The 72,089-nt window shown below is 38.3% G+C and overlaps 3 protein-coding genes across 3 annotated transcripts in view; 2 read left to right on the top strand and 1 right to left on the bottom strand.

The window, feature by feature from the left end:
• fkbp5 (FKBP prolyl isomerase 5) overlaps positions 1 to 6,305 on the top strand; it is a 14,846-nt gene extending 8,541 nt beyond the window's left edge. The window contains exons 6-11 of the mRNA XM_079241924.1: positions 1 to 68; positions 1,393 to 1,483; positions 1,689 to 1,772; positions 1,863 to 2,048; positions 2,170 to 2,409; positions 3,031 to 6,305. The exon at positions 1 to 68 is cut by the window's left edge and continues 89 nt beyond it. Coding sequence (XP_079098050.1) covers positions 1 to 68; positions 1,393 to 1,483; positions 1,689 to 1,772; positions 1,863 to 2,048; positions 2,170 to 2,409; positions 3,031 to 3,132 — 771 coding nt within the window. The 3' untranslated portion in view covers positions 3,133 to 6,305. The remainder of the gene's footprint in view (positions 69 to 1,392; positions 1,484 to 1,688; positions 1,773 to 1,862; positions 2,049 to 2,169; positions 2,410 to 3,030) is intronic.
• A 1,140-nt stretch (positions 6,306 to 7,445) lies between these two features.
• Positions 7,446 to 29,136, bottom strand: LOC306756963 (sodium- and chloride-dependent GABA transporter 2-like). The gene is made up of 15 exons (XM_079241921.1): positions 28,983 to 29,136; positions 20,113 to 20,294; positions 19,388 to 19,522; positions 16,708 to 16,848; positions 15,952 to 16,039; positions 15,733 to 15,865; positions 14,064 to 14,198; positions 13,040 to 13,143; positions 12,811 to 12,935; positions 12,256 to 12,368; positions 11,821 to 11,958; positions 11,638 to 11,740; positions 11,457 to 11,557; positions 10,556 to 10,726; positions 7,446 to 10,471 (listed from the first exon to the last, which is right to left on the bottom strand). Exons 2-15 carry the CDS (start codon positions 20,288 to 20,290, stop codon positions 10,367 to 10,369), a joined length of 1,770 nt encoding a protein of 589 aa, XP_079098047.1. The 5' UTR covers positions 20,291 to 20,294; positions 28,983 to 29,136; the 3' UTR covers positions 7,446 to 10,366.
• Positions 29,137 to 45,170: 16,034 nt separating this feature from the next.
• Positions 45,171 to 54,319, top strand: LOC306757116 (sodium- and chloride-dependent GABA transporter 2-like; the record flags this gene model as incomplete). The annotated part of the gene is made up of 14 exons (XM_079242081.1): positions 45,171 to 45,360; positions 45,602 to 45,736; positions 49,330 to 49,470; positions 49,554 to 49,638; positions 49,719 to 49,851; positions 49,936 to 50,070; positions 50,471 to 50,574; positions 50,665 to 50,789; positions 50,897 to 51,009; positions 51,091 to 51,228; positions 52,678 to 52,780; positions 52,926 to 53,026; positions 53,342 to 53,512; positions 54,194 to 54,319. 14 exons carry the CDS (start codon positions 45,171 to 45,173, stop codon positions 54,317 to 54,319), a joined length of 1,800 nt encoding a protein of 599 aa, XP_079098207.1.
• Positions 54,320 to 72,089: the final 17,770 nt, after the last annotated feature.

Here is a 72,089-nt window from a genome sequence, read left to right as displayed (position 1 = left end):
CTGGGAGTGGACCGAGCCATGGACAAAATGCAAAGAGGAGAGTGCTGTTTACTTTACTTAAAACCAAAGTAAGTTACTTATAAATATTGAAATGTGTGCACTGTGTTTACTCTCTGTGTCCTTACAGTGAATCATTCTGTGTGGGAGTAATGGATTAGTCAATGTGGGATTCCTGAGAGATGATTATGATTTAGATTTTGTTATTTTAATCTGATATTTACCAAGTTCTGGCATTTTAGTAGTGCTTTTACTGCTATAATTAATCATATGTGGAGCATTGCTCATCTTGCAACAATACAATGTGCTGCTGGGAAAATATGCATCCTGGTTAGAGACTGGCCACAAACCTAAACATTTTGCAGACCAGCTAACACCTGCATCCTCACCACCCCCACTCACATGGATACACAACATTCCTCTATGAGCTTAAAATGAACCACTCTTATAAAACATAACAATGGCAGAATGCAGGCTTTTTGCCATTTGCACCTTAATGTCCAATGCCACCGTAAATAATACTTTCCATTAATTTACTTTCTGAAAAAATAAACAGAAATTCAGACAAATTATAGAGACAGAAGGCACACAATGTACTTTCTCCAACCACATAATATCATTCCCTCAGCCCTGCCCACACCAGCCCTCCCCTTCAATCACTTCAGGCAAAAGCATTAGAAAGTAGGCTACTGATGATAAGTACCAGGAATTCACTGCACACTAACAGTCGAGAACCTTGAGAAAATGCCAGCAAATAGTCAAATAACCCTGGAACAAATCTTAAAGAAGAAAACAAAGAACAAATGGAGCAAGGGCTTTTCTGACTGACATAACAAAAATCCACATTCATCTCAAGAGTTGAACTATTTCTTTCTTCTATCATTCCTCTTTCTCACTCATACATCTTTAAGACTCACTAAAATATACTTTTTCATGTTTCTACGTAAGGATAATAGTTATTTCTCCATGTCAACACACAGTTACATCTGTAATGCACATTCAATTAAGTTACATTAGGTTTTCTAATTAACAGCAACCCTCCTCTTCCTCCTCCTCCTCCTCCTTGCTTTCAGAATACACAGACTGAAGTGCACATGCAAAATATTTTCTGATTAAAATCTTTGTATGCATAATAAAAGTAACCTTTTGCAAACCAATTGCGCAATTATATCATGGAATAATTTCCACAGATTAAACCACAAAGTGCCACAAAAAGTGGAAGCAGAATCCCTTTCACAAGTACATCATGCAAGAAATTTTCACCACTGGCTTTAGATTTGGATTAGATTACAAACAGATTCAATTTCAAATCTGGGCTTGGTATGATTGCTTGAAATTCTTTGGTCTTTCTACCGTTTTGTTAGTTTCATGGACAGTTTTTTTTTACATTTACAGGTATGGTTTTGGAAGCGAAGGTAAACCAGAGTTTAAGATTGGCCCTGACAAAGAAGTTGTATATGAAGTCACCCTGAAAGACTTTCAAAGGGTGAGTGTCAGTTTTGTACTTTCCATAGTGAATGACTGAATGTATTAGATTACATAATAACAAGTTAATATGCATTTTTGGCTTGTTTACCCATTTCAAATAAATTAAATGTACTTTGGGTTTTAATTTTTGGTTGACTACAAAAAATAAAACAAAACAAATGAAAGCTATATTTACTCATTGATGTTACCTGTGTTCACACAAGGCTAAAGAATCTTGGGAGATGGATTTGAGTGAAAAGCTGGATTTTGCTGGTGCCGTGAAAAGTAAAGGGAATCACTATTTTAAGGTAATCTTATTTTAGGGTTTTCATGCTGATCATTTGTCTCAAATATCTTTATTTATATCTTCACAATTTCTTATCACATTGCATTATTAGACAGGACGATACCATCAGGCAACCATCCAGTACCAGCGCATCATTTCCTGGTTGGAGATGGAGTGTGGTAACGGGATTGAGCAGCAGAAGAAGATAAATGAATATGTTTTGACAGCCCACCTCAATTTGGCGTTGTGTTTCCTGCGACTAGAAGAGTTCTCACAAGTTATAGAAAACTGCAACAAGGTGAGCTGCGTGACCACGATGGCAGTCAACATCACTTCTGTTGACTGTTAAGTTTATGAAGAATGTTGAACTGCCACTGTACTATACTGTTTCCTTTTGCATATGTGTGTCTTTGTATCAGGTTATTGAGCTGGATGACAGCAATGAGAAGGCTCTGTATCGCCGTGGAGAAGCACGGTTCCTCCGCAACGAGTTCACCCTGTCCATGGCAGACTTTCAGAAAGTGCTGCAAATCAACCCCTCGAATCGAGCAGCTCGTGCTCAGATTTCCATCTGCCAGAGTAGGATTAAGGAACATCATGAACAGGACAAAAAGACCTACGCCAACATGTTCCAGAAATTTGCAGAGCAGGACACCAAGGTCTTACTTATTTTCTTCTTTTCTGGCACTTTTTAACTTTATCCCTTTCATTAGACATTACACAAATTTATTATTAATATTTATGAATTTGTATAATCACACAAAACTAATAGGGTTTGTGTCAAGACTTGGTTCTCAATATACACATAGCAACCGACTGATTATTTATTGAAGGATTCAGTTAGTTTCTGATTTTGACCGGTGCTACAAAATTGTACATGTACTTGTTTAGTGTTATACTGACCTCTAGTGGTCAGACTAATATTTAATGTTGAATGTACTACAATGGGTGTGTATTAGTTGTAACTTTGGAGTATATTTTCTGTTATTGTTTTTTGGATTTGCCAATATATTATGAAAAAGAAAAGAGAATAAAAAATGTTAAAATTGAAATTGAATATATCAAAATATGAGAGTGCAAAAAGAGAAACAAAACACAAAGCAATAGAATAGATGTTAAATAGGAAACAAAGTGATTTATTTTCAATCAATTTGTAGTTGACCACTTTCAGATACCATATAAGCAGAAAACCTCATTGATCAGTTTTACCCTCAGAATCAGTGGTTCTGTTTAGATACCTGTACTTTTGCTTAATCTGAAACGGTGTTTCTTTTGAACAGACTGGGAAGATGAAGAGGAAGCGGGATGAGAGCGTGAGGACCAGCATGAATGGCGAAATGGGCACTAAACGGCGACGGAGGAGTCAGGACTATCCATCCTAACAGTTGTATTTGAAAGGGAGAAGAGAAAGCCTCCCTTCCAGGGAGAAGGAGGCAGGAATGAAGTTGAAAAAAACCCTCCAATCCAAACCTCTTTATCCCCAAATCCAGCGTGACCATTCCTGCATATAAAGCAGAGTGTGAGCAGGGATGTTTGCAAGTAAAACTTCATCTTCCCTGTCACGTGGACTGTTGAACTGCCAGGACGTTTCTCCTTGTGGGGATAGTACTACAATATCACTGAGTGAAGATCAGTAAACACTTTAGGCCCAAACTTTTATTTGGAAAAAAAATTGTTTCTTCTAAAACACTGAGGAATCCCATTTTCCTTGTCAACAGGCTACTATGTAGAGTTGACATGTGCCTCCATGGTGTGTTTCTGATTCCAAGACCACACCTGCTGGGTTTCCGACCTCTGACTTGTATTTGGTATTTGGCCTTTTCAATGAGGCTACATGCATAGTTCATGAGGTGTGGGATTCAGACTTGAAATTTTGCTAAGTTTTACATGTGCAATATGTACTAAGGATAAAAAGCGTAACAAATCCTAGTAGCTCAAAACACAAAAAAGACACATATTTCAGTTTTTTACCCAGATCTTAACCTTAGTTCCCAATAAGAATCAGTGTGCAGGGAGTTACATAAACCTGCTTTCATTTTTGTTTGGGGAATAAGGATATTCTACAAATCAGAAATTCCCACAAGTCTCACGACAAAGATGTTTAGTATTATTATAAATCCTTGACGCATGCCAAACAATAGAAGCAGTCTGAAAAAAAAGCACAAACTATAGGTACCAAAACTGTACAAAAAATGAATCAAATTCATAGTGTAGCTCGAAAAAGTTAATTTTGTCTTCTTTATTTAAATATATTGCTGTTTCTCCTTCCAGACAATGTTTTTTTTTGTTGTAGATGTTCGCTTTTACCTTTGACTGGCGTCTACAGTCTTCCTCAGAAGCATCATCTGATTGCCGTAACGGGTCGTTCAGTTATTACTAGATGTGGCAAACCTGATGGACCGAACAGACTCACCCTGCCGTCTGATGGCAAAGAATAACAGCTCACAGATGACACATCACAGTGGTCAGATAACGCTTATGATGAAGTCTGCAGATTCATCTACTGCCTAAAACTCTGTCTGAAAGAAGAAACAGTGATATAAATTTAGTTTGCTATAATTAGTGACATTTGGCTGTAGATCTTTTTTTTTTTTTTTACATCTACATTTGAACCTAAACTGTGGCGTGGAGTAGTTACTTCCAGAAATAAATGCAAAATGAGCCCTTTATTTTCCTAAGACATATTTTATGTAGATGTGTTTGACAATGGTTGTGCACTAAAATAATGTTTAACTTAAACATTCATGCTGAAATTTTCTATTTTGTATATTAAACACATTGGGCAGTGTGTGCAGTTTGTTCGATGAAAAGCAGTCTGGTACTGGAGATGATCAAACAAAGACGGCATGTGGGAGGAATAACAGATTACCTATGTAGAATAATTACATTTCAGGCTATTCACAGCTGCAAAAACTTTCATACAATGACAAATACAAAAAAGATAAAACATATTCAATTTAATGTTTGTAAAACACATCATAGTGATGCCTCAGGCTCACAATAAGAAGGTTCGAGGGTTGACCTGCAGGTCACCCTGCATGTTCTTTCCTCCCACTGTCCAAAGACGTGCACGTTGGGTCAACTGGTGATTATAATTTTGCTGTAAAAGTGAGCATGAATGTTTTTATGTACCCCACCTGTATCTATGTGCCCCTCCACCCTCCCATGATCCTCTACGTAAAGTAGAGTTTAAGGGATAAAGCGATTACAGCTGATTAATGGATTAATGTTTACGGAGCTTTAATGGAATTTTGAGATTAATTACTTAGACTTTATACTTCTATTCACAAATTGGTTTGCAAAAGAAAAAAAAAAAAGAAAAACAGCACAGTCTTCAGTTCATGTGAAATTATTGTTGAGCAGGTAAACTCATCCACCATTTTCTCTTCTGCCCAAGAATCCTTGTAATGATAATAGAAGACAACCTGAAATGACTTCAACCCTACTCCCATCTTTAGGTTTGACAGGGCAAGTTCTTTGCTTTCATGTGGCAGAGGGATATAAAAACCACATATATGCTTTAAATTCGTCACAGATTTCATGTTATTTTAAAACTCTGGTATTGTGATCAACTACATGACTTTGCTCCTGTGCAGGGATTTTTTTTTTTTTTTTGCCTCAGTCAGAAAACAGGTGTTGCTTTACGTCACACTCAACCCATTTCCCCCCCCTTGTGTGTGTATGTTAGTTTTGTGGACAATATTGCACTTTGGTAACTGTCAAACCAACACTGTCACCTTTTCATGAAATGTCCAGATGAAATCTGGACAATAATATTGAGATGTTTTATAAACATTGGTTTGTTCAGAATGAAAACCTTAGCTGTCTTAAATATTTTGTGTAAAAAAATAAACGAAAAAAAAAATCAAGTGACAATTTTGTGTGGGTGTGCGCGCGCGTGTCAGTATATATTGTATGTTTTCAAGTTTTTTAAACAGCTTGTTGCTAAATGTTTTCAAGTGCTGCTGCCTCTAAACATTCAAATATTTTGTACATTGGGACTGAGCATGAAGTACTTTTTCTAGCCATTATAAAGTATAGTAAATGATTTACAGACTGTTTTACCTGCCTGTCAGTTGCAACTAAAAGTAAAATATTTCCAAGCTTCTTAGTGCTGCATTCATCTCTTTTGATAACTTGACTATAGAGATTCCAGATGTAATTTTAACCCTAAGTAAGACAGAATGCAGCTAATGCAGCGTGTCACATGTTCATTTGTTTTTATCATCAATTGAAGTTTTCTGTCATGAAAGGTTGAAACGTGTTTACATGTATTTTGAAGATCATTGTCCTGTAAAGAAATGATCAATGTTCTCAAACTGGCATTTATGAAAAAAAAGAAAAAAGTTCATAATGTTTTTTGTTATCTTTCTTCATGTTGTTCTTTACACCTGCAAACATGAACACACATGCTTACACGTATAGTTGTGTGCCCAATAAAAAAAAAAACAGACATAATCTGCAAGCTCATGATATTATAGTTAAAGATGAATAACTGATTTTGTACTGACAAGAGATGTGAATACTGGTTTAACTTAATACCGATACAGTCACAAATTTGTTGAAAATAAAGTAATTGCCTATTTTGTCCACGTGGGGGCAGCAGAAACGAGTTGTGAGAACAAAACATTCAGATAAAGAAACTGGTCACCGCTACTGTGCATTTCGATTTGATTAATTTTTACACACACACACTCACGTTGGATAAATATTTCACAAACAATTGTGATGGAAGGTCAACAAAAACCCTCAAGGGGCTTAACAAAGGGCAAGTTTCTTTTCTTCACAAATATATAAACATCAAAGAAAGAACAACACATACAGCCATGCAGTGTTAAAACACAGATTTTATTGGTTTAGTCAGAAAAGTCCATATGGAAAGTTTTCTTGACTCTAAAGCACTTTTGTGAAAGCTCTTTTAAACTGGATTTGTGTAAGGTCCGTAAGATAGCTTGGTAACGTAGAATACACTGAACTGAGACAGAGTGGTCCAGGCAAAAGGGATTCTGATGATTGCTATGCCGTGCTGTATATTTATGAAGATCGTGATTAAAAACAAACATATATTCATCTATTTTCCAAACCGCTTAGTCCGAGTACGGGACAAGGGAAAACTGGAACCTATCCCAGCAGTCTGTGGACGAGAGGCAGGGTATACCCCGGACAAGTCGCCAGTAAATAACAACCATTCACACACACACACACACACACTCCTAGGGACAATTTCAGAACAACCAATTAACCTAACACGCATATCAGTTTGGACGGTGGGAGGAAGCCGGAGTACCAGGAGAGAATCCACCGTAAGTGACTGTTTTTTCTTCTACTTTTAAACTTACTGTCATTTAACGTTATTTTATTACCAATAGCAATACGTTGGTTAGCCGATGGGCTACAGACCAGGCAGGGGTTTCTTTCTTAAACCAATTTATAATCTTAAAGATTGTGTCCTGCCTGGTCAAAAGACCAACTAGGTTAACTGATCTCTTTAAAACCTGGCTTGCCAGGAATGAAGGAAACTCTTCGCCTTTTGTAAAATGCACTAAATAAATCAATAACATTATTTTCTACCCTTTATTACTATTAACAAAAGCAAAACATTTTTCTACGGATTGGCAGCAAGCGGATGATAGTTAGCAATAAAATTAATCACTTTAAAATTCATTCATATTTATTTAGTTTTATTCATGGATGCTCATGTTTAAAGACAGGAACAATTTAATGAGATTTAAACTAAACAACATGAACAGAAATGTAACAATTCAATCAATTACACAAGTGGTTCTCAAACTTTTTGAGCCACAACCTTCAAAATAAACATATGTCAGAATTCATGACCCCCATCCTCACAGTGGTTAACTTTTGTGACAAGGCAGCTGCGTGCCAAAAATCTGTTTGTTTCTTGGAGATAATGCCAAGCTTAGATTTTTGATATGGCATGTGTACTTATTTAGTTATTTATGTGTTAAAAAATGAAGATGGTAATTCCACAAGTTTATCTTTGTATTATTTTTTTTTCAATTTTGGCAACACTGGTAAGAATTTTTTTTTTGGCGATGATTTGGTGACCCCCAGATATTTTTCTCACAACCCCCATGCGTGTCCCGACCACCCATTTGAGAACCACTGAACACAACTAACACATACATTCAATAAAGAAAGAAACAGAATGATTTTACTGCTGGCTCATAATGTCATTACCTATTACAATGGATAACAGAAAACAGAAGTTTCAGTTTAAACATGCACTCTCAAAATCTTTCACAAATATGCTTTGAAAGCAGAAATTGAGTCCACAAGTTTATAAAGATTTCATTGTGCATCATTTGCTTATCAAACATAACATTTAACTAAACACCCAATGAGCTCTGCCATGAAATTTAAATGAAATGGTAAAAAACATGATTTTGATAAATGTAACTTGTGTACATATAAAAATTATAACTTTTAATTAAAATCACTAGTCAAAATTGTAAGCAGTGGAAGGTTTCCTGTCTATTGAGTGTCCCACATGCAGGTAAAATATGAACAGTATAACGACTCGGGGTCAAAAACATTCTTGTGCTTGAACGACAAAGTGGCTCAGGGGTTAAAGAGTGTGCAGTGGTTACGATCCGAATTACAAAAATATTGCCACATAAATGGCCTTCTCAAGTTGAGTTCATTTAATTCACTGTAAGCCAAAGGAGACCAGATCGATCAATTTCAAAAGCTTAATTGGCAAATGATTGTCAATGCTCCTTTACAAAAAGATACTTCTGCAACCAAAAGTTTGTACCTTAAGTGAGATTTTCACTCTGATTACCAAACTACCAACCTGACCACTGATCAATCATTTAAACCAGTCTTCAAGAGACAAAAAGTGCAGAGTTTACAACATGGCGGCAATTTGGTTAATTTGAAATCTTGTTTTTAAGTACCATATGTTAAAATAAAAAAATAAATACATAAAAAAACAAAAAACACAGGGCACTTTAGTATGCTAAATGCACAAAGAATGGTTTTGTTTGTGTTTTAATGGCACAATTTTGCTTTCAGTTATTAATGCCTTTATATCTTATCATTTTTATGTCACCTCACAACAACATGAAGCAAAGTTATGAGGTCAATGTTGGAAAAAATATACTTTCAATTCATAAAAACTGTAATAAACAAAATATTAGTTATCACCGTCAGTTTCAGAATAGTAACACCAGATAAACTCTTATCAGTAAGTATAAATTTTCTTTTCTTCTCCTATTTTGGCAGCAGCAGAAACTGATACCATTAATTAAACAATTAATGTCATATTCACACTCTGTTTACCAGTGGAAAAAACAAACAAAAAACCCAAAACAAAACAGAATATACTCTACAGAAGGGAAAAATAATAAAGTTATTAACTTGGTACAAAAAGATCCAATCAATTAATTTATGAAGTAACATATAAAATGTACCCATACAAACCCATTTGTCAGAAGTCAGGCCTCCTGGATGTGTCATGTGTGCAACTGCATCTACAAACCCTCAATCCTCCAAACAATTACAAAAGCTACAAATAATTTAAAAAACAATTTTTTTCTACATCTTTAAACTGGTGAAGCAAGAACATTTGATTCATTGTCAGTTCTAATGACCATCTTTTAAAGGTGTAGTTTTCACTTTATGATGTGTTATACATAGATCATGGTATCATTAACTTGGAAAGAAGGAATGAAAAAATAAAATATTTGAAAAAATGAGATGTTCCTTAAATATTTCCATTTTTATCAATATGTAAAGATGAACAAATATGATTTTCAATTCATATGAAAGAAGTCATGATATCACTGTGTGATATAATGGATCTGGATTTAATGAAACATTTATTTTAAACAGCTAGTGACCATATTCTGTTTTAAAAAGCAGGTTAACAAAGGTTTCTCTGCTGATCCTACAAAGAATCAAAACAAGGTTTCCTTGTTTTCACAGTAAAAAGTAAGAGGTGATCTGGACCTTTACTACTCTGACTTGAGTATGGTCTGCATCCTCTTTTACAAAGCCTGTAAGCTAACCCACCTGCCAGCTGGCCCACTCAGAACGGTGAGAGCAGCAGAAACACCTGCAGTCCACCTTCATTGTGGGGTTCAAAACAAATGCAATACCTCAAAACCACCACTGATAGTTTTCCAGAAACAGAGGAATACTTGCATAGTGAAAGGTCCTGCTGTATCCATGGATGCTACAGCTGGTAAAGATTCTGATGTGGAAGACTTTTTTTCCCCCGTGAATAACCAACAAAATAAAAAAATAATTACAGTATTTATTTCCCAATGTATTGTTTAAGATCTATCATCTTGTAGTGTGGTTTAGGATAATGATTGTAGACATTTTCCTGACTTCTGACAACTGTGGAAACAGACACTGACGAAGCCTCTCAATGAATATCTATATCTGAATGCAGCTAGCCAGTGCATATTTATAGAAATGACTTGTTTTCATGATGAATGCCAAATTAATGCCAACATTTAACAAATATTATGAACTGTACCGGATTGCTTCAAATCTTTACTTTGAAAAACACGTGTTTCCCCCCAGGTTATATCATCTCCCATATATCTAAATATACATGATATCATCTCATGGCCATCCACTTTGTCACAAAATGTTCTTACAAGTTGAGGACGTTAGCAGTTCAAGAGTTTTCTCTTCTGATTTCGTCAGAGGAAGGTCTTCAGCTGGTGTGCACAAAACAGAGAACCTCTAAGACAGAAAAATATTTGTGTCAATAAAGAATCAAAGACTGCAAAAGTTTTTTGTTAAACTTGGTGGTATGACATGGTTTACCTCATGTACTGATCCAGGAGTAGTGAACAGATTATACAGCATCCGGAAAGGAACAAAGAGCGTTGAGGAGAGTGTGAAAAACCAGCCAAGAGCATAACCCCACCATGGATACTCTAAAATGTTGTTAAACTTCAGAGGAGTGTACTTGACCAAAGAGAAAACAAATGTTCCCTGGAAATATTAAAAGGACAACAACAAATACAACAAACCTATTAGTAAGACTTAAAATTGCAATAACAGTTTTGCTTGAACAGCTCTATTAAATTTTCTGCTTGTAAGAGGTACAAAAATTTATAACATTTTGATTTAATCATTTTTTTCCCTAATATTTAAAAAAAAAAAAATTATGTCATTTAAAAAAAAATCTAAATTTCATATATTGTGTCAAAATTGCTGTGGGTTGTGACTAATAATATATACGTTTTAACAACATATAGACCATACTAATAAAAGAAATGTCAGAGTTGATAACAAAAATGTAGAAATCTGGGTATGTATTACATTTTTAAAATCTTTCAAACTGTGCTGAAATTGAAATTTGAACTTAAAAATAAAATATTGCAAGTAATTCTCTGAAGGAAATCAAAGCAAAGCTTTTGTAAAACTGGAAACCAAATATTATTAAGACGTTTGTTCATCGTACAAAAGCTGAGATTGAATTTGAAGAAAAGTCACCTGCAGCAGATAAATCTGGGGCCAATAAGGATTAAATTGAGGCTATATGGATACTGAGTGGGCTTGAATTGGGCAAGTTTTGCAGGTGCCATGTGGGTACAGTTATAAGGGCCCCATATGTGAAGCCAATGTGGGCAGGCTATATGAGCCCCCATAAAGGATTTTAAGAATACACACCTATCAGTAACTGAGGGGGTAGCATTTAGTTTAATTTAGTTAAACTTACCAAGCAAATCACTGGAGTGACATATTTTAAACAGTATTTGATGAGCGATAAAGGCCTGTATCCGATCATATCCTCTATGTTGTCATAAAACCGATCAGCACCTGTAAATGGATAGAAACACAGATGTGAGAAAAACTAAGATTCACTATGAAAGCCCATTATTTATTGTTGAACAACTCACCATACACCCATCCAACACACACAGACTGCAGCGTGGCAAAGAGCAGCAACGTCATTCCACTGCAGGCATAGTAGTCAAAGATCTGAAATATGTACAGTCCACCCTGTGTGGAAGACAGAAGCTTCAGTATTTACTAATATATCATTATGAAATGCAAACAATGACAGTTTTACTTGATCTTACTTCTGTCACCATTACTAGACCAATGACGAAACTGAAGACACAGATGGCGAGCAGGAGAAATTTACGCCGATGTCCAATGTGAAAAAACGCAGGATTCAAGTCAGAAATTGCAGTGACAATAGCTTCCAGACCTACAAACTAAAAGGGGAGGACATATGGAAATATTAAATGGTCACAGCTTCACTTTCCACTCTAAGCAAATTGCAAGTCACACTATTGCAAAATTGCAAGTTAAACTTTCTGCAAAAACTTTCAATTCTGTCTGTAAGTAATGGTTACAAATCTAACACTTCGGATAAATGGAGATGGTTGAATGAAAGTAGAAAAATATGCAATTATTTAAACATACATTTAGTCTAAAATGTGGATTTATCCATTCATTATACATTGTCTGATTTATAGTATTACTGAAAAAAAACAAAAGAATAACCCTACTTCACTGTCCAGACCCAGCAGGATGATCATAATAAAAAAGAATATTGCCCAGATCTGAGGAAAAGGCATCATGGCAACTGCTCGAGGATAGGCAATGAAGGCCAAGCCGGGTCCTACACAGAAAATAGTAAGAAAATATTATTAACTTCTGTTTATTAACTCATTAGCTGCCAGGCATTGTTGTAGCAGAATCCTGTTTGTTTAGGAGCACTTCGGCTCATCTGTCGGCACTGTGGAATGTGAGGAGCAGATTTGGCCGAGTGTGTGCCTGAAAGTGTGCACTTGAAGCACATTAACAACATGCTGGATGTGCAGTTGGGGGGGGGGGGGGGGGGGGGGGGGGGGGGGGCATTTTGGAGGTGTTTTGATGTGCGCTTGGCCAAATCGGCTTTCCGTATACAGACACCGCATAAGCCGTCAAAAGCCATCTTTGGTAGCCTATGAGTTTATAAAAATTGGTATATTTTTTACTGAAGTATTTGTCTTTCTTACTGCCAGAAAACATGAACAGATTTATTCTCCTAATATTAATTGATTTGTATTTTGTAAACTTACCCGACTCAGCCACTTTTGATATGTCTGTGTTCTGCTCATAAGCCATGAATCCAAGAGCAGAAAAGATGGCAAAACCAGCAACAAAGCTAGTTCCACTATTTAAAAGGCACAAATACACACAATCCCTTCGGACAAACAAACAAAGAAAAAAAACAACAGCAATCAATTAACATTTTTTTTTTTTGTTGTTACTGTTTTTTTTTTTTATTATTATTTTACCCAACCCTACCTGTAGCAGTTATTGTTGTACTTATTATAGCTGCCCAGTGCAATAAGACACCCTACGCAAATGGCATAGGAATAGAATATTTGCGTCCCTGCATCCATCCACACCTGCTAGACAAAATAAAGCCTTTTTTTTTCCTACAATAAATTACACATAAAAAGAGATGTACTTTGTGTTGTAACTTGAGTAATAACAGTGCATCTGATAATGTTTTACACCGCTGTTAACCTGTGTGACTTCAAAAAAAGTACTAATCTGCAAATACACTGCTGACAGACTTGTGAAACATCTCGAATCCATTTATAAATCACCATTCTTCTGTCTACTGCTGATTTTAAGCCAAGATTTCCATTTAGATTTCTCCTTGTTTCATATTTAAACAATCTTCTGTTTCATTTTTATACAGCACTAACTGTAAGCTGCTGTATGTAAAGATCGTAATATTATGATACATGTAAATCCGCCTTTTAATGACAATTCCAGTCATTTGCATAGTGTTGCCAGTTATGTTGCTTCCAGTTTAGCTTAATACTGCTGAAGAAGCAGCTAAATGTTGATAAATAAATAGTGTGGCTCAGTCTCAGTCTGCTTGCTTTCAGCCATTTACATCTGTTTTCTCCCCTGCTTCTTCTATATTCACATATACTGTAATTTGATACTGTCAATTTCCAAAAAGTGAAAGTAATCTCAAAATAATCAAAGTAATCTTACTTTTCTTTCAGGATGACTAAAAAAAAAAAAAAAAAAGATATACAGACAACTATGATTTGTGGAAGCATCTATAAGCTTGGTTCCACAAGTCACCATGTTTATGTAGTTGATTTAAAAAAAGCCAATGATGAAAGTAGGGTTTGAAAAACAGCCAAATCTGGCTGCAAAAAGTTGTATCATATGCACCACTTTATGCAAATGCCTGTGTATTAACATCACATTTGTCTAAAAATTTGTAATAATGAAGCTATTTTGGAATTATACTTTGCTCAAGATTTAGTAGATCTGCAGAGTAGGTAGTGAAATCCGTTTGTACCTGGGGGTCACTGAGCCGAGATGGATCTGGGTAAAGGTAAAACTTGATTCCATTTAAGGCCCCGGGCAATGTGAGTCCACGAAAAAGCAACACAGCCAACATTAAATACGGAAATGTTGCAGTGAAGTAAACAACCTGTGGAAGAGACACAGAGAGGGTTGATTTGGGTTAAAAGGACCTTCAACTTTTTATTTGATCCTTTTCTTCTAAATTTCACCTGGAATATTGTGTCTTAAATATTATAGCACAACTTAAGTTCTCCTTACTACTTCAAAGCTCAAATGGTAGTAGCGTGAAAATAAATTAAAATCTACCTATAAATCCTGTGTGTAGTTGATTTAAAATGTATAAAGCTAAGTTCCTAAAAAGACTATGCAAAAATGGTGCGTTAACAAGATAATTACTAATTATCAGTAAAACCAAAGCACAATATCACAGTAAAATGGGTTATTGGATAATTTGAATAATGACCATCTTTGCTTTTTTCTTGATAATTTAGTAGCACTATCTTTCTGCAAAGCAGTCATCATTGGAAGCACGCCATATCATGTGGACAAATCAAAGCTGACTACATTAAAAACGATGCAACAAAGAGTTTAATTTAAGGAGGTTTAAATCAGGGAAACTTTAAATCAGGGAAAGAGACTCTGAAAGAGACTAGAATCTGTGTTCCAGTACCTTTGCCATTTTTTGCCATTTCCTTACAACAGAGCGCTTATTCATAGGAAATGGAATCGTGCACACCAAGAGAACATTGGTACACCATTATATGTTAACATAGCAAGTAGTTGTGTTCTTCCTTTATTAAGGTTTGAAATATTGCATGACCAACTTTAACAGAAAATCACAAATCAAGCTGAAGTTTCCAGGAAATATTAGTTTGCAGAGTATGGGGACCTTATCCCTATAATTTCATAAACAGCAACAGTTGAAGACCTTAGAAAGGGACACAATAGAGAGAAAGGCAAAAAAAAAAAAAATCTGTACTGCTCAAAACAATGTTCAAACGGGCTTTTGAAGTCTGCTGCATATAATTAATCTATTTTGCACGATCCCTGTGACTCTGCTTTAGGTGCAACCCTCAAGTTACTGCAGCAGTGAAAATGCTACACTATAGTCATGGGTGTGTATTGGCAAGAATCTGGCGATGCGATATGTGTCACAATACGGGGCAAAAATACAATGTATTGTCATATAGTGGGATACTATAAGCAAGACAATATATTGCAAATTTTCTTTTGCTGAGGATCTACATTTTACTGCAAAATAAATAAAAAAAACTGATCTTTGTGTACAAGATGACTAAATAAAAAAAAATCTGCCTCATCACTAAAGATTGGTTGTTTTGATAAAAATCGTCAGAATATTGTCCCACAAAGTATTGTGATATTTCAATATATCAATATTTTCTAACACCCCCCAGTCAGATTTGGTCACTTTTAAGGAAATCAAATTTTGAATTAACCATGAACTTTGTACAAACACGTGCTTTCAAAATGATTCACACTGCAGAAATAAGGCAGTGCTATCTTGCAATGTGATGGTACTGTAATATGTCAAAGTGCATGGGCGAATGTTATGTGCCAAAAGGCGAGTTTTCACCTTTCTGACTGAAAGCTACATAATAATTTGTGTACAACTTAAATAAAAGCAAAAACCCTCATCTTACCTTTCCTGTAGACTTCACTCCTCTCCACACACAGAAGTAACAGATGATCCAGGACAACAGAAGGCACAGAGCCAACTCCCATCTCACATTGCCTAACTCATGGATGCTCCCTGTGATATTCAGCACTCTTCTTCTGCAAATCAAAGTCACATCAGTCATGTCCGCAGCATCTCCATAAAAAGCATTTAAGTTTAGCTTTTATTGAAATTTTGTACTTACTCCCAAAACTCTCTCACTGGCGAGGTTGAATTTTCTGCTACAGTCACATTAAGATAACTGGATATTCGATCAAACTCCACACAGGTCTCTAAAAAAAACCAGACAATGTCTTGAGAAAGTGTGCCATAAAATTATACTGTACATGTAGCTAAATCCTGTAAAACCTTCACACTTTTGGTAATTGGCGGACATAGATTGTCTTGTAAAAATCCTTATCTGTTACTGCTCTTAAATATGGTTAACTTTAGGCCCTAATGTTTAATTAAGTGAGATATAAAAATACACCCCGCAAGAAGCAAGAAATGAGCTGCAACAAAATCTTTAGTTTCTGTTTACAGGATTTTGGGTATTTCAAATATATGGGGATGGACTTACTTTTGGAACCAACTCTGAGTAGAAATGTGTGAATTAGAGTATGTGGTACTATGTTCATTTTAAGTCCTGAGTGTTGTTATCTCCTACATATCTCATCTCATACAGGAGTATGTTCATTCATATCAAATAGCACTGGTTGGGTTACACTAAAACATGTACATTTTCTCCTCTTTCAGATAGACTTTAGGGATAATTCAATCCTAAAAATGGAAACTTAAAATACAACAAAATATTTAAATGATGTAACTCCAAAAGCCAATGATTAATATGATACACTAGAAAGCTATGACACCTAGTTTTTCAAATAAATAAGATGCCTGCAGCCGAGATTCATCATAATCGAAATATTTTCCTGTGTCAGAATTAAACAATGCATCCTACCTGTGTTCCAGCTGTTGTTGCAGCTTGCCCAGGGAAGTTCAGTGGCGAACGAGGAGAAGAGATACAGGAATGCCCAGGCCAATATGATAATGTAATAGATACTGGAATATAAAATAACCATTTGGCTGCCATAACCCATCCCTGAAGAAGAAGAAGAAGAAGATGAAGAAGAAGAAAAAAGTTTAACATACTGTAATGTTCAAGAGACATTTTCTCACAATGTAGTTCTTTTTGCAGCAACTCTTGTAAACTTTTACCTATTACAATGTTTTAGCTCATCTCTACTCTGAATGGTCACTGGCTGGTCAAAAATGGTCATGTGACATGAGACAAACTATCTACAGTGTAAGTAGGAAAATGTATTACTTACTGAGAAGGATCACACTAGAAACTAGAAAATGAGGACTTTTCCTACTCCTGCTATCATGCCCTGAGGACAGTGAAAATGTTGTGTGGTTTGAAATTAGCAACTCAACGATCTACAACCAGCCACCTTTCATTTGTAAATGCAGCCATTACCTGCCACATTAGTGTTTCCCAGATGCACTATGCGTCCAGTACCGATTGTCTGATATGGACATGCTCAGATCCAAAAGAGGAGTGTTCTTGAAAAGAGCCTGGAAGTCTCACGTGTCTACTGAGACACTGAGTTGGAACCAAAAGGAGCACATTTTTTACGTAGCCTTTCTTTGGCATTGCTAATGGTTCGGGTTTGAACATCTATCGCGTTATTGTACACGTAGCCTGCTTACATACGAGAGAAAATCACCTTTTGACTTTTGTGGGAACAGAAAAGCCTTTTAAAAACTAGTTTTAATCAACATCACATTGTGTGATTTATGCAAACAGCAGAAGCAAGTTGATGATTATTTTTCATAAAATAATGGCTAAACAGTCAGCTGGCGTCCCCTGTCCTACTTCCAGATAGTCCGCAGGATTGACTATATACAGTAAAGGGCACAGGCCCAACATAAAATGTGAAGGGATACCCACATGTAGCCTGATCATTGCAGCCTGCTCAAATGGCTGTGCATAACCTGGCGACGGAATCGCTCATCTCTCTGACATTACATTACAACATGCTATCTCCTTCATGTAAAGTGATTGCGTGACACTTATGAACATTTCAGCATTATCTATTCACAACGTTTTTAGTTTGGTTTCCTTTTTGTCTTTAGGACATGCATTTCGAACATGTCTTTATAATAAAAAAAATTCTCCATCATAATAAATTCAACTGTAGTGGAAAGTTTGTGAATGGTTCAGCACAAAAAAAAACAACAAACCAAAACAAAACACAAAAAGCATGCCATGTGACAAGTGTGAACCATGGGATGCTATGGATGCGAGTTTCATATGCTAGAAGAAATCACACCTGACAGTCATAATGCAAACAATTTCATATGCAGTGAATATCTACACCTCTTCTCTTTACAACAGCTGTAATGCTTCTGATGTTTTATGTAAAGCACTTTAAATTGTTTTGTACATTAAATGTGCTATACAAATACACTTGCCTTGCCTAAAGGCAAAGCAACATTAGTTCCCTTTTAGTTTTGCACGAGTAATGGCCTCATTTACAGAACAATAATGTCTGTTCACACCCGAGTCAGGATATTAGCTCTAAACTAATCCAGCCAAAACGGCTGAGCTGTGTGTTCAGTCAAACGTTAGTTTTTTCTGTTTTTGTTATGTATTGTAATTACAGCTTTTTTAATCTAATTTTTTCCCCCAAGCTAATTAAAGCTCACTACAATACTGCCTGACAAATCTGCAATATTTTGTCTTTGTGGTGTTCTTGTGACCTCTTCTTCTGTTGGTTTGTCAGACTAGATTTGACTAAAGCATGTTGCTGCCATCTGGCAGTTGGTGTTATCTCAGTTAGACTCCATCATCTTGCCACAGAGGCCTTTTCGCTCTTTTTTAAAAAAAAATCAGCTTATTTGTTAATCCGGTTCAAATAGTTCACCACTGTCTTCATTATAACCCAGCTATCCAGGTTCAGCAGGGTTTGCACATTAAAAGCTGTTGTCCTGGTCGCTCCCACCACTATAACTCTTAGGGCACATCCACATCAGCCGTTTTGATTGAAATCCTCGTCTATTTGCTCAGATAGTCCACTTTGTGGTGGAAATGTGAATGCTCCAAACGAATTTTGATATGGATTAAAGAAGCGGACTCTGTCCACCTACAAAAGTCTCGGTCGCACAGAAGGTGCGTTTCCATTGCACCTAGAATTGCGTAAAAACTCAACATCGTAATTAAAAAACGCAAATGGAAACACCTACATTTCGAAAAAAGGCACAAATATTCCAAGACATGACGTGGGGGGTCCTGACCAGTTCATTTCCAGTAAAGATAGCGTGGTGGGGAAGTTTTTTTTCTTCATGCGGGTCTTGTTCTCTGTTGCTAAATACCAGTGCAGCGCCACCTTTGGTGAGAATGGTATATATTATTCTAATGGTATGGCTTGTTTGACCAAAATGCAACATGAACACAAATCTCAGTCCGAATGGATAAACACCCTCCTTACAACTGAGCTGAGACCCGACTGAGTTTAGTGGACTACCCTGATGTAAATGCACCCTTATACTCTATAAGGATATGTTTAACTGTATATACACACATATATACAAACACGCACACACATATTTACATACAAGGAAACAGGCATGTTCACCTTCAAACAGGGGGCAAATTTTCCTCCAGCAGGTGATACTTCCCTGCTTGGTGTACTGGCCAAGAGACGTCTCCAGCAGAAACAAGGGGATGCCGCAGGAGAAGAGAAAGAGGATGTAGGGAATGAAGAACACTCCTGGAGAGAATGGGAAAAGAAAATGCCATCGAATAGCATGGGAGTTTGTCTTTTGGTGAAAGGCTTACTCTGGATTTAATCACTTCTTAAAGGGGTGCTATTGTGGTATTTGGAGTTTTCTGAGCTTTCTACAGTGTTACAGTGTTAAATCCTCATCAGACATGTGAACGGCACTGTTTTTTTTTATCACCTAAATGCATGTTTGAGTTTGAGTTCCAGCATACTCTCCGTTCGGTTTCCATGGCGACGAAAAACGCGTCGTTTTAGAGAGTTTTTTCTACTTGGAAATCCCGCCACCGCGCTACATTGGGAGCGCGGTGGCGGGAGGCGGGGCTTAATGCGGAAGAGTCTCAATCCACTCGTTTTGCCCACAGGCTGATCTGACAACCTACAGAGAGGGTCGGTCTGAAGTAAATAAAGCCATTTGTGACAATGACTCGATCATTCCCAGCCCTTCTGGTCTCAGAAATAAAAATAAATTAGCCTGAAATGCACTTTAATGTGCCTAATGTTTACCTAACACATATTTCTATACATGTATTTATATTCTGCATGAGAGAAAAGTTTGCATTGTGTATGCAGAAACTCACCTCCTCCATTTTTATAACAGAGGTAAGGAAACCGCCACACATTTCCAAGCCCTATGATCTGTCCTGCAACAGCTAACAGGAATTCAATTTTACTTGACCACTGTCCTCTCAGGGGTATCTGATGCACTGTGCCCATGTCCAATTGGATCTTGCCCTCATGACCATGGTCCTTATCCATCGTGCTGTGAGAAGAGGAAAAAGTTGTTTTAAGAAAAAAAAAAAAAATTCATAACACGGAAGATGACCTGGTCAGAAAAAAACTGCTGGAACATGTCGTTCTTTGGCATCTATGCATTGTTTTTCTATTAATCATAAACATGCCTAATTTAATTATTCAGGTTATTTGAGAAATTAACACAATCTGTTACTTATTTCGTGCATTATTAATAACAATAAACCATAAAACACCAAAACTGTGACCTAGAGCAAAAATAATGACATAATTTAATCACAGCACATTATTGTGCATCATTCCCACCATGCCAGCAGTCTTTCTGCATTAGGTTAACAGAGGGTGATTCTTTTCATCAATGTTGCTTTTGTGTGGCTGCTTTGGATTTTATGTGGGAGTGAAGCAAGTACACTGGAAAATGTGCGCACTACCACATTAGTGTTAAAAACCTGCAAATCCAGAGATGCCAAAAACTAAAGGGTTTTAATGATCACATAGTGAGCTGACTGAGAGGGACATGTCTGAGAAATGATCTAACCTTCCAGCTGTGTACATCAGAGTCAAGTTATAGTGTGTTGTTAATGTATTTGGCACATCTTAAGCAATAGGTACAAGATCTTTTTTATATGGTTCATACTTGTTTAGCATTTTATATCTTCATTTATTGTCTAGTAGGGATGAAAATTCCAAAGATCCCATTTTTTTTCCTGCTTTAGATGGTAGTAACAAGAATTCTGCCAACATCCAGATCAACTTTGATATCTTACAAAACCTGTTGGGGACTTCTCTGGTCATTTTTGGCCAAGAAACCTGATCATTTATTGTTGAATTATATGCACACATACTGAAAAGAAAAACCCCTCCTTGGTGGAGATAACAAGATATATGATCAGTAATAGAAATGGTTAGCTGAAATACATTTTGTACATCATATATGTGCAAGTAAAAACATATTTACCCAGCTTGACAGCATTACAAGTTAGTTTGAGGTACTATGAAACATGCATTGACTTAAATCCAGGGATCATACGGGAGACTGTTAAAGCAAAAAAATCCAAAGCTTAATATGAAGACCTGAGATTGTATAAATGAAAGTATGAACATTCACACATAGGACTGGGCAATATGACCAAAATCTCATATTACGATATCGCTCATTTTATATCCCCATAACAATATACACATCAATATACATTTTTTTGTGTGATTTTGTGTCCGTCATCAGTTATTTGTCAGATGTGCTTAGCAACGGCGGCAGTGATCTCCTTCCATCTGCAGGAACTATGGCCGTATTGTGTTTCACGGGTAAATGCCTGTTGCAACGTTTACGTCTGGAGTTTATTATGAGCGCTTTCACCACCATTTGACTCTGCTTTAGCGGCTTTTGCTCGTTGACTCTATTGTTTATTCTTTATCGTGATTCTTGCGCGGGTGATAAAATGAGTTCCCGGTAGTACAGTCTGTTGTCAGGATTGTGAGCTAGTCTGCTGTCAGTTCCATGTTGGATTTTTTTATATCCAAACCAGATCCATACGACAGAGATTTTTATGAACAAGCTCATCAGTTTTTGTTGGCTGATCATCTTTTAGTGAATTATCCTGCTCTGAAACGCGTCTGCTACTATTTTTCTCCCTGTTTGATTTTACATTGCAGCTTGCATGCTGTAAAGAGCATCTTGACGGAAAATACTGCAGTAAAACACCTTATCGTGGCATAAACGATAGAGCCTCATATAAAAAACGTCCAAATGAGATATATCGTCATGTCGCCGAGCCCTATTCACACACGTCTCATGCATGAGTAACAGGTACTCAAACCACAATTATCTGTCTTAACTTTTCAAATAAAAAGCCATAATTGCATCTTAGATTTCTGCATGTGGTTGAACCCAGTGAACACCGTTTTTTTTTTTAAAGTTAGTATTTGCTTTGATTGCAAATCATTGCAATACTGAGGCTTATAAAATGTGGACTTTCAAGTTTTTGTTTACATGAAGTTCTACAATAAGGGTGTTGTCTGCTCTGATCAGTCCTACAGATCATCGCAGCATGTCATTGTTGTATTGTCCATTTTGTTCCTATAAATTGTGCCGTTGTTGTCAACAGGCCACTGGACAACACAAGAAGAGCATGTTTACTTACAATGCGTCGTATTACCTCTGCCAAGGAGGTTATGTTTTTACCGGCATTTATCTGTTTGTTTGTGTTCAAGATAACTCAAAAAGTTATGGACAGATTTTCATAATATTTTTTTCAGGAGTTTTTGGAAATGTGAAAAGGAAGAACTGATTTAATTTTGGTGGTGATCCAGATTACTGTTTGGATCCAGGAATTTTTTAAAGAATTCTTGGCAGAGGTTTGCGCTCACTGAGTGCTTTTCTAGTTCCTTGAGAGGTGTTCAATAACAACAATCAAACAAGTGACACTAACCATAGACAACTTATTATCTTATGACTTCAGTCTTTTATCACAACTAATCTTGAATTGATCCTTGGATTTAAGAGGTCACAGTGGTTTTTGATCTTTCAGTACTAAAATCTAATCGGCTCAACCTTGAAATAATGTTTGTGAGACAGTGCATGAAATTCTCTCAAAATACCCAGATATGTTGTTGTCAAGAGAAAGGGACAGATGCATGAATGTCTGTAAAGAGGGTGAACTCAAATTAAATGTGGCTGCCTGGTACCAGTGCATAAATCCATCCATCCATCCATCCATCCATCCATCTTCTGCCGCTTATCCGGGGTCGGGTCGCGGGGGCAGCAGCCTAAGCAGGGAAGCCCAGACTTCCCTCTCCCCAGCCACATTTGCCAACTCTGCGGGGGGGATCCCGAGGCGTTCCCAGGCCAGCCGAGAGATGTAATCCCTCCAGCGTGTCCTGGGTCTTCCCCGGGGTCTCCTCCCCGAGGGACGTGCCTGGAACACCTCACCAGGGAGGTGTCCAGGAGGCATCCTGACCAGATGCCCGAGCCACCTCAACTGGTTCCTCTCGATGCGAAGGAGCAGCGGCTCTACTCTGAGCCCCTCCCGGATGACTGAGCTCCTCACCCTATCTCTAAGGGAGAGCCCGGCCACCCTGCGGAGGAAACTCATTTCAGCCGCCTGTATACGAGATCTCGTTCTTTCGGTCACGACCCACAGCTCATGACCATAGGTGAGGGTAGGAACATAGATCGACTGATAAATCGAGAGCTTCGCCTTCTGGCTCAGCTCCTTCTTCACCACGACAGACCGGCGCAGAGCCCGCATTACTGCAGACGCCGCACCGATCCGTCTGTCGATCTCACGCTCCATCCTTCCCTCACTCGTGAACAAGACCCCGAGATATTTAAACTCCTCCACTTGAGGCAGGACCTGACTCCCGACCCGGAGAGGGCAATCCACCCTATTCCGGCTGAGGACCATGGTCTCAGATTTTGAGGTGCTGATTCTCATCCCAGCCGCTTCACACTCGGCCGCGAATCGCTCAAGCGAGAGCTGGAGATCACGACCAGATGAAGCCAACAGGACCACGTCATCCGCAAAAAGCAGGGACCCAATCCTGAGGCCACCAAGTCGGATCCCCTCAACCCCTCGGCTGCGCCTAGAAATTCTGTCCATATAAGTTATGAACAGAATCGGTGATAAAGGGCAGCCTTGGCGGAGTCCAACCCCCACCGGAAACGAATCCGACTTACTACCGGCAATGCGGACCAAGCTCTGACACCTGTCGTACAGGGACCGGACAGCTCGTACAAGGGGGTCCGGTACCCCATACTCCCGGAGTACCCCCCACAGGAGCCCCCGGGGGACACGGTCGAATGCCTTCTCCAGGTCCACAAAGCACATGTAGACTGGTTGGGCAAACTCCCATGCCCCCCCCAGGACCCCAGAGAGGGTATAGAGCTGGTCCACTGTTCCGCGACCAGGACGAAAACCACACTGCTCCTCCTCAATCCGGGATTCGACTATCCGGCGGACCCTCCTCTCCAGGACCCCTGAATAGACCTTACCAGGGAGGCTGAGGAGTGTGATTCCCCTGTAATTGGAACACACCCTCCGGTCTCCCTTCTTAAAAAGGGGGACCACCACCCCAGTCTGCCAATCCAGCGGTACTGCCCCCGATGTCCACGCGATGCTGCAGAGGCGTGTCAGCCAGGACAGCCCCATAGCATCCAGAGCCTTAAGGAACTCCGGGCGGATCTCATCCACCCCCGGGGCCTTGCCGCCAAGGAGCTTTTGACCACCTCAGCGACTTCAGCCCCAGAGATAGGAGAGTCCACCCCTGAGTCCACCAGCTCTGCTCCCTCATGGGAAGACGTGTTGGTAGGATTGAGGAGGTCTTCGAAGTATTCCCTCCACCGACCCACAACGTCCCGAGTTGAGGTCAGCAGCACCCCATCTCCACTGTACACAGTATTGATGGAGCACTGCTCTCCCCCCTGAGCCGCCGGATGGTGGGCCAGAATCTCCTCGAAGCCGTCCGGAAGTCTTTCTCCATGGCCTCGCCGAACTCCTCCCATGCCCGAGTTTTTGCCTCGGCAACGGCCGAAGCCGCATGCCGCTTAGCCCGTCGGTACCCATCAGCTGCCTCCAGAGTCCCACAGGCCAAGAAGGCCCAATAGGACTCCTTCTTCAGCTTGACGGCATCCCTCACTGCTGGTGTCCACCAACGAGTCCTGGGATTACCGCCACGACAGGCACCAACGACCCTGCAGCCACAGCTCCGGCTGGCCGCCTCAGCAATAGAGGCACGGAACACAGCCCATTCGGACTCAATGTCCCCCGCCTCACCCGGGACATGTTCGAAGCTCTGCTGAAGGTGGGAGTTGAAGCTCGCTCTGACAGGGGACTCAGCCAGACGTTCCCAGCAGACCCTCACAACACGTTTGGGCCTGCCAGCTCTGACCGGCTTCCTCCCCCACCATCTGAGCCAACTCACCACCAGGTGGTGATCAGTTGACAGCTCCGCCCCCCTCTTCACCTGAGTGTCCAAGGCATGTGGCCGCAGGTCCGACGATACGACTACAAAGTCGATCATTGAACTGCGGCCCAGGGAATCCTGATGCCAGGTGTACATATGGACACTCTTATGCTGGAACATGGTGTTCGTTATAGACAATCCATGACGAGCACAGAAGTCCAATAACAAAACACCATTTGGGTTCAGAGGGGGGGGGACCATGCCTCCCAATCACTCCCCTCCAGGTCTCACTGTCATTGCCCACGTGAGCATTGAAGTCCCCCAGCAGAACAATGGAGTCCCCAGAAGGAGCACCCTCCAGCACTCCCTCCAAGGACCCCAGAAAGGGTGGGTACTCTGAACTGCTGTTCGGTGCATAAGCACAGACAACAGTCAGGACCCGTCCCCCCACCCGGAGGCGGAGGGAAACTACCCTTTCATCCACCGGGGTAAACCCCAATGTACAGGCACCAAGCTGGGGGCTGATGAGAATGCCCACACCTGCTTGGCGCCTCTCACCATGAGCAACTCCAGAGTGGAAGAAGGTCCAGCCCCTCCTGAGGGTACTGGTTCCAGAGCCCAAGCCATGCGTCGAGGTGAGTCCAACTATATCTAGTCGGAACCGCTCAACCTCGCGCACAAGCTCAGGCTCCTTCCCCACCAGAGAGGTGACGTTCCACGTCCCTAGAGCCAGCTTCTGCAGCCGGGGATCGGACCGCCAGGGTCCCCGCCCCTTGCTGCCGCCCAGCTCACATTGCACCCGACCCCTACGGCTCCTCCCGCAGATGGTGAGCCCACGGGAGGTGGGGCCCATGTAACCCTTTTGGGCTGAGCCCGACCGGGCCCCATGGGCGAAGGCCCGGCCACCAGACGCTCGCTCTCGTACCCCGCCTCCAGGCCTGGCTCCAGAGGGGGGTCCCGGTAACCCGCGTCCGGGCAAGGGAACATTCATGCCCAGGTTGGTCGTCATCATAGAGGTCTATGAGCCGTGCTTGGTCTGGTCCCTCCCCTAGACACCTGTTTGCCATGGGTGACCCTACCAGGGGCATAAAGCCCCCGACAACATAGCTGCTAGGATCTTCGGGACGCACAAACCCCTCCACCACGATAAGGTGACGGCTCAGGGAGAGGCCAGTGCATAAAATACAATTATAATAATAATAATTATTATTATTTTTATTATTATAAGAATATTAATAATAATAATAATGATGATAAAAACTGTTCAATTTTCTTCAGTTTTCTATTTGTGTCATATATTTTCATAATACTGCAAACAAAAGCCACAGTCTGGGTAAGAAACAATCGTGGCTGCAAGTGTAAAGTCTCCTATTTATATGTCTGACATTGAAACTGGGAAGACAGAAATAAATATGTAATTTGTTGGTCCATTTCAGCCTTTTTTTTTTTTTTTTTTTTTTTAAATACAAAAAAAAAAGATTCACATCCCACAGCTCAGACTGGAATTTTTTTGGGCAAATTTGTAGGGTTGTAAATAAAGTGATAAACATGGCAACAATTATTAACAAGTTTGACATCAGCGCAGAAAAACACGACAGCAGTTGTACTGTAGACGGTATGCAAGGTTCTGAAACTGAGCATGCCATATCTTGTATTTGAAACTCTACAACATTCTAATGGTGTGCTCAGACCAAACGTGTTTTGAGCATCAAGAGCGGAAGGTTTCCATGTAAAGTCTATGTGGAGGTGCAGCAAGGGGCCGTCGAGCTTTCTCACATTGCGTTTTGGGCGTCGGAGTTGCGTGCGGAACGTGCGTCAAAAGCCAGAGATGGGCAAAGCTGAACGGCTCTCTGCTAAGTGCAGCTGTTGTTGCATTAACAGTGACTTCCACTGCCCTACGACGACGTTCTCTAGCTTTATTTATTAAATAAAACCATGCCGTCGCTCTACTGAATCCGCCATCATTCAAACTGAACGGAAGAAAAGCTCCGCCTTTCCTCCTCTCTTTTCCGCCGCGTTTGCCGCTCGCTCCAGACAAGCGGCAAACGCAGCAGGAGCGTTGGGAGCGTTTTGGGAATCGGACACAAAAGTGGCAGTTTAGTGACCAGCGTCGAGCGTTCAGCGTTTTCGATGCTCAAAGCGCGTTCGGTCTAAACACAACCTTATTGCCTCAAACAGACTTGCATCTGCTCAAATGAGCCCTTGAACAGCCATTAGCAATATTCTCAAAATAAAGCATGTAAACGTGGGCACTACTAAAAATACCTCAAAAGCCAACAATTACTGTCACTTAATTAAATGTAAGATTATTTTTTGTGCCTATGTGAACAGTCCAATTTGTTTAACTTAAACCTGACACCTTCCCCAGCAACCAATTAATCTGCTCATTCTACAATCTTCCTGAAAGATTTTATTCATATATTTAAATTGTGATGTATTTCTTGCCTTTCATTTTTTGTGTGTGTAGCTTTGATTTGAAATTTATGAAGTTGATAAATGAAAACAAAGTTATTATTATTATTATTATTATTTTAACAAGTTTTGTTAAAGAATTGTTGGGTAAGATTTGATTTATCATTCATTCCATTTCCAAAAAAAAAAAAAAAAATCTCAAAATAAGGTTGACACAAGTTTCAAGTTCCTGGTTTCTATTTATGATTATTCAGAATTCCCGAGTTACAAGTTCCTGTTTCAGTGATGCCACAAAACAGATAGTGTGGACAATCACGTGTTTGTTTAATTTAAAAATGCCTGAATAAACAATCTCTTGGAAGAAAAGATGTAAATTCCTCTGAAATATTTTCGCTCAGAGACAAAAGATTTCTATTAGAGGGGATCAGGTAGAGCAAATATGGTGATGCAGGAATATTCTTACAGATGGAAAGGTTGTGAGAAGTAGGCTGTGAAATTTCTCTCCTCAATCCTGGCATTTGATTTGTTTGTCAGTGTTTTATCACTAGAATTTTTTTCTAATAACTTAACGGGAAGGTTGCAGAATGACAAAGTTGTGCAATAGTTATTAGTTCCTACGACAAAGTCCTTTTCCCCAGAATCACAACACAAGTCCATGCTCATTCCCACTCTGTTGGAGACTAGTTAAACATGAATGAACAAAGTTGGTGTACAGGTTGTCAAATTCCTTTTACTAAGATGACACTGATTTAATCTTTAGTCTTCACAAATCAGACTTTTAGAAATGTAGTGTGGGTAAATATTTTCTAATCCCAGCCCATGAGGAAACAAAGGCTCACTAGGTTTTTTTTTGTAGTATGATTATGGAAAGCCTCTGACAATGTGTGTAATTACATACAGTAATACTCAACTAAGGTTATCGCATTGCAGATTATATTCAACACATATCTGCTTTTATGATTCAAGATACTGGAAATATGCAAAGTGAAGAAAAACCCTTTGAAATTCAAGACGTGTATAAATACACGACGAAAACTTTCTTCAAATAACATTTGTCACAGTGAGATAACTTTAACTAACTAAGAAATTGTAAATATATTTGCAGAGGAATGCAGTAGTTTATAGTGTTTGTTTTTAGCAGACATGACCACAGGGAGTAGGTGTTGCTCTAAACAAGGGCAATAGTTGCCTTCTCTGCTAAGAAGCCTGTAACCTTTGGCCTACATAATACAGCAACAGGCGCTACGCCGAGGAGAAGCTTTTAACTGCACGGAGAGCGTTTTGTTTCTTTTTCACAAAACGAACCAACTTCAGAGCAAACTTTTAAGAGTAGAAAATGAGAGCGAACACAGCATCCCGTGGCTTTCAGAGAAAGGGAGCGTACCTGTGAAAGATGCCTCAGCCTGTAGCTTTTTCCTCTCCGAGTCATGAATACATTCCAGCTGAATTAATCTGGTGCTTTAAGAATAAATTACAAATCCTGAAACCCCAGTCTCACCAGGACAAGTGTGACCCCCAGCTCGGACCATCAGTGAGTCCATGAGGGAAGGTTTGCGGGAGCTGAGTGGCGTGACAATGAGGGAGAACGACAGAGCAAGGACGGAGCGAGGAAGGGGTGGGTAGTTACTGAACGAGCAGCTAAAGGCGGGGGCTATCTGTCCCACCACACCACATGGCCGTGATGAAGGCGGGATTTATGTGTGCCTTTGTACCGTATGTAGGCTGTCAGTTGTGATGGGACTCATTGCATGTTGAAGGGAGCCTCACTATGGAGGAATAATAGAGCCACAATGTAGTAATTAAATACATGATTAATTAATTAAATAAATGTGTCATTAATTATTTAAAATTGAAATTAAATAATATATATATAATTAAATATATCAGTAATTCATTAAAATACAACTCATTGCATGTAATAGTGATTTTTTATTTTATTTTATTCATACATACATACACACAGGAACTATACACACACACAGGAATATATATATATATATATATATATATATATATATATATATATATATATATATATATATATATATATATATATATATATATATATATATATATATGTGTGTGTGTGTGTGTGTGTGTGTGTGTGTGCTGGTTTCCCGGCATAAGACAAAAAGACAAATCGATTCCACGTGATCGGTAAAGCAGAGACATTTCTACACACTGGGTGGCGCTTTTCGTTTCTACTTAGGCATGGGTACTCAAACAACAGAACGATCATATTTGCAGCTGCCACGATCGGGCAGAAAATGTTGAAAACCTGTTCGGAACTGCTCTGAGAAGCAGCAAATTGATCGCTGAAGCTCTTAACAGAACTCCGTCTTCTCCAGCTCATTCTCTCTCTCTCTCTCTCTTTCTCTCACTCTCTTTTTCTAACCAATTCTCTACAAATGTCATCGACATCCTCCATTGTTTCTCTATGAGATCTTTACAGCAGATCAAGCAATGGATCAGACTAGATTCGCCTAAGTCCCACCCACTGACTCTGATGGGCCAGGTTGACAGATAAAATAAATTCATGATGCACTCCAACACAGGACCATGAAATGAAATGGTGAAATATATAAATATATATATATATATATATAAATATATATATATATATATATATATATATATATATATTCATAAATTACTTGCAATTAAAAAACACAACTAAGAACAACTTCATATGTTTTTATAGCTTGTGGCCTACAAGACGGTCACTGCGCTGACACCACAGGAGAGCTCATTCCTGCACAGATGGGGTCAGAACAAAAGTGACCCTCTTCAACGTCATAGGGCATAACAGTGAAATAATCACTTCATAGTTTATTTCCTCAGTCTATTCAAATAAATTTTAGCTTCGACTTGAAGCTAATGAAATAAACAGAGATTCTGTAGTCACACCGTGATTCAACACAGGGCCAACGCAGAGAGACTAACACCCGTTCTTACTTTCACTCCTAGGGACGATGTAGAGTAACCAATAACTTAACATGCATGTTGTTTGGATGGCGGGAGGAAGCCAGAGTTCCTTGAAAGAACCCATGGATATATGGGGAGCCCATGCAAACCCCATAAAGAAAGGTTACCGCCAAGCATGAACATAATATATATAATCAGCTTTAAGCTTTAGAGGTATTTATTGGTTAATTTTCTTCTAACAATACTTCATCTGTCTGGAGCTTGTACACTATAAAACTCAGTTCTTGTCTCATGGGAATGACAAAAACAAGGTCAGATCAATTGAATGAAGAACGACCAAGGAAAGGAATAGATAATAAATAATCAGATATCAAATTGTTATGTGATAATTAGTTTGATCTGGAGCAATCTTGTTCTGTTCGTAGAGCGAGTAGTAATGCATTCGTACTACTACGAGCTGGCAGCAATGAACCAAGCTGTTTGCCAAGCATCATGCTGGGGCAAAAACAAATGTTATTGCTCCAGCCCGAGTGGATCAGAGCTTTGAATAACTTAAGAAATTGATCTTTTGATATAAACAACAGCTATCTGCTCCGTTACCACATTGACTTGATCAGACATTACCAGTATTTTGTACCAAGGGAGTAAGCTCTGAAGGAATTCTATGATGTTTAGTCTGATTAGCCATTTTGTGTTGTAATTGCTCAATAACATAACATTTTGAAAAATCTATTGACCTTATGACCTAGTAAGCCAAATCACATCAACTGGCTTGAAAAATGCTTCTGGCTTTAGAGCCGATTGGAAATATTTTCAGTACTCACTCATTGCCAGCCTCTGAAGTATCTTGGTGTTCTGGGAGTTCTTCTGACATTGTTTCAGTCTTTTCCATTTGAAAACGCTTGTTGGGACTGGTGTCTGTCTATGCTCCTCTGAAGAACTTGCATAGAGATGCCAATGCATGGTGGACCAATCATTACACAGGCTGTAAATGAATCATCTTTGGATGTCTATTTCAAAAGGAGTTACTTCAGTTCAAGAAAACAGCTGTCAGCTGAGTTCACATTTCTTTTTTTTTTTTTCTTCTTTTTTTTCAAGAATATACAGAACTCTGCTGAGTTACACCATCACTAACATATTTTAAAGCCACATTATGCTTTTTAACTTATTATTGAAAAGAAAGCTGCCTAAAATAAATTGAAAATGCAGTGATGACCTTCTAAATTTAAATAACAGTTAACAAAAGACACAAAACACAAAAGGCAAGAGTGACATCTTTAATTTTACTTACTCTGTCACTAATTATACAATGGTTAATGCTACATCACTTAAAAAGGCATCAGTCTCTGCCACGGTATAATTGTATGGTGTGTTAAATGCCAATTAATTACACGTGTTGTGTCAAATAGCACAAATCAGTAATAAATAAGTGTTCAGTTTAATGCTTTGTCATGTCCACAGATGTGAAAGTTGTTATAATTTGAGTGAATCCTAATGCTTTGCAACATACTAACAGTGAAAGGGAAAATAATATTTCAAGACCACAAGGAGCTTACAGCGCATAATGGATATATTAACAGTTAAGCTTACAACAGTGTGGGCAGCACAGGTAACCTATTCAGCGTGAGTTTCGTGTAGAACAAGTAAAAACACAACTAAAACAGCGTGCCATTGATGGGCAATGATTATCAAAACACATAAAAGAGACTGAACCACTGGTTATTTTACATGCTGAAAATTGAGGGAATGATTCATGGCATTGAATGATTATAAATCAGATGTTTCTTGAAGTGTTTAAAAGGATGTTTTTTTTTGTTTTTTTTTAAAAGATTAGTGACATCTAGTGGTCAATAAATGACTACTTCAAGAAGGATGAAATTTGATTAAGTTGTTTTGAAACAAAAAGAAGTGGAGGCAACTAATGTTAAAATGTAAAAAATGTGATGCTCTCTAAAATGTAAATAAAAAGAAAGATTACAATGGTTTGTATTATTTTTTAACCTACTTCGATAAAAAAATTTATGAATGAAATGAAATGAAAAATTCTTTATCTCAAATTCTGTAAATTTCAATGATTTTTTTCCCTCAACCCCCCCCCAATGATCCTAACGTATCCCTTTTCTTATCTGTTATAAGGCGGCGCCGGTAAAACTGACTTTGGGGCCTGAGCCTCAGCTTGGTTCTGTAATTCTTTTTGTCATTGTTACATGTCTGTATGTCAAACTTTGCACAAGCTGGCTTGAAACTTGAATTTCACCTCGGGGATGAATAAAGTATCTTTGATTTGATTTGATTTGTGGTATATTGTGGGAAAAGAAGATGGTGCTTTGTTGTGAAGGATGATGACTGCTGGCAGGAATGAAGTTTGGGACCTTTCTGTCTAGCATTGGAGTTGAAGAAGTATCTCACTGAACACACCCTGTTCTGTTGTCTTTTCAGTGTTATTTAGTGGATGTGAAAAATCTTCCACTATTTTCAGTAGCATTATTTTTTTCTGGACAGTCAACTCCGGCATCTCAAAAGTCATTCCCAACAAAAAAACAAAAAACAAAAAAAAAAAAACACAGTTTGCTCTGTCTATTTAAGTCTCTGTTTGATGCTGCCTAAACAGATGGCTGTAAAGCTGATTGCACTTTCCACACAGACTTATAGAAGATTTGCAACATCTTGGTGCAGACATTGAATAATCTTAGCTTCCTTAAGAAGTATAGTCGGCTCTATCCTTTCTTGTAGATGTGCATCTGTGTTGCACAACTTTTCTAGTCTGTGGTCGAACCAGGTGCTTGTGTTCTTCCACCACTTCCACCTCTTCTGCTACGATGTAAATAGTGTTTTGTGTACTCCTGAAGTCAATCATCATCATCTCTTGTTTAAAATTAATTGAACAATGAAACTCACTGTACAAATATTTGTTCAGTCTGTATCAAGCAAAGCTAAAGCTACATGGGTATATGTTCCAGAAACGCTGCCATCCTCTGGACAAATTTATTCTAAAATGAACTGAGACAACACAGAAAGCTGTTCTTTTTGGAAAATAAAGACAATATTTCTTGCATACAAAAAAGGAGAAATACAATACAGCTTTTCATCAGCATTTTTTTCAGTTGTGTCTCTAGTGGTATAGAAGATGCATTTGGACCTATGAAATTGGTAATTTACACATCAGGAAATGCACCATGAATATTAAAAAGTACACAGAGTTTTAAGAGCATCATCATAATGTTTACTTGTAACACTTTACAACAATGGTACAAATTATACACTCAAGTAATGTGTAACTCATGATGAACTAATGCATTAATTTATGAAGACAGCATCATGAATATCTGTTGCTCATCATGAACTAATGATGATCTCAATGTTGATTCATGTGATTACTTGACCTCTAATTTATCATCAAATTATGAACATTAGTTCACTGTTAGTTTTAATTCACCAGTATGTCAACAAATTGGCCAGTTTGGATACAAATATATCATTTAATTCCCTGCTACTTTTTTCATTTTTATTTAAAGGAAGACACTCAAAAGAGGTTCACCTGGGTAACATAGATATGTAAAAGCACTTGGAGTGGTTATTAGGGTTTTAATATAACTTTTCATGTAGTACATTTAATAAAGATAAGACACTGCTATATTTAGGAAATGCTTCATATCAGATACATAGCTGCTTTAGTAACAACAAAACAAAAAAAAAACAAAACAAACAAAAAACCTACAATAAACCTTTATTCATAGTCACTCAAAGTGCTTTTACATCTCTGTTCACCCAAATGAACTTCTTTGAGTGTGTCTTGCATAAATAAAAACGAAAAGAAAGTCAGAAGCAGGGAATTAAATATGTTTCTATTTAAACAGGCAAATATGTCGTCATATTGATGAATTAACAGTGAACTAATGTTCATTAATTGATTATCAATTAAGGATCAAGTAAACACATGAATCAACATTAAGATCATCATTGGTTTATGATGAGCAACAAGAATTCATGATATATTCTTCATTAATAAATACTTCAGTTCATCATGAGTTACACATTACTTAAGTATATGATTTGTACCACCATTGCAAAGTGTTACCTGTTTACTTCTGGACTTTGTTTAAATGAAGGCAGCACATATTTTGGCATGACAATGCTGACCACATGCTTTATTGTAGTGTAATGAGCAGAACTTACTCATGTAGTGGGGCTTAGTTACAGGCTACTGGGCAGTTGGGGCACAAAGGATCTTGGTCACTGCGTCCCCAGCTGTATGTGTCCTAGTTAACAACTGCGGTGCTTATGGAGGGACCCAAGGGTTCTAGATGGCACAGCGTAGGCTTAGGGTATACTCTAGGGTTGCTAAAAGCTGTTACACTTGTGATCTTCCACCACAGTCATTAGCACTCGTCTGGACACTTCCCCACACCCAATAGTTCCATCATAGCATTCCCAACCCTGATACCGATAATTGCTTTAGTGTGTGTAACCTTAGCATTCATGTAAAGAGGCACAATTAGTTATAAAACAAGGTGCACATTTATTTCAAACAAAAGGAAAATGCACCAGGACTAATAGCACCACCCAGTTATGCAGGTAAGTAACTCAACTGTCTAGCTGGAACATCCTTCAGCCACAACAATGGTTATAATAAAAAAAGATGAATCTGATGGCAACACATAAGATAATACAACTTGGAAAAAACCCCAAAAGCTGCAGACAGAAAATTGACATCAATATGCAAATTCAACCGCAGCTCTATACCTGAAAGTATTCAACCAATTACACCCAATTCGTGATATGTCCACACAAACGTCCACCTGTGGCATTGCTGGCCACAGAACTTAGCTGTTCATCCACGGGGATCCAGAGGGAAAATAGGTGAGTAGTCAGATATCTAGGTTGCTAGCATAAGGGCCCTTTATGCCTTACTGATCCGTGGTGGTGGTTGTGGGTGGTCACCTGCTCCAACCTCGATGAAAGTACTGGACTTGCAGAACCGGTTGTAGTTATAGCTCCTCCTTTGATGGATCAATCGGCTCGTCATGTCTCTCCTCAGTGCGCCGAGAAACACTAAAGTCTTCCTCCTCCGAGAATCAATGACCTAGCTACATGCTATGCTACACTTGTGAGTTAACTAGTGCTGTGCGCACTTAGCTATTACGCACTCTTATGTTGTACGGCGTCCTTCCGGTAGCTCCGTGTCCAGCAGCTTGGTCTCCTCCTCCGATCACCACCGTACTATCCGTTCTCGTACTTCTATTTTTAATCATTAACTTTTCAAAACGTTTTTACAAGCGAACCCACAACTTTTTATCTCCCTTCGCGCTCCGCACTGAGTCGCCGCTCCTCATAGGCTCAACGTCCCGCCTCGAACGTCCCACGTAGGCACATTGGTTTGTGGGTAATGTAGTCCATCGTCCAGTACCTCCACAGTAGGACTGCATAAAGTTCCGAAGCTTTAATCAACAAAACCAGTGGCGCATTATAAAGCACAAAATACCGCAAAGACCCAAACGTGCTGACTAACAGGAATCTTAAGTCAGACGAAATGAAAAAAAATTGAAGTCAGTTTACAGAATTTTTCAGACTGCAGTTTAAAGACGAGAAGATACTACATATAATATTTATTAATTGTGGGAAATTAGCTGCTTCCCTGACTATAACTATTTTGGATCATTGAGTGGAACCCGCAGCAGGTGATTGATCAGAATCACGCAGATGTCTTGGTCGATGTCTTTATTTGAGGCACAGTTAACATCCACTGGCACAGCCGTCTGGTGACTCACTGGTTCTGAATTAATGAAATGAACCCACAGAAAATCAGAACTAAAGTTATAAACATACAAAGTCTAAACTATATAGGCTAACATGACTACTGTGTTAACCTGAAATGAATCTAAGCTTGAAATAATTACTGACAGAGCAATAAAATTACTGCAACTAAGATTAGAGGCAGAAAGAGGCTAAATAAACAAAGAATTTTGGTGTCAGCATTATTAATGAAGCAACACTGCCACCTACTGCTCACAAGGCGCATGCAATATGTCTATTCTGCTTACCAAATTGCTGCAAGTGCATCGTATTCATTTCAGCTTTATATAACTTGTCTACCAAAACCTTGGTTATATTACCATTGCAAGAATGTAGGACACAACATAAATATTGGAAAGATACATACAAACCAAAACAGTAATAAGCTTAGCTGCTATACAAAAGTTCCCTAGAAACAGGCTTAATTAGCTTAACAACCACTCAACTCAAACAAAATAATAATTACACTCAAAAGGTAAGAACAGTCTCTCACTCACTTGCACTAGACGCACTTCCACCAGATGACAGCTGCGGTGAAAAAGTAAAGCCTCAAAACTCACTCCAGAGAAAAGCAACTTGTTACTGTGCAGAACGGTGCACTAATTAAGAGGCATAATGCAGGCATGCTCCAATTGGCTGGCTGGTGGATGCAGCACAAGTGGAGAGAGTGTTAGGCTGCCTTCGCCGTCTGATGGCTAAAGGGCCTTTTCAACAATAATGGACATTATTATGGACAATGGAAATTTAATAATATTTAATGATTAAATGTTAAAATACCTTTCTTGATCAGTTTGTTGAGTCTCTTCAAGTCTCTGGTTCTGATGCTACTACTCCAGCACATGGCTGCAAAGCTGATTGCACTCTCCACAACAGACTTATAGAAGATATGCAACATCTTGGTGCAGCTGTTAAACCATCTCAGCTTCCTTAAGAAGTACAGTCTGCTCTGACCTTTCTTGTAGATGTACTCAGTGTTGCATTTCCAGTCCAGTTTGTTGTCCAGCTGAACTCCAAGTATTCCTCCACCACCCCCACCTCCTCTCCCAGGATGGAAACAGTGCTTTGTTTATTCTTGTTCCTCCTGAAGTCAACAATCATCTCTTTTGTTTTGCTGGTATTTAATGTAAAATTATTGTCACTGCACCATTTAACAAAATGACTGACTGGTTCTCTGTACTCTGCTTCTTGTCCATCCCTGATACACCCCGCAACTGCAGAGTCATCAGAGTATTTCTGCAGATGACAGGACTCAGAGTTGTACTGGAAGTCTGAGGTGTACAGTGTGAAGGGGAATGGTGAGAGTACAGTTCCTTGTGGTGCACCAGTGCTGCTGACCTCCATCTCAGACACACAACCTTTCAGTCTCACAAACCGGGGTCTGTTTGTTAGGTAGTCATAGATCCAGGTGGTTGTGGAGATATCCACCTGGAATTTATGGAGCTTCTCACATAACAAAGCAGGCTGAATGGTATTAAAAGCACTTGAGAAATCAAAGAACATGACCCTCAGAGTGCTACCTGAATGGTCCAGATAAGAGTGTGCTCTCTGGAGCAGGTATATGATGTCATCTTCAACCCCGAGTCCATTACGATAAGCAAACTGTAATGGGTCCTGAAAGGTGTTTACTTGCTTGTTGAGGTGAGCCAGTAAGAGTCTCTCCAGGACTTTCATGATGTGAGCTGTCAGGGCAACTGGTCTGTAGTCACTTGGTTCATCTGGTTGTGTGTTTTTTTTAGGCACTGGAACAAGGCAGAAGGTTTTCTACAGCACTGGGACTCTATTTTGTCTCAGACTGGTGTTGAAGAGGTGCTGGAGAATCAGACATAGTTGTTTTGAGCAGGTCTTGAGAACTCTGGGACTGACACCATCTGGACCTGCAGTCTTGTTCTGGTTCAGTTTCTCAAGTTACTTCATAACCTGATTGCAGGAGACAAACATGTAGAGGTCTCAGGATGTCCTGATATGGAGGAAGGTGAAGCTGTGTTCTGGTCCATGACTGAGCTGCAGGTTGACAGATTGGAGGTGTGACAGGAAAGCAGTCAACTTATGGAGGGTGTGTGGTCTGTTGGGCTGGAGGTAGGGGGTGAACTGAACCTGCTGAAGAATATGTTCAGCTCATTAGCTCTGTCCAGACCTCCATCAGGCTGGTCCCCCTTTGACTTGAAGCCGGTGATCTTCTTCATTCCAGACCACACATCCCTCACATTATTCTGCTGGAGCTGACTTTCTAACTTCTTCCTGTAGTCCTCCTTGCTCTTCTTAGTTTGTGTTTTAAGTTGTTTTTGTGTTGCCCTCAATAACTCCCTGTCTCCATCCTTGAAGGCTTTCTTTTTGATGTTCAGCAGCTTTTTCAGGTCACTGGTGATCCAGGGTTTGTTATTGGGGAAGCACCTCACTTTTCTTGTTGGGACGATGCAGTCCATACAGAAGTTTATGTAATCTGTCACACACTCAGTCATGGCGTTGATATCAGCTCCATGAGGTTCACAGAGGACGTTCCAGTCTGTAGCCTCAAAGCCTCCTCTAAGAGCATCTTCAGCTTCAGCAGACCAGATTTTGATAGTCTTTGTGATGACTGGTTGCTGCTGAATGATGGGCTTGTAGGGGGAGGTGAGAAGAACCAGATTATGGTCAGATCTTCCTAAAGGAGGCAGGGCAGAACAACTGTATCCATTATTCATATTTGCATAAAATATGTCCAAGATCTTATTTTCTCTGGTAGAGCAGCTGACAAACTGCTGGAATGTTGGTAGAGTTGCAGATAGGGAGATGTTGTTGAAGTCTCCGGAGATCGCCATGGATGAGTTTGGATGCTGTGTTTGTAGCCAGGCAACGACGGAGCTGATGATGTCACAGGCTGTGTCTGGTGCGGTACCAGGTATTATATAAACCGCTACCAGAATAACACAGGTAAACTCTCTGGGTAAATAATATGGACGGAGGCTCACAGCTAACAGTTCGATGTCCCTTGTGCATGTCTTCTCCTTGACAGTAACATGTCCAGGATGACACCAACGCTGGTTAACCAGCACTGCAATTCCACCACCCTTTAGCTTTCCACTGTGTTGTCTACTGCGGTCTGCGCGGACCGTTTTAAAGCCCGGTACAGACACATTACAGTCAGGGAGGTGTTCATGCAGCCATGTCTCGGTGAAGCACATAATACTGCACTCTCTGTATTCTTTCTGAGACCTTGTTAGCATCTCGAGCTCATCCGTTTTGTTAGGTAGTGATCTCACATTACCCATGACGACGGTCGGGAGAAATGGTTTAAATTTCCATTGCTTTCTTCACTCTCTGACTCCCACTCTGCATCCTCTTCTCTTTCTTTTCAACTCCATCGGGATTTTTTTTTTCTTTTTTTTTTTTTTTGTCTTGTCCAGCATTTAAGCAAGCAGACTGATGTTCTGGATGCTGTGTTCTGCTGAGCAAATTTATTTTGCCAAGGGGAACTTTTATAGATGTAATGATCCCCTTGTATTTATCTATTCTTATTTTATTTTTCAATTTGCTTTGGATAATAGCTTGTATTACAGAGTTTATGCTGCTGGACCTGACCGGAAAGGACAGGAAAGGGGCAGAAAGAGAACAGAAAAGAGAACATAAAAAACAAAAGAAAGAGATCAATGCATACACGTATATGCACATACATACCCACCTACATATGTATGTATATACACTCACACATACATTATATATATACATATATACATATATACGTACACACACACATACATACATACATATATATAGATAGATATACATACATACATACATACATACATACATACATACATACATACATACATACATACACACACACACACACACACACACACACACACATATATATATATATACATATACATATACCTACACATACATACATACATATACATACATACATATGTACACACACATACCCACTCACACACATAAATATATACACCCACACAAGCCAACTCTAGATTCATGGTCCCTGTGGAGAACAAAACCATTGGCAATCAGGAGGACCAGAAACTAGCAAGTTAAATCAAAAAGACAGAAAGAGAGCTACCTGCTGTTAAGGAATAAACTTGCTGGATGACTCAGTGACTGTGACACATGCAGAACATTCATGCAGAACATTTAGAGTGGAACGTGTTCAGAGAAGAGTGATCATGCCAGTGTGACCCCGCCCACCTAGGGCTAGAGGCAGGGCAGGAGAACCCAGAGACCCGGGTAACCGACAGTCACCCCCAGGCACAGACCCCAACCACCCCACTCCGGAGCCAGCCATGCATCCACCCAGGAGGTGGCGAAGGAGGTCCCCAACCAGAGTCCCCCGCAGTCAGGGGGAACAGGCCCCAGCAGGCCCAGGCCGGCAAGGGCCGATCCCGCCGGGCACCGGCCACCCAGGGCAGACAGAGCGCACGCCCCAGGCCCCCAAGAGCCCGAGAGCAGCCCCCCGCCCCCGCAGGCAGAGGGCGGGGGGCTGCGCTCCCCGGGTACAGGACACCACCCCCCCACCACCAAACCACACACACATATACATGCATACCCTCCCTCCCCCAACACGCACTCCCCTCTCAGCCCCCATCCACACACCACTCCGCAATCCACACACATCTCCCATCACATACACAACCCCACCCCACCTCTACTCACTCACCCATACCAAGTCACACAAACCCCAACCGGGAGCACATCAAATCCATTGGGATTTGATGTGCTGTTTCGCTGATAATCCTGATTTGGGAGAGGTTAATCAGTTGATCCCAATTGTAAACAAGTATTTCGTTGTCATAACAAGCCTTGAAAAAGTAAAAATATGCAGAAAAATCTTCCTTGCAACACACCCTCCGAACCGGCATGAAATCCTCAGAAAAAAAATACCTAATTTGAGGTAATATCTATGTGAGAAGACTTTGTACTGTAAAAAAAATCAAGATAGCAAGTCAGAGCTACTACAATTTGCTGCCAACAGACGGCGCAATCTAGAAATTCTGATTTTATTTACATTTTACACCATGAATAATAAAACAATAGTGCATTTATATTGTGATTATTTTTAAAGACATCACCTAATATTTTATGACACAGTATAAGACAACTTAACACCAAAATAGGTTGTCTTTATCTTGATTTTCAGAGAGCACAACGAGATCAGGAAAGATGAGAAATCTCCCTTTGTAAAGTTCCTTGACTTGTTTTTATTGTTGGGCAGGACTGGTTGCTCAACGTTATTGTATTGAGTAGAACTGAATATAGCTGCTGTGAAAGTCGCAAAACATCCTGAATTTACCCATTAACAACACACATTAAACCAATAACTTATTCCTTGAAAACACTATGGATGGGCTAATGTGATTAGCAAAGTTTTTTTCTTTTCTTTTCATTATTTCATTATTTCATCATTCAGAATATCCTCAGTTAGACCTGTAATGACTAAATGATCCCTGTCTCCCAATAATAGGCTAGATACTCCTTTAATCCAGATGATTCAGATCACCAACAAAATGTTATCACTTATCAGCTGATGATTTTCTGATATTTCTTGAAAGTTCAATCAAATCACAGGAAGACAGACGGACATCGCTGTTCCATAATGATGAAAAGTCCTCAGCTGCTCTACAGAATCGTTATGCAGCAGATCTGCAGTTCTGCCTTTTTATTGTTGGGCAGGACAGCGTGAAAGAACACAAAGGAATATTTCTCAGATTGAGTTTGAAGTTGGCTTGTATTGAGTAGAACTGACTTAGTAACTATTGGGGATGGGAAACTCAAATAAAAAAATTGAATATTGAATAATAATCTTTTGCTTCACAATTTTAAAATAGATTTAAAAAAAACCCAGATTTTATTTGTTAAAAAAATATCTTTTTTTTCTCAAATAAATACAAATAATTTATTATAATTTTTTTGTCATTTTCATTGTTTTTTCTTGATCTTTTTACTTGTCTTCTTGGGCAATATAGCAGCAGAATGATGATCTGGCTATTGTGTTGTTTTCCTAATTTAAATCAAGAAAAATGACAAGTAAAAAGAAGTTTTGTACTTTTTTTTGTTTTTAGTCTACAAAAATCAGCAATATTTTCGCATTTTAAATTAAATCGGCACCCAAAAAATCGGAATCAAATCAAATCAGGACGAAAACATATAGTTACAGCCCTAGTAACTATGTCATATAATTATTAAAAGGCAAACAATTTGATATCTGAAACAGGCCCAACTCCTTTTAGTGTGCTCTTCTTAGAACAAAAAAGGGGAACACATAAATAATATGCCTGTGGTCACAAGATAATTTGACAACCCCCCAGGACCCCACTAAGTGCTTATCTTGAAAAACGGGCAAAGCAGATACTGACACCCAACTGTGCCTGTGTGTGCATGTGGGCTAAGAAAAAGAGCTGTTTTACCTGCCACTCCTTACAAAACTTCATTGTACTTCTAGGAAAGGAATAGCATTTTACTTCAGAGGAAAGTTTTTGAGGAGCCAACACTTGAGCTGCTCAGGTAAAATATGAATGATTTGTTCTTAATTTTCCATGTTTTTCTTTATTGTGGTGGTATTTATTTGACTTTTAGAATTACATTACGAATATGACTTTTGAGATGGTAAAACTGTATGTTACAGTTTATTTCATAGCAGTCTAAGTCATTGAATAATTATTAAAAGAAATCAATGCTGGTCTGACATGGCTTTCACATTTGAATTGTTGTTTTTACATTAACCATCAGTTAATTACCATAAGTTATATTTCAACTGGTTCATCTTGGTTCAGAAACTTGTGATAAAAAACTTTAATACATTCAGAGACAAGTAGGCAAAATAAAATGAAAGCTGAACAAACATAAACATACTGTGTGGTCTTTAAAGCTTTAGTTTAGAACAGTTTGACAAGCCTTGTACTGAAAAAAATGGCAGCATTGCAACACAGTTATGTGCCATTAGATTAATAGTCTGAGATACTACACATTTTCTGAATTAGAGTATTGTTTCTAATGGCATGTCATCACGTCTTTCTGTGCTTGACAATAAGCCCTCTTAGCTAATGCTAAATGACGCAAAATACTGAATCTAGCATTGCTCTATATTCTTGTCTGATGTTATTATATCAAAATTTGAAGGCAACAAAGTGACAAGTTTTAGTCGATGGAATTCATTGAATCTTTCAGAGATGAGTAAGGAAAACACATTTTGTTGCTCCATTTTCATAGTCAGATCAATGTTTTTCTTGCATGTGACTAATTGGTGATATTCTTCTTTCCTGGAATTTTAGTGCGACTTCTAGTTTGGCAGACAACTAACATTCTTTATAAAATACGCAAGAGGCTGGTAAAATTTGAGAAGCACTGTGAAACTGGAGTACAAAAATAAAGACAGTAGCCTCCATATTAATGAACTTGGATGGGTTTTACTCCTATTTACACATGAGCACATATTGCTGCTTTGAAAGTAAAAAAACATCATGAATTTACCAATTAACCACTCACATTAAATTAATAACATTGAAACCACTGTAGATGGGCTAATGCTGTGTTCCAGTCCTTGGGCCCCCCTGTCCTTCATGTTTTATAGGCAACCATACTTTAACACACCTGAATGAAATAAAGTGCTCGGTAATAGGCTGCAAAGAACTTGATGAGGAATTCAATAATCTCACTTAGGTGCTTTGGAGAAGGAACATGTCTAAGGCTGTGTTTCAATTCAGGGTATGCACACTTCCAAGTGCGCACACTAAATACACTACGAAGTGCTCTGTCATCTGCTCACTCTGAAGTTTGCTTACTGTCACTGAAATGAGACGGCCTATCTAGTGTAAAGGAATTACCCATCGTGCTCCAGTCCTCCGTTGCCTAGCAATTACATATGGCAAGTTTATCTACTGATCCCATTCTTCCACAAAAACACAAAAATATGTTTTAAAATGACAGAAAAGCGTGCCAGTAATTTAAATTTGATTTATTTCCCTTTTCCTTTGTGATTAAATTACAAACATGGAGGAAGCGGTTTAGAGCTATCCTCTGGCTGACAGCTCATCCTCTCAATCTGACGTTAACTTCACTGAAAAATAATCCTTGTTAGACACATATACAGTGGTCCTCATATGTATTCACACATTAAAAAAAGGAGAAAAACAACTGCATGGGAAATAAGCTGAAATTGACTAAAGTAATAATTAATAAAAGTTTTATGACAATCATGACATTATTTTCGAATTCTGGTTCAATAGAAAGATTGTGATGAAAAGTGTGGTGTGCAGAAACCTTATGCAGCAGGTCTGGAGTTCTGCCTCTTGTTCCTGCACTGAGTAATACACAAACACCTGAGTTTCACCACACCACTCAAAACTGTCCACTAACTCTTCCACAGAAAAACGAAAAACTGTAGGAAAAATCTTATTGATCATTTGTCTTTGTTTATTTTTTCATGTATCAGTTCAGGGTCAAACAGAATAAATTAATTTAGAAACTTTGGTCTGTCTTCATTCCTTTATTTTCCTGTACTCTCCTTTTAAAAAAAGCTAGTTTCAGTGTTGTTTCTCCCTTGACTTGCAACAGTTTCTTGTTTCTTAAACAGTAAATTTAGGATGTTCATGAGAAGCACTTTGAAACTGGAATTAGCACTTCAAAAGCAAAGCTGTAATGGGTGAAAGCAGGACAAACAACAACTCAGAAAGATTAGGAAAACAATAATAAAGAGATATTAAAGAAAAATAATAACTTTCACCACTGTGTGGAAGTGTGGAATTTAGTGTGACATACACATTAAGACTGCATAGTATTTAATATTTAGTTGGTATCAAATTACAGTATATTTTCTCCTTTAGTGTGCACTGACATACAATGATTTCATTCTTAACAGGTCGAGATGGAGCAAGACCTAAATTCGCAAATAATGATTCTGAACTCTGGGAGCAAACCCAGACCCATTCAGCCCAAACCTCAGGAGAGAGACCAGTGGGCCAGTAAGATTGAGTTTATTCTGGCGGTGGCTGGGCACATTGTTGGTCTGGGAAATGTTTGGAGGTTCCCCTACCTTTGCTACAAAAATGGAGGAGGTAAATCTTATTTTGTGTGGTGATCATTATTACTTAGCTGACTAAAATTGCAGTTAATGAGGCCAATAGCTGACCTGAGCAATATTTGGCTAATAGCAGTAATATAAAACGTGAAGTAATGCAAGGATTTTCTTTAAAAAGAATTGTACATAAAATACCTGATATAATTTTTGAAGGAAAAACATAATCTGTATTTGAATGTTTCTGAAACGTTAGTAAACTCTGATATGTTTGTTTTTAGGGGTTTTCTTCATTCCTTATACTTTGTTTTTGTTTACCTGTGGCATACCACTCTTCTTCCTGGAAACATCTTTAGGCCAGTTTACTAGTCAAGGAGGTATAACATGCTGGAGGAAAATCTGCCCTCTTTTCGAAGGTATGTGTTTAACCCTTTATCAGGCAAGTGACTGTTTTTGATCACTTTGTTTTCTTTCAACTTAGGATAAAACTATTTTTAAAAAATGTAACAACAGAATGGAGATCTTGGTACATAGAGGGATAATTTTTTACATTTTTTAAATTTCTAATTTCAAGGTATTTCATTCAGTGTCCTATCAAGGGTTAACTTAAGTTGAATATCTGCATTTAAAACAATAATAAACTAGAAAAGCACTTGGAGAGCCCAATCCTCTGCCAAGCACAATGTGAAAGAATCCTTTATAAAATTCCTGGATCCAAATGGTGATCTGGATCACAACCAAAATTAAAGCAGTTGTTCCTTTTCATATTTCCAACAACTCCGTCCAAATCCGTCCATAACTTAACCTCCTTGGCGGCGGTAACAAACAAAAAGATAAGAACACCACTTGACTATGATGACCTATGAGGAGTCAGATCACATTTATGTTTACATGCCTACATAACATTTTTGACTTATTCTTCTGAATCTTGGATGTTTATTACAAAATAAACATAAAAAACTGTTAAAAAAAAACCTGACCCATAATAATGACAATAAAAAGTTCAGTCTGTTGTTTGAACCGAGATGGTCCTATTTCTTGGATGTTGACCTTGATAAGTAGGTATGACATCAATCTTGTGATTAGTCATTGATTTGAGTTAGGTGTGTTGCAGCAGGGAAACCCTTGAGGACTGGAGCTGCCCATCACTGCTACATAGGATTTCCTGGTATTATATAAATAATTTTAATTAATTAATTAATATTATGTGCATTGTTAAACTGACAGGTGGAAATCTTTATACTGCAAACCTACTGTCCTCATCTGTCCATGTCCAAATCAAAAAGTTGCACAACTGTGCCAATGAGAAACCTTATATGACTTCTGGTTACATGCTGAGTGAACCTTAACTTAATGAGTGTATCAGTGAGTTTATCCGGTTATAAATGATGTGATTACAGCATTTTATGCTAGTTGGTGAAATGTTGACATCTGAGGTTTTTGTTTTCAGCTCCATATGAAATAAGTGTGAGTGGGGGTGTTTCTGTAAACATGGTAAAGACATGGCTTATTTTACTGCATGACATATTTGGTGTGTTCTGCTGGACCAAACAAACCACAACTAGTTTCATGATAAAGTTTGGGAACACTTCCTAAAGTTGTAGAGTGTCTGATCTGTTTCAGCTGAGTCACTTTCATTTTCCACATAAATCGCATCATATGTTTTATATAGTTCCTGTTGACTCTGTTGTTATTTTCGTAGCAAATATTGGTGGTGGCAAAAAACTACTATCTAAATGATTTGCTGACAAAATGAAACAATTATGTTAACATAATATCATCATTAATACAGGAGTTATGTTTTGAGTGTTGTATTGATGCAGGTTGAGGGAGGAAAAACAGTGGATCAGCGGCTTGTAGTTTAATAAAAATACTGGTCTACACACTGGAATAATGAGCTTTGGTGATTACCATCTGTGCATGTACATACATTTCCTAGAGCGTGAGCATAATGCATGACTATATGAGTTGGGCTGGCCCGAATGAGTGTATGACTCCCACCCTGACTTTGTGTCCCAGTCTGGATCTTTTTGAGTGTTACTTATCTCATACCACTACTGTTGTAATGTCACATATATGGTGAACTAAAACTGTACAATTGGTTTCTTATTTCTGACAAAGGTTAAGGTAAAAAATTTTCTTTTTCCTCTTTTGTCAACCTAAACATGTTTTGACTGGCAACTGCAATCATTCTCAGAAGCATACTTCTGTTACATGATCAGCTGTCACGGTCTTAGGTGAGGACTAGAGCAGCAGCGTTCTGGACTAGCTACATGGCTCTGGTGGACTTTTTTAGAAAGACCTATAAGGACAGCATTACAGTAGTATAGGTTACTAAAGATGAATGCATGGGCAAGTGTTTCTAAATCCTGTTGAGACATCATTCCTTAAATCCTTGATATGTTGATTAAGTGATAAAAAGCGATTTTACAACTGTCTTAATATGACTGAATTCAGGTCTGAGTCATCACTACACAGAAATTTCTGGTTTTGTCATTAGTTTTTAATGTAGCCGTCAGAAGCTGATTGGTGACTTTTAGTCTATCTTCTTTGGCTCCGAAGATTATTTCAGTTTTGTCTTCATGTAACTGAAGGAAGTTCTGTCACATCCTGTCTTTAATTAGATCAATGCCTTTGATCAGTTTGATTCGGACTAAAGTCTCCTGGCGAGATGGTTAAGCAGATGTGTGTCATCAGCATAACTATGGTAACATATTTAATTGTTTTTTTTATAACTTAAGCGAGTGAGAGCATGTAGTTGTTGAACAGCAGTGGCCCCAAGATGGAGTCTTGTGGAATGCCACAAGTTATTTTATTTCGCTCATAATTGTAGCTACCTATAGACACAAAGTAGTCCCTGTCCTTAAAAATGAGACTTAAACCACTTCATTTCAGTGCCATCAAGTCTTTCACCCAGTCTAATTAGACATTATGGTTGACTGTGTCAAATGCAGCACTGAGATCCAGTAGTAAATGTTGCAGCTTTCTGTGCTTAATTTAAGACCTTAACTAGAGCAGTCTTAGTGCTGTGGTGTGGCCAAAAACATGACTGGTAGACATAAAAACAGTTATTTATTGTAGAAAGTTGTGTAACTGTTGAAGGACAGTGTTTTTCTCTAATCTTACTAAGAAAGCAGAAGTTTGATATCGGCCTGTAGCTGCTTATAAAGAACAAGTTTCTAAGTTTTTCTTTTTCAGTAGTGGCTTGATGACAGCTGTTAGGGTCTTAAGGAAGACACCTGAAAGCAGAGACATATTTGCAATCTGAAAAATATATGAGGTCATACATTGTGAAACTTTCTTGAAAAACCCTGTTTGCTGGGCATCGAGACAGCTAGTAGTGGTATTCAGATGGCAAATGATCTCATCTAGGTTTTTTGTACTGATTGGAGGAAAGGTTGTTGTGCAGTTTAAGTCCTGCCCATTGCCTGGAAGCGCTAACTGACTGTCTGATTTTCAGAATTTTGTTTTGAAGAAAGAAGCAAACTCATCACAGGCCTGGTTGGCTTGAAGTTCAGAGGATACTGACACATTAGTCTGTCAACAGTAACAAATAAGGCGCGAGCGTTTTTTCTTTATTTTTTCTTTTTTTTTTAAGCAAAGATGTCAGAAAAAGAAATGATTGTCTTGCATTTCTAAACACTCCATAGTATAAATCCTCAATCTCTCTTTATAGATCTCATAATGATTGGTTTTCGCTACCTACGTTCAGCTTTCCTATGTTCAGCTTTCCAACATTCTCGTTTTTCAGCTCTGACCAGTGTGGTATTTTTCCATGGAGCTGCCTTTTTAGCAGTGATCACTTTCACCTTGATAGGAGGAACAGTATCAATAAACAACAATTTTCAAAATGTGAACTTGTCAGATCTCTGTTCACAACGTGCACAAGTGATATAGCCAATTTATACTTAAATTTAATCTGTATAATTTTGCATCTCTCACTGCAATTTGCCGTCTACAAACATCAGTTTTCAACATGACAATGGGTGACATAACTATCTTTCTCCAGGCTTAGGTTACGGAAGCCAAATGGTTGTTTTGTACACTGGGGTGTATTACATCATCATACTGGCTTGGACTTTTCTCTACCTGTTTTCATCCCTCAGGACTGAGCTTCCATGGGTGAGCTGCAACAACAGCTGGAATACAGGTACCGATATTGAATTTTGATTTCATTACACACCATGTCTTGATTTTCCCTTGAAAATAACATTTCTTTGTCTTTCATGGAAGATGCTTGCTTTGAGCATGGCCACAATCAAACGTCCACCTTGCATCTGTATGGAAATTCAACATCCTCAGTTGTAGAATTTTGGGAGTAGGTATCATAAATGACAACATGATTATATGTACTTAATAATTATAGTAATTGAATGTGCTTCATAAAATTCATTTCAGGAGGAGAATTTTGGGATTGTCTGATGGAATTGATGAGATTGGCAGTATTCGGTGGGATTTAGCCCTCTGCCTTTTATTTGCCTGGATTTTATGCTATTTCTGTGTCTGGAATGGTGTTAAAACCACTGGAAAGGTAAAAAAGAAATTCATTTTTTGTGTTTTATTAATTTATTCATGAAGTGAAAAAGTTGCATAGATACTGACAAATTGTTTGTAGGTGGTGTATTTCACTGCCACATTTCCATATGTGATGCTGGTGGTATTGCTTGTTCGTGGTCTTACATTACCTGGAGCCAAAGAGGGCATTATTTTCTACCTTTACCCAGACCCTTCCCGCCTTGCTGACCCAGAGGTACTGTTGAAACATAAGCTGTTACTGTAATCATACTTTGTCTCCTAACTATTACATGAATTCACTACTATTTAGTTTAGATCAATTAATTGCCTCATGAGGGTATAGTAATTAATCTGAATTTCACTCATCCCACAACATCTGTCTATGCAGCTGCAGCATGGGAAACTATATGCTTTGTGTTGAAATAGACACAGCTGATGTTGCAATTACTTTTTAACACTGATGTTTCATCATCAGTAAAGGAACTGCAAAGTTAGTTTAATATATATTTATATAATTAATTATCAGCATTCAGACTTTTCTGCTAACAGGCATTTGTAGCATATAAATGTAACTTCTTGGCAACTGTCACATTTACTAACTGAGTGTAAACATATATGTCCTGAAAACCTCTCAGGTATGGATGGATGCTGGCAGCCAAATTTTCTACTCCTATGGAGTTTGCACAGGTGTTCTGACATCACTAGGAAGTTACAACAAGTACAGCAACAACTGCTATAGGTCTGTATTTTTTATGCTATTACTCATGGTGCTCAAACCTTTTTATGATAAGTCCCTTTAGGTAACAGTTGTCTCATGTCTCACCAACAGGGATTGTGTTTATCTGTGCCTGTTAAACAGTTTGACCAGCTTCATAGCTGGCTTTGCCATCTTCTCAGTGCTAGGGTTCATGGCAAAGGAGCAAGGTGTCGATATATCAATGGTAGCAGAATCAGGTACTAAATGTTGGTGGTTCATATTTATAATAACCCAGAATTATGTTGTTATGAGTTATTGCCACTTTTTTAAATCCATGTTTTTCTTTTTTAATCTGACTTTCCAGGCCCAGGCTTGGCCTTTATTGCTTATCCTCGAGCTGTAGCTTTGATGCCACTCCCACAGCTTTGGGCAGTTTTCTTCTTTGTTATGATTGTGTTCTTAGGATTAGACAGTGAGGTATGTTGATACAACCAATACTAATCTAATACTTAGGCAAAACTTGTTATACTAATACAGAATAATGTCTCTCATCACCAGTTTGTGTATCAGGAGGCCCTGGTCACAACTATCTCCGACATGTATCCAGTCTTCTTTCAAAATACCTGTCGGCGTAAACTCCTTCTGCTTGCCATTTGTACGGGAGGTTTCCTGGTTGGACTTGTCATGGTTACTGAGGTAAGTGTTCACAGGATTTTGATGAGTTTAAATAAGTTAAGTTGTGAAATAAAGGTGCTTTGCAAGTTTCAGGCACTAAATACAATTAAAATGTAAAGTTTTGTAAAACTTAGTCTTAACCTGAACTGAACTCATTTTATTGAGGATGGAAGAAATAATTTTTTTTGACTAATCTTGGTTGTGTCCCAAATTTTCCAAATTTTTAAATTAAATTCAAAGTGTTTTCCTAATCCTAATCTAATAGCATATAAACTGATGCGATAAGGTAAAGACCATACACTCAATGCAAAATTGCTGATGTTATTCAGTTTCATAGATCCCTCCCCAAAATTCACACAATGTAAACAAGGTGATTTTAGAGGCTTTGACTCATAGGCAACAATTCACAGGGGTCATTCAAACATTCTTCATCTATATGTGGATATAATCAGAGTAGATGTTTTCCAGGTAAATGATTACTGAACTGACTTGGCAAATTAATAAACAGCATATCATTTCAGAAGAAGTCTTCACAGCGTGACACATACAATGTCTCACACATTTTACCATAAATTCGTAGTTTCCAAAAACTCAAACAACAGACAGAAACGTGATCTTGGAAAGCATGATATTAAACAACATAAACTCAATTAAACCTTCACCAATATGGATCTGGTTAGATGTAAAGCTCTTTTATAAATGAAAAAATCAAATGAAGAAAACATTTTATTGATAAAAGTTAAATAATTTGGATACACACTCACCCACATTTGTACAAATACTGATACATAAAATGAATAAGAGTGATTAATTCATGGCAATTTCATGTTTTACTTTGAAACTTGACCTCTGCATACATGTAGATGTTACTTTATACATTTTACCCATCCATTGCAGACCAAGCACACTCTTATTGGCATAATCGTCTAAATTCAGCAGTTTACTTGTATAGGATCACAAACGATAAAACGCCTCAGAAACAGATTGATGAACACAACAAGGAGATCAATCCTTTAATTCAACACCAAAAATCCACACATTCCAGTCTGATAGAAGTTTGCTAAACTGAAACAAACCCAATACAACACAGCCTTCAATGACTCCCGAAAAAAAGCCCTGTTGTCCTGCGCCACTGGGTTAAAGCCTTTACAAGTTTACAAAATTATAGTATTTGGTTTCAGTCCAATGACTGACTCGCTGAATAGAAAGGCGAAAAAAACAAAGCAACCAATAAACACATAAAAAAAGAAAAAAAAAAAAGAAAAAAGATCTATGCAGAAGCGTTTAGGATGCAATAACACAAGGGTAATACACTTCTGTCAAATAACGCTGAAACTGAATTTTTTTTTTTCATGTAAAGATCACTCTCCTCTCATAATTCGTCAATTATAGACAGTTACATTTGTGTGAGTTCTACAGTGCATGCATGGTTAACCTTTAATGTTTGATTCTGTTTCTTTACATCTGCAGGGAGGTCTCTATGTTTTCCAGCTGTTTGACTACTATGCCTGCAGTGGGACAACGCTTCTGCTTTTTGCTGTTCTTCAGTCTGTCTGTATTGGATGGATTTATGGTAGGGATTTGTTTGAACCCCAGTGTCAGTGTTGGATATAATTCATATTTTGTTAGTGTTGTAAGTCTGTTGTAAGCGTAAAGTGTTTGTTACAGTGTACAGTGGGAATAATGCTGAAGCAATTAGCACTATTTGTTTTCTTCAGGCGCAGATCGTCATTACGATAATATACAGGACATGATTGGATATCGTCCCTGGCCTTTTATGAAATACTGTTGGAAGTATGCCATACCAGCTATCTGTACAGTAAGTATTACTAAATTTACTATAATTTACCTTTATTTCCTTCTTTTGTTTATTTATTTTTATCAACAAAAGTAAAGATCAGGTACCAAAGTCCTCCATTCTGACACTAATATGAATCTCCTCTAGATAATTCAACATTTTCTTTTGTGTTTTTTAAGTGCTTCTCATTTAGTGCATTTTTAAAGAGTTGCTTTTGAAATTTTGTTGTAATCTATGATGTATCTCATCTCATCTCGTCTCGTCTCATCTCGTCTGACTGGTATTTTTTCTCTTGCATTCACTACTGTTCCTCTAAAATTTTCTTTTTCCTTTTAGTGCACATTTTTGTTCTCCATGGTGAAATACACACCTCTCAAATTTAACAACACATATGAGTATCCATGGTGGGGATATGCAATTGGAGGATTCTTTACTCTCTCTTCAACATTAATGGTTCCACTGTGGATGTTGTATGCTGTCAGTGCCACTCCAGGAACATTAAGAAAGGTAAATTACTCTACTGAAACAAGTGAAAGTATGAATGAGTTTAATAACCAAGTTAAAGAAAAAGGCATTGAAGTTTCTGATTGATGGAACAGAATGATGAAAAGAACCTCACAATAATTATGTGAGCTACAAGGATCATAACTGTTTCCTCTTACCAACTTTCCATGCAAGAAAACTGATTTAAAAGTGGACTCTAAAGGTTCATTTCATGCTGCATGAAGGGATAATGACTGAACATATCTATTAAACATTAACTTAAACATGTCAAATTCGTGTTATCAAAAAAGGGAAAATGCTAAAAAAAACCTCAAGATTTTATTTAATTATATAGTCTGCTAAAGCAGAAAAATAGCCAGATGAATACCGATTAAAGCCTGTTCTAAAATTTTACTTAATTAAGCAACACTTATGTTAGTAGTTAAAAAAGTGCTGACTTTCAATAAGAAATTACATTTAATTTGGCTAAAGTTTGATGTTTTATTTACTCGCCCAAATCCTATAAATTTCCCCTTTCCCTCTTTTTGAAAACAGACTTTAAGGGGGATTTTATTTGGGGTACTTACATTGTTTCCATTAGTAACTTAAAAATGTAATTATTTGAACATTTACGTTAATAACAAGTATCATTAAAACAATAATAATACATATTTTATAATAGAAACCTATGTTTCTCTTTATCAGAGACTGAAACTTCTGTGTACTCCAGCAAAGGACTTACCTACTGCTGCATCAAAGAAAGCAACAAACCATGAAGCATTTCAGACTTTCACACACTTGCGAACACTGCGCGAGGCAGACTCCAAATGACAAAGGGGACAGAACTCAGGTATCCTCTGTCAAGTTAACAAAATCCATACAGCAGGAACTAAGAAATGTTTATTCTGTCTTTAGGAAAAATAATAAACAACATCCAGATGTCAACATTCAGAAGGGAAAAGCACTGGGTTACTCACAATGATTAGTATCTTTGCACAATTTTCCTCAGAATTTATCGTCTCCAGCTACATTCAAGCTGCTGTTGTCTTTGGAAATTTTTAAGGTGGTACATGTTGCACCCAAATATTGCACAGGATTTAAAATTATAAAGGAGGAGTGTTTAAGTCTTAAGTAATAAAATGATACTATGTGATGTTTTGGTCATCATTGTAGAGAACATAATGCAAAGTACACATTATGACAATCCATGTGTTCCTAAGATTTTCCCAACAGTGTTATTACATTTCCAAAATACTTCAGTTTAATATCATCTAACCCTAACAATAAAAAAACCCCTTTTATTTGAAATAAAATGATCCATTGTTTACACGGGGGTAAGGTCCTTCACAGAAACTGTGGTTGGTGAGTGAAAGTATGATTTCACAGACTTGGGTTCTCCATAATATCTATACTTCTGTTGCCTTTCTAGCTACAGACTCACAGCCTCACTGAGTTCCTAGTGACAATTTCTTTTAAGATTTCATCAGTGACAAAGGTCCAGCTGGGTATTTTACGCTTTGTTGCATTTTTATTGCATTTTATTGCAACTGCTTTATTGTCTCATTGGCATGGATGAATATAAAAAGATCTCACTGAAATGATATCTTCTGCTCTCCCTGTGCCTGGCTTCCTCAGGGTGTTCCGGTTTTGTTCCACCTTCCATGTATGTTGCTTAACCTGTTGTATTGAGTGGACTGTAAATGTGAATGTCACTGTGTGTGCCATGTACTTTATATAGGCCCATAACAGCTTCATCACCACAGGAAAAAAGCTGGTATGAGAAAAGGATAAATCACAGGTGTCTTCTGTCAAGCCAACTACAGACAGAGAGAATATGTTCATACTCTGATCTCCAGATATTACAAATAAATACCTGAATTAGTCCCAGGCAAAGCTAAGTGACTGAAAATAGCACATGTATAAACAAAGGCAATCTGCATTTTTAGTTATCACACATACTTCACCTTGCATGGCAGCAGAAAGCAGAAATGGACCTGTGAAGTTGTGCACTGCACCAGTGCAGTGATATTCCAGTAATAAAAGTGGGGTTATGTATTGAATGCCTGCTGCAGTTAACAGCAGTAAAGAAGGTCTGAATTTATGCAATCACATTGGAATTCTGACTGCAAAGCTAAGCTAAGCTAACCACAGCTCAGAATTAGAATTTTTTTCCGGTTTTTCTTTAAAATTATGCTCTTTTTTTTTTTCTATAACGTTTCGGATACTGTCGGTAAGGCAGGGGTATGTTTTCTACCAAAATATAGAAGATGATGATAGGAAGGCAATAGAAAAATGGAAGACTCAGAGGTGGTGATCAGATTACAATTTAACAAGTGAAATAGACAACACCTGCACACCTTTAACACCTGAACTGTGAGAAAACTGTCTGTAAACTGTAATTCAATCCCACATAATCCATGTTCATGACTGTTATTACACACTGATTACAGTGTAATTCAAAACATCAGTGTTCAGCTATAACTGCACCCTGTAAGTACAGTTTAAGTATAGCTTCTACTTTCCTCATGGTCAATCTTTTGACTAAAAATTCAGCCTGATGAAGCAATATATGCAGATATAACTAATCAAATAAACGTTATATCCAAGATATATTTTAAGCATAATATTCCTGTCTTTTTGCCCTAGTAGCTTGTGCTTTGTTTTATAAGTATGGGGAAATACAAATCATACAAAGACAGTAAAGCTAAACTAATCAAATGACAGCAAATATTTTGGGGCAGCAATCTTACAGTTATTGTTTAAAGGTGGTTTGCAGATAAAATTCCTTTCATATTGCTCCCTTGATGAAATACCACTGTAATTCATATCTGAGATTTACTTCTACAATAAACTTGAATAACTTTTTTGGGAGAGAAAAAGAAAGACAGACAAAAATGTATTTTTTAAATTTTCTCCACTGAACTTCTCATTTGACCAAAACTGAGCTATTGAGGTGAAGTGTCCTGTATTATGAAGAGTCTCTTTTTCCCCTTCAGTGGTTGTGATATAGTTTCAGTTTACTTTTGCCAGTAAAATTAAGTTGCATTGAAATTCAAACTGGTTTCTTGTTGTGTTTTGTGCTTTGGGACCTCTACACTGTGCTTTTAAAGTAACAAGGGTTTGCCTTTTACAAAACACTTCTAACATTTAGATCAGAAAGCCACACCTGTATTGTTTAAAATGTCTTTTAATCTCTCTCTTTTTTGTAGTATTTAATCCATTTGTCCTCAAATAACTCACTTTTGCATCTGTGTGCATGTTAGACAAGATTTTAATGTACATTTATATACAAATATTTAAATATGCAGAATATATTATTGATGTATTTTTTTTTACTCTTTTATTTTAATATTAGTTTTTTTTCTATGAATTGTTATCATTGATTATTATCAGGGTTGTACATAAGCAATAATTTAATTAAATGCATATGTTTGCACGTAGTTTGGTACCTTTACTATGTTTGTAAAATACTGAAATACAATTCTCTCCATATAATATTTATTTTTCACATTACACACATATACCCTTCATAGTGCACTTTTTTTTTTTTTTTACAAGGGTTACAATTCATAGCTTTTGGCCTTTGGGAGGCGCCAGAGAGCTGTGTTTTACAGTGAGAAAGGATACCTTAAACACTCCTTTGAATTCGATGTATCAGAAATGGTCCCATTGACATTTAATGCTCTTCTTTATCTATTTAGATTTTTTTTATTCACAAAATAGCAGGCATTAGATTGCAGATGTGATGTAAATAATGGAATAAATAATTTCAATTTTTAAACTATATTTAAATTAAATTAAATTAAATTAAATTAAACAAGTTGGAACTTACACCTTTTTTCTCATTAATGTGAGGATGAATCAGTGATAAACTAGCAAAGAAAATTCTGCGCTAGTAGAAATTTGTTGCCCTACTTTTTTGCATTTTTTTTGCTTATATGCTCAAAAATAACAACAACAGATGAGTGTTATACATTTTCTAATGCAACACACATAATTATTATCAATCAATATATTTTTTTTGTTTTTACTATGGCACATTTACAACAACCACAGTTGCCCAAATTGCTGTTCAATGAAACAATACTTGATCTGATGACTAATCTAAGCGAGCTACATAATAAATAATAAAGAGAGCTACAATAGTCCAGCTAGGACAGAATGAAAAAATATGGATGAAAAAACAATACAAAACAAAATGACAAACAAACAAAAAAAAGTAAAAACTAACAGACAACCCCCTCACTTTTCACTACAGAGCCGATGTGTTTTTATTTTGAAATTTGTCAACAATGACCCCAAGATTTCTAGCATGAGGCCAACTGTGAGGGTTCAGCAGACCAGCGATACTAACATCACCACTTAATAGCTCAAGTTTAACAAAATAATTACATTTTCTTGTTAAAACTTCTTGCTAACACTCATGTGATGATGTAATAGTTGGACTGCTATGCAAATCCCAGCACATCCCAAAGATCCTCAGTGGGGTCCAGGTCTGGACTCTGTGGTGGTCAATACATGCGTGCAAACAATGTCTTGTTCTTCCTAAACCACCATTTTACAATTTAAGCCCAACAAATCTAGGCAGTGTTATTTTGGAATATGCTTATTTCACAAGAGTAGAAGAAGAAAAAAAATAAATACTGATAATGTAACCTGCTCAAACAGTAAATTCATGTAGTCACCTGACCACATTTTTTGCGCACATAATTTTGCTGAACCTCGACCTACAGTTTTTAATGATGCTCTGCACAGTTCTTTACCCAATTTTAGTCATTCCAGCAGTCTTTTCATGTGTTATCTCAGCTCGATCCAATAATTTGACCTTCCTGAAACATATAGGATTCCTTTCCAACATAGTTAGAAATGAGAAGCTATCCACATCAGTTAGGGTTAAATATCTTGTTACAAATTGAACTTTATTCATTCATGCAGTAATTAATGATATGGAAGCTCTAATCTACTTGACTGGTTTAATCCAGCTGATGACTTATGTTTTGGATGGACAGTATACTTTCTATTACAAAGTGGACACTTAGAATGGGCATGTGGAAATATGGGACAACTAACAGTAGCTTGATATCACAACTTCACTGAGGATTAATATTTAAAGTCTGATCAACAATTATGCAAAATAACATCAATACCAATAAAAACTGAGACAATGAAACACATTTTATTAGTATAAATATGCTCAATTAAATGGTAAGTGAATGCATACAACTATTTTGTAATGATGAAATAAATAAAATGCATAAGTGTCACATAATAAGTCCTGTTTATATAACTAACACGTTGCAAAAGCTGGCTGAACATACACCTGTATAATCGGAAGTTTGAACTTGTATTAATATACTAGTTCATAATCAAATGCGTACATAATTGGCCCCAACAGTTTCACTAGATTATTAGTGTTTTGTTAACAAACAATTGCAAAATAAAGTAATAAACAGAAGAAGACATAGGGTATAGATGAATGATGTGATCAAAGCCATCCTATTTCTGTGACATTGCCAGAACGTAATAAAAAGGTGAAGAAAATATCAAGCCTTGGGAAGGCTAGGATCAGCGTGAACAGGGCATTGACCTCACCAGGTATTACAGGAAGTCTTTGACAGCTGGTACTGAGGGAAAGTGTTCCAGCATTAGTGCTTATCCTCTGAAACATCTTGACACAATTGTGCATGTTAACTTTAAGAGTCAAAGTCTACCTTAAAAGCACAACATACAAGATAGTAGATTTAGATGTTTTTCTTAGTAAGGCTGCTAACAGAACAGTAACCTTGTTTTACCTCTTTGACCTAATTTACTCCATAATCTTTGACCTACTGTTTTGATAAAACAGTCTGAAATTTGTCTTGTAAGTGATGCAAGAGTTATAGAGCTATTGGACTGAAATGTAGTTTTTCTTCTAGATTGTATATTTGAGACTGAAATCAGAATTAGTAATTATCTTAACACATTTTAATGTAAGTTAAATAGCAACAATACTATAATATATACAAATTCAGCATATGGATGAAAGAAATGAATGAATTGGACTATTTTAATCCAGGTGGTGACTTTTGTTTTGGATGGACAGTATACTTTCTATTAGAAGGTGAACACCCATAATGGACATGTGGAAATATGAGACAACAAACTAAGCTTAATGTAACAAACTGCACTGGGGGTTAATTTTTAAAGTCTGATAAACATAAAAGGAAATGTTTATGTGTGACAGATTTTCTTGGGTTTCAAATGCAACAACATCAGAATAAATAATCTTTTTTCTTCATACCTAGCTTAGTAAACAGTGTATTGCTTACCTAAACAGATCTGATGGGTAACATCAAGCAAACTATGCAAGATTAAGACTAAATACTTCACTGTGTTTACTAAGTGTATCCTATGTTGTCTTTCATATACTGAAATACTAGCTGCATTAAAAATATCAAAGTTTTTGCAGGTGTGACAAAAAGATTGATTTAAATTTTGTTATCAATACCGTAACAATGATATGTTGCACAAACTGTACGAGATTGCTGATATAACAAATGTTTTTGACCTACAAACAGATTAGCTGCAGTTCCTGTTTGCTTCCTGTTACAGTTTCAGTGCACTTAGACAGCACAAGTGTGCTAAGCACCTGTAGCTGTAAAGCAGAGAGCTAATGCCAATTAGCTGTTTACGTGTGACTGCAGGCACGCACCATGGCACCCTAATGATCTAAGCTTTTTTGGACTTCTCACCTTGTCCAAGCTTTTATATAAATCTCATTTAGTGCTCAGCTCTCATATCCCTGTTACAGCAGATGTCCCACAAATCACTACCTTGACCTTCAATAAATAAAAATAACCTTCAACTATCTATCTATCTATCTATCTATCTATCTATCTATCTATCTATCTATCTATCTATCTATCTATCTATCTATCTATCTATCTATCTATCTATCTATCTATCTATCTATCTATCTATCTATCTGTTTGTCTATCTGCACTGATTTTACAATTGTAAATTATTATTTTGCATTTACACAGGTTTTACATTTTGCAACTTACATTTTATGTTAATGCAAACTAGTAGTAGTTTCACATTCTATTTTTCACTTTTTTTTTTCTAAATCTTTCGCAATAAGTATTGTTATATATGTTATATTTAATGATTAGATATGATACACAGCAAGCTTTTTTTCTTTCTAGAATGACACATAATAACAAATAGAAAATAAAATGTCACATTTCCAGGTTTTTACCTTTCATATATGTGGAATCACAATTTGAATCGCATTTATCCTGAGTTATTTGCTTTGATTAGACTGTATTAAAAGAATATCAAAGTAAAACAACAGTCCAATGACTTTGAAGACAAAAGTAACTGTAATTTGATTATACAGAAAAGCATTTTATGAACTATGATGTCATACGAAGACATCATAAAGATCATAAAGATAAAAAAAAAAATGGATGAATTAAATAATGCAAATTAAGTCTTTTGGACTCATTGAGGCCAATGCGGGCCATGATAATTACGCTTGAAGCCTACGTTAATTAAAGACGACAGGTTTCACCTCCAACATGCACCATGACTCCCAGACAACCTACTTATCACCTCTGACTTGCGTATGAGGTGTGAATCCAATTTGTGAGGATTGAAGATTAGGAAGGGCCTAACGCCTCCGGTTTAACAGCTTGCTAGTGACAATTTTTGGATTCTAAGCGGATAAACACAAGCCTCTTGGTCTGGAAATCCTACTAGCTGGAATTGGCCATCTTATGAAAGCTGTGTGACAGATGGCTTCCTGTCAGAGCATTGAGGGCATTCCTATAAGTGATGGTATGAGATTAGCACACATAACTTTCCTTAGTAGGCATAATCAAAACTTTGATTCAAATAAAGGAATAAACCAAAATCGAATGTTATTTATTCAGTTACTTTAATAACGTCAGTGCTTGGTTCGCAGACAGTGTATCCTGGGAAAAGCAGGTCGAAAACAGGTCAGAAGCTAAGTCATGAAGAACTTGTAATAAAATCTAAAATAATGTTTTCACAGGGGTCTGAAAAAAATGAAAAAGATGTTACCTAGATTCTAATAAAATTGCATGACATGAAACTATTTGTTTTCACAGCAACGTGCCACAGTGAATTACTCTATTGATGACCATTCTATTTACATCTCAATTTCTAAAAACAGCAAAGACATTATTTGAATTTCAATAATAAGGTAAGGTGGAAATAATGGTCACCCTCTTTTTATTACAGGTTTTACATCAGAAGACGTTAGGAAACAATATTTAGGGCTGATACCATTCTAGATGTAAAACAACAGTTTACTGCACTTACAGTTTGTAAAACAGCTACGTTGGTGTTCAGTGGAAGACCTTTTAGCTCTAGTTTTTTCTTTTTTCAAAAGTAGTTAATACTTTTATATTTTTATATATGCACTCTTTTTCTGACTACAACTTTACTTTAGATTTTTCACCTCTCTTATGTCCTTCGTCTCGCCATGTCTTCCTTCATGTTTAAGTGTAAAGAAAAATTATTAGTACATATTCAAACCATTATCAAAACCAACTGTAACATAGATAATGCACTTTGAAATCTCTTGTATGTATTTATTCAGCTGTATTGAGAGTGTGTATGAGGTTTTGTGTATAAATGTGTATATATGTACATATTTATCTGTTTATATTAATTTAGATAGGTCTACAAAGTAGTATATGTATGAATAATTGTATATATACATGTGCATGTATGTATGTGCAAGAATGATCAATTTTAAGAATAGTTTATTTACTTTGTATGCAAGAATATGTTGTGTATACATGAAGACATTTACATGTACATGTCAACATATTATGTTTATATTTAACAAAAGGACCCCAGGAAGAATTGCTGCAGTTGGTTGCTGCAAGCAAATGGAGACTCAAGATAAATAAATGAATAAATAAATAAAAAGGATGAATGAAACGAATAAATAGACTCATGTTGGCCTTGGTGTACCACACCAACTTGAACGTTCCATCTCTTTGCATCTTATGTAAAAACAATCTTGCAAAAGCAGACACTAACATAGTTAATTTATTTTTTGGAATATTTATATACATGCTAATAAAGCTGCTCCCATTTATTAATTTATTTATTTCTCTGTTAGTTTTATCACTCAGTTAAATGTACCATGGAATGTGTAGGTAGCCCATTGGAACTCATGTGAACCATCTTTGAGATTGTTGCTACGCTCTAATAAAATTTTGAACCTATAAACACAGCATATGCCAGTCAAAGAACTTCCAAATGTTAAGAGAATTGCTATGTAGTTCGTTTGGTTGCAGTAACATGCACAATCCTCACAGCAAAAATTTAAAAAAAAAGTAGGGGTAAAATGTCTTGAATATTTGTTTTCTTACAGAGTCCATAGTAAGTCAATGTTGGTCATACTTGGATACAGGAAGAAGGACTGTGGCCAAATTAAATGGCTTACATGGTTAAATTCAGTCTCTAGTTTGCCTCGACAGCATGCTGAATGTAACATATAGGAGGACTTAAAGTATTATTTGATGGAATTAGTAATGTAGCACATCAGTTTATCTTTTTAAGTAATCAGATGCCAGCTACCTTTTTAGATAAGCAATCTGTGGTTGCAAAAGTGTTTTTGGCAAACATACTTTTCATAAGCTTTCTTCAAAGCCTTGGGATCTGGAAACATTGTATAGAGCTTGGCACCTTGCCTAAAACTTGCCTCCCAAAAGACAGTGATCCCAAGCTCACCAGTGGAGTGGAGTGGCTGAAAATTAACAAGTCCAACAACAGCAATTCAATCGGACTACAGTCTGGATTGATGTCTGACTGGATCATTGCAACACTTTGATTCTTAACCCTTTAATATACTGCTCAGCCATTTGACAGAGCATATTCAGATGTGTCACTGTACAAATTTGTGGATATAAGCCTGACTGGGCCATCTCTACCTCTACCTGTTAAGGTATATCTTCCCAATGTGAAAGTGACTATATTCAATACCATTTTTCCAGAACCACCCCGCCAAAAAACAAAGACAAAAAACCAAAAAATTAAAAAAACAATCTCAAGCAAACAGAGAAACTACTGCCACGAAGAATTTAGAATATTAAGAGAAACAAAAGTGCTTTGCCTCTCAGTTCGCCATGCATAAACTAATGCCTATAAATCTGAATGAACTTAAGCAAAGTTGCTAACCAATGGACCGAAATTCCTCTGCAATGATGTTGGTAACTAATTATGTCATCATGATAAAATTACTTCAAGTAAATAAGCTATGACATAGTAGTTTTGCTTTTCACACACTTGTTCTATATATTTGCAATATATATATATTTTTTTAAAACAAATGATACACTGTAATATATCATGTGCTAATGTTAATAAAGGATGGAGTTGTCTTAAGCGTAAGTCCTTGTAAAGAGCAGAAAGTTTGACCATCATATCTTGATTTGTAAACCTTAAAATGTAACACATCAGTAGGACGAAGGGCATATACTTTCTCACATGACTACCTCTGCTTCAGCTCTTCCCTTGGCAGTTGAAGTAGTCATTAATTGTTAAACTTGTAAAATCCCCCTTAATATTAATAGCTTGAGGAGAAAATGCAAAGTAACTCAGTCAGTAAAAGGGTTTTCTCATCAAATGTAACAGGTTAATGGGATATTGAATCTCTAATGGTGTAAGCTTTTCTTTGTCATCACAGGATCCTCCAATAAAAGGATTTACCTCAGGTGCTCCCAACCTTTATTCATTTCAAGACCGGCTGGATCACACCACCCAGTAATCTAGTTATTTAAATAAGTGTAAGTAAGTTTCTGTTAGGTGACGGCTCCGCACATTGTGGGAATTGCATGTTTCTAACTCACCGGACTACCTTTAACCCTGACACTGATGTTGAATTAAATGAACTTCTGACTTTGATACTGAATTAAATAAAGTTCAGGGTCAAATCATTTTTATTTTCTGTATTGTGATATTAGTTCACTGTGTTGCTTAAATGGATTAAGTGCAAACAGTTTCGCTGTGATTATCAAGTTGAATGGATGGAAGCCAGTTATTTGGTAATCTAAATAGGAATTAACATGCTTAGTCTAGAGACCAATTGGATCTTTTAGAAATTCATTAACCTATCACATCTACTACTAGTGTGGACTATCATTCCACTTATCAGGGATTAAGAGTATCTGCTGTGGTGAGCAGCCTAAAGTTGGCAGACTTTGAGAATTGATACAGTTCTATTGTAATATAAATACATAAATGTATGCAAATAAACCAGTTTTAAGAAAAAAAAGAGTTGTCCAGAGTGGTCCAACAAAGGCATAGACATATAATATTTTTTTGTGTTGGCAGTTGTAGAAATATTCTTATATTTATTTTACCAGGAAAGCAAATTTTCAGTTTACTGTGAAGTTATCACAAAAAATAATATGTACAGAATTGATTGATGTTCCAGGCACACTTTTACCTGCAGTTGAAATCAGAATCTGGGAGGTTTTGTAGATTGCAGCACAGCATTCAGAGAGATAGAAATCTTGTGACAGAAATCCAAAAAAGACAGAAAAAAAAGTAAGAAAGAAAAAGATATCTCGACATGAAAGATATTAGGAGTAGTACAGTACAAAACCACATGAACATTTTAATAATTACTTTTATGAGAATACTTTCATACATCTTTATAGTCAATTACAGAAATTCTATGAATACTATGACAATCCTTGAAAGTAGGAATAAAACAGTATTATCCTCTTTGGCAGATATCAGGAAGAGTTGGGATATTGCACAGAGTGTAAAGACAGTTTAAAATGAAATAAAATGGTTTAGAAAATCTGTACTTGTCACTTGGGTCCAATCCATTTACCTGGAGTCAGATATGGTAATTCCTCTGCAGGGTAATGGGATCAGCATTTGTGTTGGAGTATTAGGTGTCCTAATCTTGTTAATGTAATAAATCTGGAATTCCCGGTGGAAAACACAGTCACATCAGAGAAATGTGCATTTGGACTCCAGGATGAACTTAATATATTGGGTTCAAGGATTACTATGACCAGTTTTTTTTCTCTTTATAAAACAAACGTGATAGCTAAAACTGAATAATTGCATTTTATTTCTCCAAAAATCAAAGGTCAACTTCACTGAATCATTTTGCTCTACTAAAAAAAAAAAGGAAAAAAAAAAAAAAAGGCGATACAAACTGTGATTTGACTGGTTGATGGAAGCAAGCACATTTGTATTCATGATTCTAGTTCAGGGCTACTAAATTGGGTCCGACAAGAAAGTCCTGCAGCTTTTCCTACTCTAACCCTACCTGACTCAAAGTAATGAGTCAATGTGCAAAACTTCATAAGTTGTTGGATCAATTTAATTTGAGTCAGGTGGGTTGACTCCCATTGGAAGCCTGCATGACTGGGGCCCTTGTCAGACCGAAGTGAGTAGCCCTGATCTAGTTTAATGAAAGTAACTCTATCCTATTACTTTATTATTGGCTCGTGAATTGCATCTGTTCAGAGCTAAACCTATTAATTAAGTTCAAGGGAGGTAGGGACCTCTCGAACAAGGACACAGTCGACTTCACGACCAGATAATGTTCTTATTTAATTACACAATCAAGGAACCTATTACCTCATTATGATTGGCGAGTAAATTGAGTCTGTTTATGGTAAACGTTCGGTTAATCTACTGTAGAGAAAGTCTTGACCTGATCATACCATTTGCCTCTGTCATTCTGAGCCAATACCTGTGACAGTGTGGACATGTTTGTGTTGTCATGTCTATGTGTGGTACAGTCGACAATTACTGTTATCTCATTTTGTCTTTAATGTGATCAAGCGCTGCAATCATGCAGAAAGCTGTCTTGCAATTTCACTTGTGAGTAGCATGCTGTATAATGAAAAAAAAAAAAAGTGAAAATTTGTATAGCCTGACAAATTGGTTCTGGCTTGGGTGTAGTTTGTGGATTTTCTGATATTAATGTTAAAATGACACTTAAAATCTGATGCAAGCTTATACCAATGCTTTTATTTTAACATAGAATTACATACTCATTACATTAAAGTACAATTTACATTTTTTGATTTCTGAGGTCAGAATTCCTTCTTTAAATGAGTTATGGGTTCTACTGGTCTTCATTTCCTGCTTAACAGGACAGGTGTCTAAAGGAGAGAGGTGGAAGACATGCAGCCAAGGGCTAAAGTGATGTGAACTGGGGCAAACTGAGCTTCAACAATCTGTTCATGGGGCACTTAATCAACCACTAAAGCTACCTGGCGCTTTCTGTTTTATTTCAGGAGGGGTATCATTTTTTAATACTTGAGAGTGGTTGTACCTTAAATGGTAATAGTGTTCAAGGAATCCAACACCAATGCGCACGTTTTGACTTGAAAAAGTGCAATCAAGTTAATATGTGTGTATTGGTGTTTGACGGAAGTGTTAACATCCAGGAAGCTTTTCGTTTGAAGTATGTTGAATTTTTCCATCTGGGCGCTTTGTTCATAGATAAACTGTCCACAAGGCTGATGTCTCGTAAATGCGTTTCTTTTTATTTGCCCCCAGGATTTCATCACCCGGGGGAGCAAATTGCATAAACCGAGAAAGATCTCGTTCTTTCGGTCACGACCCACAGCTCATGACCATAGGTGAGGGTAGGAACGTAGATCGACTGATAAATCGAGAGCTTCGCCTTCTGGCTCAGCTCCTTCTTCACCACGACAGACCGGCGCAGAGCCCGCATTACTGCAGACGCCGCACCGATCCGTCTGTCGATCTCACGCTCCATCCTTCCCTCACTCGTGAACAAGACCCCGAGATATTTAAACTCCTCCACTTGAGGCAGGACCTGACTCCCGACCCGGAGAGGGCAATCCACCCTATTCCGGCTGAGGACCATGGTCTCAGATTTTGAGGTGCTGATTCTCATCCCAGCCGCTTCACACTCGGCCGCGAATCACTCAAGCGAGAGCTGGAGATCACGACCAGATGAAGCCAACAGGACCACGTCATCCGCAAAAAGCAGGGACCCAATCCTGAGGCCACCAAGTCGGATCCCCTCAACCCCTCGGCTGCGCCTAGAAATTCTGTCCATATAAGTTATGAACAGAATCGGTGATAAAGGGCAGCCTTGGCGGAGTCCAACCCTCACCGGAAACGAATCCGACTTACTACCGGCAATGCGGACCAAGCTCTGACACCTGTCGTACAGGGACCGGACAGCTCGTACAAGGGGGTCCGGTACCCCATACTCCCGGAGTACCCCCCACAGGAGCCCCCGGGGGACACGGTCGAATGCCTTCTCCAGGTCCACAAAGCACATGTAGACTGGTTGGGCAAACTCCCATGCCCCCTCCAGGACCCCAGAGAGGGTATAGAGCTGGTCCACTGTTCCGCGACCAGGACGAAAACCACACTGCTCCTCCTCAATCCGGGATTCGACTATCCGGCGGACCCTCCTCTCCAGGACCCCTGAATAGACCTTACCAGGGAGGCTGAGGAGTGTGATTCCCCTGTAATTGGAACACACCCTCCGGTCCCCCTTCTTAAAAAGGGGGACCACCACCCCAGTCTGCCAATCCAGCGGTACTGCCCCCGATGTCCATGCGATGCTGCAGAGGCGTGTCAGCCAGGACAGCCCCATAGCATCCAGAGCCTTAAGGAACTCCGGGCGGATCTCATCCACCCCCGGGGCCTTGCCGCCAAGGAGCTTTTTGACCACCTCAGCGACTTCAGCCCCAGAGATAGGAGAGTCCACCCCTGAGTCCACCAGCTCTGCTTCCTCATCGGAAGACGTGTTGGTAGGATTGAGGAGGTCTTCGAAGTATTCCCTCCACCGACCCACAACGTCCCGAGTTGAGGTCAGCAGCTCCCCATCTCCACTGTACACAGTATTGATGGAGCACTGCTTCCCCCCCCTGAGCCGCCGGATGGTGGACCAGAATCTCCTCGAAGCCGTCCGGAAGTCTTTCTCCATGGCCTCGCCGAACTCCTCCCATGCCCGAGTTTTTGCCTCGGCAACGGCCGAAGCCGCATGCCGCTTAGCCCGCCGGTACCCATCAGCTGCCTCCAGAGTCCCACAGGCCAAGAAGGCCCGATAGGACTCCTTCTTCAGCTTGATGGCATCCCTCACTGCTGGTGTCCACCAACGAGTCCTGGGATTACCGCCATGACAGGCACCAACGACCTTGCAGCCACAGCTCCGGCTGGCCGCCTCAGCAATAGAGGCACGGAACACAGCCCATTCGGACTCAATGTCCCCCGCCTCACCCGGGACATGTTCAAAGCTCTGCTGAAGGTGGGAGTTGAAGCTCGCTCTGACAGGGGACTCAGCCAGACGTTCCCAGCAGACCCTCACAACACGTTTGGGCCTGCCAGCTCTGACCGGCTTCCTCCCCCACCATCTGAGCCAACTCACCACCAGGTGGTGATCAGTTGACAGCTCCGCCCCCCTCTTCACCCGAGTGTCCAAGGCATGTGGCCGCAGGTCCGACGATACGACTACAAAGTCGATCATTGAACTGCGGCCCAGGGAATCCTGATGCCAGGTGTACATATGGACACTCTTATGCTGGAACATGGTGTTCGTTATAGACAATCCATGACGAGCACAGAAGTCCAATAACAAAACACCATTTGGGTTCAGAGGGGGGGGACCATGCCTCCCAATCACTCCCCTCCAGGTCTCACTGTCATTGCCCACGTGAGCATTGAAGTCCCCCAGCAGAACAATGGAGTCCCCAGAAGGAGCACCCTCCAGCACTCCCTCCAAGGACCCCAGAAAGGGTGGGTACTCTGAACTGCTGTTCGGTGCATAAGCACAGACAACAGTCAGGACCCGTCCCCCCACCCGGAGGCGGAGGGAAACTACCCTTTCATCCACCGGGGTAAACCCCAACGTGCAGGCACCAAGCTGGGGGCTGATGAGAATGCCCACACCTGCTCGGCGCCTCTCACCATGAGCAACTCCAGAGTGGAAGAAGGTCCAGCCCCTCTCGAGGGTACTGGTTCCAGAGCCCAAGCCATGCGTCGAGGTGAGTCCAACTATATCTAGTCGGAACCGCTCAACCTCGCGCACAAGCTCAGGCTCCTTCCCCACCAGAGAGGTGACGTTCCACGTCCCTAGAGCCAGCTTCTGCAGCCGGGGATCGGACCGCCAGGGTCCCCGCCCCTTGCTGCCGCCCAGCTCACATTGCACCCGACCCCTACGGCTCCTCCCGCAGATGGTGAGCCCACGGGAGGCCTTTTGTCCTAACAACTTCTAATTCGGCATCAATCTTTCATCCCAACTGTGTTGTGAACTCTCTCCAGGCATCAGTCAGTTTGATGTTGATTCTTGTCTTTGTTCTTAAACAATCTCTTTCTCTTTTCTTTTTTGCTCTTGTCCTCTTGTGTTCTTTAGCTTAATAAACCACTGTGTGCATTCAAAATGTATAGCTTGTTGATATCCAGTTGCTTGCATATTACATGGTGCTTCAAATGAAACCCAATTGCAATCACATATGGCGTCTGGGAGGCAAAAGTTTTGAGGTGCAGTTTTGTCAGGCTCTTGGACACTGCTGGGCAGTGATGACTCCAAAATGTAAATAATAAATTTCCTTGTGCAATTATAGGAGGTAGGAAGACAGAGTTTACAGTTGTAAAATTACATAGTGTGACTTTAAAGGACCAAAAAAAAGTGGCTCTAATTATCCACAGGTTAGGGTAAGTAGATTCCAATTAGTAAATATGCTGCACCATCTGGAAGTAAACTGATTATCTAATTTAGTGTTCCAGTCCTAGTTCTTATGATCCACTGCCTCACGGGTTTTAGATGTTTCTCTCCTCCACTCGATTCAACTGAATGGATTTCTTCATCAGTTTGTCAGTAAATTCTGTAAAAGCTTGTTACAGAAGACCTAAAACCTGCAGTGGGTCCAAGGACCAAGGCTAAGAAACAGCTTAATCATTAATTATCCCATGCAATTACAACAGCTGATTACAAGGAACAAAATTCCCCAAAACGACTGGTGACGAACAAGAAAATCTGGCTCGTTGATTGGCCAGGGCTGGAAAGAGTGCTCCATTGCCTTCAAAGTAGGCAATGGAGCAATAGAACCTTTTTACAGGCTTGTTATTTCTTGTGTTGAAACCTCATGTGATATTTATTGTAGCCTGTACCGAATGAAGAGCTGGAGAGGCAGCGAGATGGTCATATGTAGTGTGATAGGCCTCTTTTTAGTCTGCTAGATGGTCCATTTGCTTTCCCACTGTTGGCACACCAGACTCAAGTTCACTTGCAAATGGACTGAGACCCCAGCTTTTCAAATGGACCAGAGTTTGCTTCATAATGTACTGTTCAATCACATTGGACTGTTTGTGGAAATGGACCAGGGCTTATTTAAAGAAGACCAAATGGTGCAAGAGTGAAGGAAATGTTAATTTGGATTTGTGGAACCTCTTCATGTCATAATATGACAAGTTTTATTCTAAACATGTACATGTACATTGTCAGAACAAGAAACAAAACTTACTGTATGCACATGGTGCAACCTTGATACATTCAAGCAAAATCTTTGCTAATGATGCCATAGTTATGCTTGTCAGGCAGAAATATTTCAAGCAGTTTTTTCAAGGATTAATTCTATTAATTCTACTCTGATTTATTGTTGTACACACAGTAGAAATGTGGGACAGTTATAAGCATCAGGGTATATTACCGGCCTGCATGCAGTGAGACAATGAATATGAGTGTGTGTCTGTGTGTACTGGTTGCCCTTGGCATGTAGCAGTGGTTATGTCTATATGTACTATCCATCACTGGAAAATTAAAGAAAAAACCTTTTGCTATAAGCGTTTATCCAGGCATTTTCAAATCTTTCCATGTCTGAGCCTAGTATGTTGTAGATCTTAGCCATATTTAGTCAATCAGACATTTGTTGGATCAACTGCATGTTTACTTATTCAAAGATGAAAACAAAATGTTTGAATATGCTCCATGGTGTATGCTTATAAAATAAGCTCTGTTGTTACAAACGTGTCAATGTCTCTTAGTTTACATGGAGGAAAAGATTGTGACTGTGCTGTTGCAAATACTTTTCACAAGACTTTTTCTGTGTTTGCAAATTAATGAACAATTGTTTGCCAACTACAAGCCGTTGCTACCTGCTAAGTGATGAGTCCTAGGAAAGGAGCCTTTGGTTTACATTATGGAGTCAATTTTTACATAAAGAGTACTTCAGCAGCACAGAGCTAGGTTTCAAGCTCACCAGTTTTGGGCCGAGCCAGCCTTCAAACTAGTGGAGAAAAACATACAAACAAAAAACACTGGAAAAATACATTAAAAACAAAACATGGTTTTTACTGTTTAATGCCTGGAGATTTTTTTTTATGTTTGGGATGAATCTGTTGTCCAGTGTCACTAAAAAGAACTCAGAGATGTTAAATGAAAAAATATCTAATTAACATTAGACGCTAAAACGTACATACACAAAAATTTCTTCAATCTTAATTAAATCAGTCAGAAAAGATATTGACATGTTTACATGGTAAATTAATTGATCAGGTGGGTTTACATGATGTAAAGATTTAATGTGATTTTACCTCTAAAGACATGTGCAATTTGTCCGCATTCAGA

This window comes from Telmatherina bonti (assembly GCF_933228915.1).
Source record: "Telmatherina bonti genome assembly, chromosome: 6".
Lineage (NCBI taxonomy): Eukaryota > Metazoa > Chordata > Actinopteri > Atheriniformes > Telmatherinidae > Telmatherina > Telmatherina bonti.
This window is presented reverse-complemented; position numbering and strand designations above follow the sequence as displayed.

Coding starts and splice junctions, on each gene's coding strand:
- LOC306756963 (XM_079241921.1), bottom strand. CDS start 20,290: ATGGATAAGGACCATGGTCATGAGGGCAAGATCCAATTGGACATGGGC. Junction 11,558..11,637: donor GTGTGTTGGATGGGTGTATG/GTGAGTTGTTCA, acceptor ATCCATTTACAG/GTGCTGATCGGTTTTATGAC. Junction 10,727..11,456: donor TCACTCCAGTGATTTGCTTG/GTAAGTTTAACT, acceptor TAATATTTCCAG/GGAACATTTGTTTTCTCTTT.